The 72,089-nt window shown below is 28.5% G+C and overlaps 2 protein-coding genes across 6 annotated transcripts; both read right to left on the reverse strand.

The window, feature by feature from the left end:
- Positions 1-23,831: 23,831 nt before the first annotated feature.
- Positions 23,832-32,068, reverse strand: LOC113860111 (casein kinase II subunit alpha-4, chloroplastic). The gene is made up of 10 exons (XM_027492763.1): positions 31,844-32,068; positions 31,533-31,662; positions 30,246-30,440; positions 29,479-29,636; positions 28,886-28,976; positions 28,630-28,695; positions 24,989-25,071; positions 24,836-24,899; positions 24,684-24,752; positions 23,832-24,169 (listed from the first exon to the last, which is right to left on the reverse strand). The coding sequence occupies exons 1-10, from the start codon at positions 31,969-31,971 to the stop codon at positions 24,110-24,112; spliced, it is 1,044 nt and encodes a 347-aa protein (XP_027348564.1). The 5' UTR covers positions 31,972-32,068; the 3' UTR covers positions 23,832-24,109.
- A 21,548-nt stretch (positions 32,069-53,616) lies between these two features.
- Positions 53,617-57,852, reverse strand: LOC113857473 (formamidase-like). 5 transcript variants are annotated; one of them, XM_027489406.1, is made up of 8 exons: positions 57,415-57,845; positions 56,776-57,033; positions 56,158-56,395; positions 55,845-56,035; positions 54,954-55,189; positions 54,624-54,867; positions 54,398-54,505; positions 53,617-53,949 (listed from the first exon to the last, which is right to left on the reverse strand). In XM_027489406.1, the coding sequence occupies exons 1-8, from the start codon at positions 57,631-57,633 to the stop codon at positions 53,827-53,829; spliced, it is 1,617 nt and encodes a 538-aa protein (XP_027345207.1). In that variant the 5' UTR covers positions 57,634-57,845; the 3' UTR covers positions 53,617-53,826. The 5 variants fall into 5 exon arrangements, with proteins under 5 accessions (XP_027345207.1, XP_027345210.1, XP_027345208.1 ...); XM_027489409.1 differs by having other exon boundaries at positions 56,776-56,831; positions 57,471-57,797; XM_027489410.1 differs by having other exon boundaries at positions 53,654-53,949; positions 55,905-56,035; positions 56,776-56,831; positions 57,471-57,798.
- Positions 57,853-72,089: the final 14,237 nt, after the last annotated feature.

Genomic DNA, 72,089 nt, shown 5'->3' on the forward strand with positions numbered 1-72,089 from the left:
AAAATTTATTTAGGTAAATTCTGTGATATTCATAAAAAAATTTTAGAGTATTATACATAAAAAATTTTAACCAATAATATTTAGACACGTATTTAATAATAAATTATTATATTTATTATATTTAAAAAGTTGAAGAGTATTTAAGTTAAAATTAAATAAATTAAAATTTAAAAATAAAATAATAATATTTTATTAATATATTTTTTATATTTTTAATTTTATTATTATTAATATTTAATTATTAAATTAATATTATTTATAATAAATAGAAATTATTTAAATAGAAATTATATTTATTTGAAACTAAAGATGTATAAAAAAATAATAAAAAATAAAATTATAAATTTAATATACAACATATATATAATAAAATTATGTAGCAAATAATATAAATAATATAATTTTAAATAAATTATATATAATAATATTTTTTTAACTTATTACATATCTCTTTTTATTGATATAAATTTTTTAAATATAATACCCATAAAAAAATTTTAAAATATCACAACACACATCATCTATTTATGATCTACCTCACTAGAAATTTGAAATATACAAACAATTGATAGTTCAATCACTTTCCTTTAATAAAAGTAGACCAGAATAACTAATGGAGTTAAGTTAGAGTGGGGCATAAGAAACATTCATTTTTTATTTGTTATATAAGCGTTTTTTTTTCTATATATATATGTATGTATTATTTCGTTTTTTATATGTACATTTTGAAAGATAGCATACAAAATTGGTAATATGATAACTTTCTTTGTTGACTAATCCTTTTGTTTTTGTTTTTTTGCACAACTTCCATTATTATATATTTTTTTCATTTATAATGAGTGTATAAAGCATTTATTTTTAAAATTACAATAATAAAGATTGTCTTAATTTGTTTGAAAAATAACAATAAAATTTTATTGTAATATTTATATTATATATAGTTGTATTGATATTATGTTTGTAACGTGGATATTAAACTTTTTTTATGTATAGATATTTTTGAATAATTTAAATACTACTTAAAACTCAGGTGTGACATTGACAATTAGTTAACCAGACAATATAAATTTATTACTTCATTTTATCTTATCCAATAAAAATAATTTATTTCTTTAAATTATTACACATCATAAACAAAATATATTAAAAGTGAAACATTAACATTAAATATTTAAATAATAAAATAAATATTCATAATATTTTTGAGATAATAAGTATGAGTGAAAATGTTATATATTAAGTAAAATAAAAAATGAGAAGCATAAAAGTGAAAAAAAATTACAACGTAATAAATATAAGTATAAATATAAATTATAATAAGCATTTATAACATTAAATTTAGGTAATTTACCATTATATATTTTTTATTTATAATATTTGAGATAATAAGTATTGATATTTTATTTTGTATTTAATGTATTTTTATTTAATTAATGAAAAATATAAAATAAATATTTTAAAATTAATTGAAATGTAAATAATTATAAATATAAAAATATAGATAAAAATTCGTACTCAGTAAAAATAAATACAAAACAATGTTTGAAAACACATGAAAAAATAGATCGGAATAGAATAGCGTACGGAGAACTTAGCCGTTGCTACCCCTAACCACCCATGATATCGCATCGCATGGGGTCACATATAATAGAAGCAGGTTTACTAAACGATGTCGGGAGCACCAACAGTACCATATTACACCAAGTGTCCTTATCATCAAATGCGTCGACACGGTAACTCACTTACACGTGGATATCACGGGATCAACTTTTCTAGACCAACTATGCGGCACCTTGTTTTCAATAATTTTTATTTTTAATGATTTCTATAAAAATACTAAAAATAAATTTTTTCTATTTTTTAAATTTAAATAAAAATACATAAAATATTTTTAAATTTAAAATATTTCAGAAATCTAACAGACCTGATACCGTGGGTCCACCCTCGTGTCTCCTCCCGTATAAAAATTAATCATGGATGTTGATATCTCAATTATCCAAATAATTATATCAACAGGAATAAAACAATCTCAAATATAAGAAATTAATAATAATTGTGTAGACTAGGTACATTCTGAATCAAAGATACTAATTTATTAAAAAAAAATTTAAATATATTTTTATTCCTTATTTTTAACAATTTTTTCTTTTATTCCTTTCAAATATTTTTTTAGGTCTTACTTTTTATCAACTATTACTTTTAGTTTCTTTAGTTGTAATGGTCCAATTAAAAATTAACACTTGACATAATTTCAATATAATAGATATTTAAAATAAAAATAAATAAAAAATAGAAATTAAAATAAAAAATAATGTGAAGTTACTAAAACAAGAAAAAATAACATATTAAAATGTAAGAATAAAAATATATTTAGGTAAAAAATAAAAATTAAATAAATATAGATAAAGTAATGGAAAAGGCGTTAATATCTTCATTATTAGGTCAATTAGTAATGATGAATAAATTTAACTTGAAATTCATCTCGATTGGTAATTATTATGAAGACAATTAATTAATTAATTAATGAGAATGGCATAATTTTTCATCTTAAACTTTAAAAAATAATAAATTTTAATAAAAATATTTATTACAGTTTAATATTTTAAAAATAAAATTTTTTATCAATAAAAACATAATTTTAATGTTTAAAATTATTTTAAAATTTGATGTTAACAAAATCATTAATGAATTTGAGCTATAACATTATAAGGGAAAGAGAGAAAAGAGTTTTTTTAGAAGCAATCTCTTAATTTTGCCACTTGGGGCTTTGAGCTGTGTGAAAATAGGGAATATTTTATTTGAATTTTTTTATCCTTTTAATTTTTTACTTTTAATTATAAAAAATAACCTTACTTTTATTATATTTTTTATTTTAAAAATCGTCATAAACAGTAAAACAATTATACACAAATTATGAAGTAATGTTTTTGTAACGAAAAATAAAATAAAATAACATTTCTCCATAGCTATATCAATTCGCATGCCATATCTATTCCTTGGTTTTTTTATACTCAATTCCCATTTGTATATTACTATATCATTATTACTCTGTTCACCATGGTATTTTTTTGCCTTAGACTACACTTTCTATTTTACATCTATCCAAAGTTTATCAAGATGCATATATTAATGTATGAATAACCCTATATTGCGCAATCAGAAACAGTTAAACATGCATTACTTTGCTTCATATTTAACCTAGTGCTTACTGCAAATTCTTGAGATATCTTTTTCAATTCATAGGTGTATTATCATAATTTCTTTAACTTAGTGCTTGCCACAATTTAAAATACACGAGCACAACATAATTGCTCTAACTTTCATCACCAATCGTTTAAATTAATGTTTATTATCACAAATTCTTCACATTTATTTTCAAGTTTCATCCTCTATTAGAGAAATTCGGCCCTGTCCAATTAACTTTAGAGGGTGTAATAAAGTTAGTTTGATAATATATCTCTATTAGAAAAATTAGCCTTATTACCTCTATAAACATTCAAATTAAGCTGCTTCTTTCTAAGACTTAATATATCTCGATAATAATATCTATTTCGCTTGTACTTCATATTTTTTGTTTAATAAATCTTTTTATCAAAACTTTATCTAGTCAAGTTTGAAGGAAACTTAAAACCCAATTTCTCAAAGATTCAAACATGAAGCAAAGTAATGAAACTATAGAAACAAAAGATATCATAGAGAGAGAGAGAGAGAGAGAGAGAGAGAGAGAGAGAGATTTTGAATGCAAGTGAATTATTGCTCAAGTACAAGAGATCTACTATAATCTAATGTGACATGAATTTTATAACTATGGAAAATTTTAAAAACTCTTAATATGAAAGAACTTTGATGGATGTGATCCCTTATTAGAAATGTGCATAAAATATTGTATGTTGCAAGCTGAGAGTACACTAAATGAAACTAGAATAGAACATCTAACCTAATTAAGAAGCATACCATTCGTGACCCAATCTCGCCAATTGTAAGCTTAAGTTTTTTTATCAGACAAAAAAATCTAAGAAAAAAGTTTCGACCAACTCTAACTAATGTAGAAGTGTTTATATTACCTGTTTTACCTATCTTGGCCATTTTTCTTATCAATTGATTATCTAGGATAGTTTCTTCATCGAATAAATCTACCTATACAATTAATTAAAACTTAAATATATTTTTAATCTTTATATTTTACAAATTTTTAGTGTTAATCATTTTAAATTCTTTTTAATAATTTAATCTATAATATATTTAAAGTCAAAATTTTAGTTTTTTTTAATAACCACTAAATTAATGATGACATAACTAATTATAAAGCCTAGAATCATATTTTTTTTTAAGAATATAATATCAAATTTCATAAAAAACATATTTAAATCATTAAATAATTATTTAAAATTTACCGTAAAATACATTAAATAAAACAACAACTCACTACTTCCCAACCGCTATATTATATATTTTCAGATACTACTAAAAGAGTGACAAGGAATACACTTTTCTCATCCGATACTATTTTTTTGTCTTATTCATTTATGGATTCTATTTATTAACTTTTATTTTCATTAAGCCAAAGTTCACCATCCAATTTATGACAACATTACGTTGATGTTACAGCCTCCATCAAATAAATTGACCCGCAGCTACCACATTGATATCCAAGTACAGAATTATACATGAATATATTGATTTGAAAATGCCATTTAATAAAATTGACATTCTTGAATTTCCATTATTTAAGATTACATTTTACTAATTTTCTTCTCTCCTATGTAGCACAGCCAGAACACACTATTCCACCGGGAATAAAGTTTTCAAGCTCATGTTAAATGTGTAACTAAAAAGAGATATAAGGATATGGTAACCTACCGTGTTCTTCATTTCACAGGTACAAGCTCTTTCTTCTCTTTTAATTTAACGTAAATTATGAAATTGGAGTTTCATTGTTTCGTCCTTAAACATAAGAGACGTAGTTAATCAATTATGCTAACAAAGTTTGTCAAAACAGAAGAATATGAAGAAGGCAAGAAAAACAATATTTGTTCATATACCTGTAAAGGCTCGATCAACATATTTTCATTCTTAAAATACCAAAAAAATCAAACATAAAAGCAACAAATAAATCCTATGTTTTGCCACAAAGCATGAGATCTCTAAACGCTTGAAATGATCAAGAGTTTCAAAGTTCCCAAACACTACTAATCTTGCTTCCAAGCTCTAAGATTTGCAAGATCTCTTCCCATGACCTCAAAAGGTTGTCAAGAGTTTCATAGTTTGCTTGCTACTTATACTTTCCTCTGGCCTAGGATGCATAAAAAGATGAAGGAAATTTAGAATTACAAAAACAAGAAATAAAGTGAAGGAAGTAAAGGTCCATACATGGGCGAGTTCTTTGAATGAAGGAGAGAAGAGGTCTACCTTAGTTTCCATTGCATTACTCAATATAAATAGGAGAAGAAATATTCAACATAAGTTCAAGAATAGAATATCTAGTGTCTTGTCTACTAAGCTATCAATATACTCTTTCATCAAGTTGATTTTAATTTAAAAGAACAAAATTTCTCTAAAATCTCTCCCTTCCTCACGTGGCAGCCAAGAAGAAATAGGAGAGGATGATAAATTGTGAGAAAGAAATAATCAGTTGAGACTTATTTTTATATAAAAGCAACCTAGAGTGTTAACATATTTTTATATTTACTTCTCTTGCATCAATTTTTATACATCATTAATTTTTATTTTTTATATCATACTATTCATTACAATTTTTTCTATTTTCATTCTCATCTCTCTTCTTTATCAGGGTTTATGATCTCAAACATACGTAAAAAATATTTTAAAAAATTATAATTTTTTGTATGATATTCACTTGAAAATCATAATTTTGATTACTATCATTTATACATATAACATTTATCTAGTTGTAATTTTTAAAAGTTGTATTTTAAATAAATGATTATAATTTTATTTCTAAACTTAAGTCATCTTTATGTAAATAAATTTATATTTTATTATCTTTATTTTATTTGTTAATTTAAAGATATTTATGAAATATTAATTTAATAAAAAAGTTATTCAAAGTTTATAAAAAAAAAACTAATAAAGTCAAATTTAAAATTTGAAGTTTCTAATAAGTTAACTCAAGCTGTAATTTTGTTTATTTAAATAAATGGATCAAGCTAAAATATTTTTTTTTATATTTTTAATAAGTCAAACTTAAGTTTAAAATACATATTGAATTAATTTTACTCATTTATACTTCTAGTTGCCATCACTCAAGTTTAATGGCAATTACAAAAAGCTTTTCAACTTAAAATTCCTTGACAGCTTGAAAACCTTCCTATGTCAAGAAATAACTTATTTCAAACAAGGAATATATTTATCGTCACAAAGAAAACACATTTTTCCTGTGTTGAAACTCAATAAATCTATTTAGTGTAAATATTGACCAATCTCCTTATGGATCCAAATCTCAAGTTGAGTGAAAGTGAAGTTGATATCCAACCAAATCCTTCTCATTTACAAAAGGCTAATTGGGTGATTTTTTTAATATTAAAATATTTTAGAAGACTAAATAATATGTCATTCTAAGGCAGAAAAAATTGTTAAAATTAGAAAATATTTAAAACTTACATTTTCCTCATCTAAAAGAAAATAATAAAGACTTAAACTTGTAAGCTGTTAATTACAAAATCTTGACTTGGCCTACCTAACCAAATCCTTTAGATTATTGAGGGATAATTTTACTTTACCATCTCTAAGCCCATCATTTACATATAAATCTGAATGGAACCCCTCGGTAAGCTTGTTCTCCGTAATTGCCATCCACACTGCAACTAAAGGGCTATGCAGATGTAGGCTAGCTAGGAAATTGTCTTGATATCTTGCAAATTAACCACTAATTCATGTCCTTTTTCTAAGAAATTCTCTTGTTTCCTGTAAACCTAGGAATTAACATATAATTTCAAGGTTTTCAGCCGAGGTAAAATATCATGCTCATGTTTACACTGCTAGCGAGATTACTTGGTTAACTATTTTAATTGCTTGAAGTCTTTGAAGTTCACGTTAACAATATGCTCATCATGCTCACTGCTAGTGAGATTATCTTTCAAAAAAATTTTTAAAAAAAAGTTTCAAAAAAAGATTCAAACATATAAAAGTACATTATCATCATTTGTGAATAGATTGTTGTTAACCTCATTTGTCTTATCAATGTCCAATTAACCTATCAGCTAACAACTGTGCTAGCAAAACTCTCCAAGCAACTTTATTCATGTCTCTCGTATCTAAGATGAGAATCATTGATATTTTTTTACTTTTCATTTAACGGAAATCTAATGTTAATTGTATGTTAGTTATTCATCTGTTTTTAGAAGTTCATGGTAGATACTGTTTTTTTTTTTTTTTTCGTTTCTTGTTTTGTGTTTACAACATATACTACAGATGCTTTTCTGTATGCTTTTTTATTTTTTTCAGATGAGCATGAATCATTCTCTTTCTCAAACTACCTCTCTCAAAATGACTTAAAATTACTTCAGAAGTCACGAATAAGGATATTTAAACTTTAGCTAATTGTAGCAAAAATTAAATATTAAAAGATCGATCCTAAGAATTTTAGTACGTTATAGATTCTATTTTAAATTTGAAACTTATTTGTAAATTTAAATCTAATTATCATAATTAATCTTAAATTAGTCCCATTAATTTACTTAAATTTAAGAAGTTAAATTTGAGATATCAAATCATATATAATTTTTATTCACATTTAATACAAATATTTATTTTTATAATTTAAATATCAATATATTTATATTTACACATTTCATTTGTGATGAAAATGTATATCATACAATTTAATACATATGGATATAGGACGCAAATAATCTACATATAAATATTTTTGTTAAAAATTTTCGTCCTCTTGAAAACCAGATACAAAACCGTGAGATTTAACATTTAAGTCAATCTCGTATAGAAAATTATGAAAATACTTAGTTATGCGTAGTTTGTAATTGCCACGTTACTACTATAAGGTAGCTGTGGCACCCATTGTATGTTACTAACCAGTTTTAGAATTCAATCCCCTTTCTTGAGTTTATTTTATTCTATTCTAATATGCAAAATCATAAAGAATAATGTCGAAGCTAAATATTACATAAATTAACATGATAAGTATTATACTTACATAAATAATTGTAACTATATAATTTTGGTATTAAAGTTAGTAATTATGTTTGACTAATTAAATGGAAGAGAATTTGGAATCATAATTATATATAATTTTGGTGTTAAAAGAGAAAAAAATCCCATAAAATTGAAACTATTCATTTAGCTATTATTGCATAAAGTGTTGTCCACTAATTATCATAAAGACTTTTGTTCCTATTTGAGAATCACTCCCCTACATCTTACAAGATTGTTCAATTTTTAGAGAAGGGTTGTAATTGAACTTTGTCAATTTTTTTTAATAAATGAGTAATAATAGGTAATTTTTCTACTCACATTGGTATGAGTAGCTTTTACGGTGGTGTGGAACAATTCTTCTGAATCTAATCAAGCGAAACATTGATTATGTTATAAATCAGTATAAGTTATGACTATAAAGATTAATCTTATTCAGTGATAAGCTATTTAAAATAGCACAAAAAACTTAGATATTTAGAAGCCACCTATAAATAATAAAATTAAACTCAATACTAATGATAGTTGAAATCCCTCTTCTGCGATGACGAGACGTAGTAATGTATTAAGCTCAAATTCATGTTGACTAAGTTTTTCATACCACTATTGTATATTAAGCATACTCTACGCTAAATTAAATGTTTAACTTGAACTAGAAGATATAAGATGATTTACTATAAATCTTACTCATTGATACAATGCACTTATTCAACTTGCATTTGCTTGCAAATTACACATTAAGAGTTGGTGTCAAACGTTCAAGTGTTACTATAAAAAGCTTTAATTAACTTAAAAGTATATTTACATTCAATTCAAAGTTGACTCAATTTTTAAAATTTTGGAATTTTCTTTTCTGTCCTTAGATGAAACTTTATTACAAATATTTTAACTAATTTTTTTGTAATGTAATAAGTTTTCTTTCTCATTAAAAAAATACTTGTATAAATAAATATTATAAAATAAAAATTATTTAATGGTACATGAATATAATACTCGTCACTAGATTTTATATTTTTGTAAGAATTAAATAAAAATTATTTTAACTTTAAGATGAAATATATGTTTGATTTAAATGTCAACAAATTCCTTTATGTATCAAATCATTTTCTTAGTAATGATTTGAAAATTAAAAAAAAAGGAATGGAAGAAAGAAAAAATCTTTCTTTTTCAGTTGCTGTTTTTAATTATAAGTGTTCTTCCATATCTGAAAGATAGTTTTAGAACGTAAACATCTCGTTAAACTTCTTATTTTTTTGTTTAATTTTAATTAAAAATTATAAAAATATAACTTTACTCTATTACCAAACTTTACAAAAAAGAATACATTATTAGCTTCTTTTTCATTTAATAAATAAATTAAATATTCGTTATATTTTGTTAAAACAGTTCAATTGATAAAATTATAAGATAGACAGGAGAGTAGTATACCGTGACTTATCCCATAATAAACTTTTCTTTTAACAATTAATTATTTCAAATACAATGCTAATTATTATAAATAACTTCACATATTTTTTATAAGTTTATTACTATAGTAATTTTTTATATAATCTAAAGAAAATCAAATTATTTCAAAATTTTCATCTAACACATTTAAATATAAAAATTATTGATATAATTAATTATAACAGTAATATATTATGGAAGTAATATTTTAATAACTAATTCAAAAGCATAATAATTATGGTTAAAAGAAGTTAAAGATGAGGAAAGAAATACCTGAATCAATATATCAAAATGATGGGAAGAAAACGAGAAGGTATTCACTAAAAAGTGTATTATTTTTAGGAATAAAAAATGACTGATTGGATTGATCTGTATAGAAAATAAAATTTAATAAAATGCTTGATACATTATTATTAATATTTAATTATAAACTATTAATTAGTAAATAAAATAAAATTTATTAAATTAATTAAAATTTTATATTTATTGAAATTTTAATTAATTGACAATGTAAAAAAAAATTGTTAACAATATATTAAATCAAACTAAAACCACATTTTAACTTTTTAGATTTCTCGTTTGACTAAATTGGATCAAATTTCTCTCTTCTAAATTTTTTACTTAAAAAAAACGCAGCTGGTACTGTCCTACTGCGTACTATTTTTGGACATTTTTTAAATGAAGGGAATGAACTTAAACTTGGTTACTCTGTCATCAATTTTATTTAATATCTTATGCCATCTCTGTCAGGAAAAAGGTTGTGCAAAACTTCATTATTTTCTGCAATTTTGACAGATTGTCTTCTACATATTCTGCAGTGTTTCCACCGAAGACAAATATTTTTATTTGCAATTATTAAGTTAAAAACATGCAGAGCCATTCCCATTTCATATTACCATACATTACATATGCATATACATCCCATGCGGGTAAGTGGAAAGATATATACCATAACATCCCGTGCCACGCTCACTAATAATATGATGTGACAATAATATGCAGCGATGATTAAAAAAAATGATGACATATTTAAGAAATACAGTAAATTTTAAGGATTTATACTTAATGATATTTTATAGCATAATTGATATTTTCAATTTGTGAAGACTCAATTTTAATAAATAACAGTGACTAATATCTTGCATGTAAATTATTTAAAAATCTAGTGATTGTAAGGGTTAAATCAAAATATTTTTTACCAAAGCAAAAAATTGTCGTGATAATAAATATTAGAAGATAAAACGAAAATACAATTAGGCTGTAAGTTCACTGTAAGAGATTTCGCCTTTCTTAATGACAATACTTTTATTTTTCTCTCTTTTTCTTCCTCATAAGAAGGTAGTATACTAACATATTTAATAACTATATATTGCTTATGGATAGATATAAATATATATAAGTTAGTTGGAATATTCACCAACAAGTTACAATAAACTATTTAATGCTACTCTAACTAAATATTTGTTCCTTTTCATTTCTCTCCCCCTCCCCTCCTTAGCCCATTAGGCATCAATAATTTGGTGGTGGAACTTCCACTGGACCATAAAAAATTGATAATAAACGATTATAACGAAGAAATCGGTTTCATTTTGACTGTGTGGATAATATTATATAAGGGCTACAAGAAGATAATTTAGTTCGTTATAATTTGTGATATTAACTAAAGTAAGTCACTTGCGTTATGCATCCTTATCTACGCTACAAAATCAGAAAAGAAAAGGGCAAAAAAAAAGTAATTAAAAGCAAATTTATGTGGCATGATCTTAGGAAAAATTCTATAACTTTCTAGGCTCTCGCCTTTCCAGGACAATTTTAATTCTCTTGCTGCATTATTTTATTTTGGAGCATGTTACCGTACCATTGCATGTTCTTCTCTGAATAAACATATATCTTATTTAGGCAATGCAAGCTTATAAATATATTTTTATGAATAATATCACCTGTAACTCTCTTACAACCTCAACTGTACACTCGGAAAAAAGAAAATGAGGTCAACATCAAAAAGAGTTTAATTCTAATCAAGATTTGATAGAAAAAAGATGCGCCAAACAACAGCTCTCAGTTACCGTATATATATATATGTAAGAATGAAACTATATTTGTTTTAGGTTCTTTTTTGTTTTGATAAGAAAATTATTTTAGTCATAAATTTTGTTAAAAAATCAACAATGTAAAGAAATAGAAAGAGAAGAAAGAAAAGTGTAAGATAAAATAATCTATGCAATTAAAAAAACGGAGGAAAATCTAATGTTAAAAAAATAATTTGACTTTTCAAATAATGAACAGAGTCTAATTTTTTTTCCCTTTTAAATAAGTATGATCAAGTACTTAAAAAGGTTAAATATGTAAACTAACCATATTTAGAATTTGATCGTGGACATCGAGATTCAACTTTTGTTTGGAAAAATTGGTGGTCAACACAGAGGCATATTACATATATATATACCCTCGTAATGCATACTTGGGAGTAGAATAAAGTGGATAAATTTAAAATGACAAGATGAGAGATTCCTGCTCATTGTTAATAATTGAAATTAACCATTTTTGCATTAAAGCGTGATCCTAAGAACCCACCAGGATTTTGCTGACCATGTTATTCTCTGACTAGATGGTTGTCAAGACCTCATTAGATTTGGAATCACGAAAGCATTTCAGAAGATTTTCCATAATAATTAAATGTTAGATCTTAGTTTTTTGACTGATTATTATGAAGAATAATTTCTATAGATCAGTCCATTCTTTTGGTCGTGAAGCTACTTTGGAATCTCACTCTTAAAAACAACTGTTTTGTCTCATGATAATTACTCAATCGTTCATTGAACAAACTTGGATCATATCCAAAATACCTAACTGATAGGAGATGACGACAGAATAATTAAGCCTATGAGTGGAGGAAAAAAATAAGATCATTACTAAGTGCATGACTCTTTCCCGCGAAACTTTTGGCTTTAATTCATTCTCATATTCCATTCTAATTTCATTCTTATTCTTAAATAGCCAACGGTTTATCTTATGATTTGCAGCTATTTATTTCCTTTTTCTTTCTCTTCTTTTCTTTGCGTGTAAGGCTGTTATTCGTTATGGATCCTTAACGAATTCTAATAAAGTTTAATTTAAAAGGAAAAATATACTCCAGAAAAGCCCCGGATAAAAAGATAGGACCACAAGGCATCGTTCTGATTAAAAAACCCTTTTTAAAATTAAATTCTCGAATTATGATATATATTTAGAATTTGGAAGGATTATATCGTCACAATCAAGAAGAAGAACATGGGTCATGGACACGTATCATGTTTATGTGTTTCTTTCGTCTCTTCAAATAAACAGACAAATAAAACAGTTAGGAACAAATCGCCTACGAAATGATCAAAAGCAAGAGATCCTGTTCCCTGTTTTTTGTTGTACAGGGTGGGTTCCGTACGTGCCCCTCTTTCCTTCTCCATTTTATTTACTAATTTTATTATATTCTCTTAATCTGTTTTAGTAATGCTCTTCTTACCTTATAAAATAAATATTAAAAAATTACGTATTCATTATCTTAAAATTATCAAACCTATTAAAAATTATTTTATTTGATAATTAAAAGATTTATAAAAATAAAAGTTATTATTTATTTGCTAATCACTACTGGTTGCGAAGCACAACCTAGACTGTAGGCTCGATGCCAAACAATATGCCCTGGGGTTAGGCCATGTCTCTTCTTGGCTATCACATGGAGAAATTAGAGTCAGAGGAACAACGTTAACGATGTTGGATCCAAATATAGATTAAAATAATTGACTGAACGTGAATATTAGTCCCCTCATCGCCTAGTTAATGAGACGGGACTAGACAAATGACAACAATTAGGCAGCATGTTTTCAATAATGTTGCAAATTGTCTTAGCCCCATGGGAACGAACGAGAAGCATGGTAGTTAAAGTGTTGAATAAAAAATTGATTAAGACAGTTGGAAAGTAGAATCGATCCAAGTTGACCAGGGATGATTAAAAAAAAAGGAAAATGAATGTGTGGATGGAGTGGCTCGAGGAATGTTTATGGGATCGATTACTTAATTAACAGCAACTTTTTCTATGTAATGTATAGATATTCCTCTCCATTTGTTTCTTTTATAATTACGTGCTTTGCTTAATTGATTTATTAACTAGTAGTATAATAACAATAGCACAGGTGGCCGATCTGGACAGCTCTGCCTAGTCCCTACGATTCTTTATCATCGAGACCTTAAATTGACACACTCTAAAAAACAAAACATCTTTGTGTATCTTGGTCCTAATTAACAAATACATAGTAAGAATAGTATATTATATTTTAAGCCAGCAAAGTCCTTATGTTCTCCGGGTCGGTGACATAAAGGGGTTTCTACATATTTGGTTTGATGTGGCTCATTTAAAGGAAATTGCATTGCAAGAGTAATATTTTTAAGTTTTTAGTTAAGTGGTAATATTATGAGATTTCTTTCTTAACTCATCATCAGAGACATAAATGAATATAAGAGGAATGAATGATGATGATTAGTCGATATATATGTATTGTTTTCATATTCATTTATTTATTCTTATTTAAACATTGTATTAATTGGAGTGTCATATTTAATTTGGTGGAACATATTCTAGCTAAGCACATTCACATATAAATACTTTTATACGCACGTAAATCTGCCTTTGGATGTGATGATATAATGCACCTGTATATGAATTTTTTTTAATAATGAAAAAGTTAACATGTGTTAAACCAAGAGAAACTTCTATTCTCATAAGAATATTGTAATCTTAATATATAAATTAATAGCGATAGGAGCACATTGTTTGATATTTTTTGTATCATGTGAGCCACCAACAAAAATTAAGAGTGCACTTAAATTCATATTTTGAAAATTGTATTAATTAAAATGAAAAGTTGAATGGATTTTGAAAGGGGTTGGTGATGGCTTGCATGGTGATTGTACAGGTTTGCATGTAGAGAGAGGAAAGGGAGACAAAAAGCAGAGAGAGGGGGGTGTACTTGTGGAAGGGGAGAGAAAGGGTAATTGAAAAGGAGGTGTCATTTCTTGCGTTTGTTATTTTATGGGTGTTTTTATGCAGTTTGTATGGTTAGAATCCGACACAAGGGTGCGGCCCTGGGTGGGACGATTGGGGAAGTTTTGTGCAGTGTGTTCCCTCCTCTCTCCTATTTTAGCCGATGACCCATCCCTCGTCTCATTCCTCCTTATGTTGTTATCTTACTATCTATTATCTATATTCGTAGTATTCCAATCCTTCTGATATGACCTCTCCTGCATATTGTTCATCTTATCAATACACGTGCTCCTCAACCATCCATTTTCACCTTCAATTCATTTTTTCTGCTTTCTTTCTGTCCCCCTCTCGCTAAATGTCACCCCTGTCTATTTCTCCTTTTCTCTCATTCTCTCTCTCTCTCTCTCACTCCTACCCTATCACGTGACTGCCTAGCAAATACACATATTTCATATTTATTGTATACCTTAGTTAAATTTAAGTAAAGTTAGACTCGACGATATTATTTTTGACATAGTCATGGTAAGTCAAGTCTGTAGATTTTATGAATTAAACTCATTTTACATTATTTAATGTTTATTCTTATCTTAGGGCATTATTTAAGGTGTGACACTAATTTCTGATACATGTAATTTTTTATAATCTTTTACTAACTTCAATAACTCTTGCCTCATCTTGAATTTGTTTTTAGAGTTCCTATTAACTCGAAAGATTGAAGCTTGCAGCTGATTATGAGATGAGAAGGAGATTTCTCTTAAAGATTTGAAGAGTAACTTTCCCTAAATAGAGTTTTTGGATTCCTTTTCATTTTTTTTTCTCTTTTTATGGGTTTGATTATGGATCATTATTCCGTTTACCTTCTTAACATAACATGTGTAGTAAATTCATAGTAGATCTTCATATTTTATTTGAAATTTTTCTTATTTTAATATTATTTTTTTCTTTTTCATTGAGTTTATTTTATTGTATTTATTTCATATTAAAAATATGCAGATAAATTAATTTTTTTGGAATGGTTAAATGAAAAAAATTGCAATTTTTAATGTTTAATTGGTTGTAAAATTAACAATCATCAATTATTTACATTCTTAACTGGTTGCATGACCAAATTGAATCCTTTGGTTATGATAAACAATGTCAGTAACTTATGACTATAATAAAAGTTCTTGCATGAATTTGATTTTTTATTTTTTATTATTTTCTTTCACTAATTCTCTATTTGATAATTGTTAGAAAAATGCTTAAATATAGAAAAATTTATAATTTCATTATTAAATATTAGTGAAGTTAGAGATGTGGGCATTCTATAGTAAAAGTTTTTGCATGAATTTGATTTTTAATTTTTTATTAATTTTCTTTTATTAATTCTCTTGCAAGCATTCTCTTTTGATTGTTTAGATAGCTTAATAATTTTTAAAAAAAATTATTAATTAATTTTGTAGGTTCAAAACTTAAGAATCAAATACGTTTATCACTTTTGAAAGCAATGGCACTTTCCCTCAAATGTATTTTGTATGCATTAATTTTATATTATTATTAAGGGGAATTAGTTTAATAATCTTAAATCTTAATTAATTTTTTAACTCCATTATTTGCTTTCCTTGATTCTTTTATGTTTATAGTCTACTTTATTTCTATGGTAACATATTATCAAACTTTTATAATGATTTTAATCTTGTGTTTACTTTGGATGGGCTTAAGAAAAATATGTCATTCTTTTGATGTGATGCTTTTGATATCAAGTCATTCTTCTTTAATTTCTAAATTATAAACATTTTTTGAACTTATTAGTCTACCATTTGAAGATCTTATTTAAATTTTCACTAAACTCTTACAAATTTGCGATACCATCAAATATAATCAAATTTTTAAGATGCTTATAGCATATGTACCTTATGTTGGAGGGATAAAGCATCTCTATGTTAAACAACATTTTCGTGAAGGTTAACTGTCATTTGAACCAATTTTAAAATCAACTATGTTATGAGTTGACATTTTCATAAGTACTTTATTTAAATGAGTTATTATACACAACTTTAAAAAGATTCTAAGATTTATTAAAGATATATCCCAACATGGTCTTAGCAAATACTAACAAGTTCATATTTTCTATAAAGAGTTAGTATTTATTAGCCAATGTATACATGATGTTGCTACAACAAATTTACTAGGAATGAATATATTAAATTTTGGAATAAATTATGAAATGTGAAAAAAAGAAAAATTAAAAAGTTTATAATTGCACAATCTGCTAAAGATTCATATCAAAGTTATTAACTTTGTTTAAAAAAATATATCGTTGGTGAAGTTTATTATTCTTGTTTCTCTCTTTTTTCGTTTCTTTTAACATTTAACATTTTAGCCATCACACCTATATCATATATAAGAAGTGAAACTTCATAACGTTAGTAACAATACTTTTAGTGGTAGCTTAATATGCTAATTAATCCATATAATTTATAAATTTAAATTTATGTTGATCAATTTAATCTTATTAAATATCATTTTTATTGTGTACCAAAACTTTGTTTCATTTAAAAGAAAGGGAAAAGCATACGATAGAAAGAAAGTTGAAAAAGTGTATAAATTTTTATGTTGTTTGATATTGGAGAAGGAAGAATGATATTCACCTCACCTTCTTAATTAGGTAAAAAAAACATAAAGGAAAAAATATTTTCTTTCATTAACAATTATATCCTTAAAAAGTATGATTATTATAACATAATGAGATTATTTTTATTTTATTAGTTTTAATGTATTTAGTCAAATAATATATTTGTTATTATAAAACTATAAAATATAGAATTACTTTTTTTAGCATATTTTTTTTTATAAATTCTATGAGCTTGAGAATTATGTGAGACCCTCACTCCTTTTTTGTCTTTCACTTTTTTTGATAAACAAAAAAAAAGATATTATCATCTTTTCAAATTTATTCCTTTTTGTTTCATTTTGTCTCAATCAAATATAACGTTAGTCAAATAGAAAGTTCAATTAAAATCACCTCATAATGTAGGCATTCAAGTCAATTACTTCTTTGTGTGTAATATGAAAATGTCTTTTGATTTTACAAGTAATGAGTGAGTCTAACAACATATTATTACTTAAGTAAAAAGAATATTAATATATTTAACAAAAAATTTGTCTACAATAAATGTTACCATATAGTGTAGTCCCTTTGTTTATAGATTTAGATTGAACATTAGGCATTAAATTTATCACTTAGTTCAATCTTACTTTTTTTTCATTTTTACGTAAGCTTACAACAAATAATTTCAATATCTTATTTTAATGTTATTTGAATATGACCATATACTTAATAGTCTCACTAAACGTTCTCATCCTTTCCATATGATTTGCAACATTGTCTAATAACTACGTTTATAGTTGTCATGTCAGATAAAACATTTGATGACATCTAAACATACAACTTTTTATATTGTAAACTATAGTGATGATTAAATCAAAATAACCACTACACAGTTGTTGCGAAAATAACTTATGATACTTATATAGTGATTTATATAATACTTTCATAAAAGTTAGTCCAATGCACTGTTAACGATTTAATATATATCTATGTGATAGGTTTTATATCTCATATTCATAACTTTTGAGGCATTACCATGAATTCACTCACATAATAGTCTAAACATATTATTTTCACCCTTATTAATGATGATATAAGATTTAGGACAATTTAAGTGTGCTTTATGACATCTAATTAGGTCCCATAATCACTTTATATTTAGTATCTTATTTATTAAAAAGTCATTATTTAGAAACTTTATTATGTTATTCAAACAACTAAATGAATAAATAACACAATAATGTAATATTAAAAAACTTCTTTAAAGTAATAAATGTTATAACATGTGGTTAAAGAAAATGCATAATTAACCTCTAAGATATTCATTTCCTGAAAAAAGATACTTGTTTATGATCTAAAAGAAGACATGACTTATAATAATTACAAGTGATGGTCTACTAAGTATGTGAAAAGATAGGAGTTTTTGTTGTGGATGTTAATAGGATTACAGGAAGTTGAAATCTCAATGGTAGCAAATCAACAACCCCTATATTTTGCAAGAATATATTATGAACAACCAAATTTCACTAGTATACACAACCAAGTAAGATGCCCTTTGCACCAAAACTTTTTGCAACTGGATATGCAAGCAAGTCAAATTGGAAGCAATATAATCATCAAATCAGTTGAGACGGTTAAAATGCATATAGACTATAACTTTTGGGAAGCACTCATGCTTTAAGAAAACTACAATAAAAATATGATATAACTAAAAAATGGGGTTCCTTAAGATTTCAACTCATAAGTTAATTAATTGCTTTAATTTTTTTAAGGCTAATAAGAATCCAACATTAAAGTAAAACATACTATCAAAGAGCAAGTCATGAGATAATTATTGTAGCGAAATCAATTGAGTCCTTAAAATAACCAGATGTCTTATATGCTAAGCAAGACATGCATCTATGTTAAGCTTATATGCTAAGCAAGCACACTTGTTGAAGAATGCTATGATAAAAGAAAGAAGTTTTCAAAGCACCAAATTATATACTTAAATAAAAAGTTTGAGTAAAAAGATTTTACATAAGTTATAAGACTCTAAGAGTTTTATGTTATTTAGATATCAAGATTTATTGAATATCTCTTTCTATTTTTAAATGACTAAGAATGAAAATTTTAAAGACAATTGTCATTTCCTTTTAATTTGTGGATGGACAATTGTCCATCTTGATACATAGTACAAAATGTAATCGCAAAGGTGGATGATTTTTATTTCTAGTTGATTTTTGTGTGTAAAGTCTAATAATGTAAAAAATAAAATAAAATTTGACAATATAATTAATTAATTGTTCTAAATAATTATGGCAAAGATATGCATTTTTATTTATTAAATTAAATTTTAATTTTCATAATTGTCATTTATTTTTTAACATAAAAATAAATATTTTCATATTAGTACATTTAAATAATCTATTATCATAAATGAAAGAAATTATTTTCTTATTTTAAATTTCAATTATTTATTTTCTTTGTTTGAGTAGAATTGAACAGAAGTTACTTTCCCCGTTAGATCAAATCATCCTCTGCCAATTAAAATCGAAACACGTCGTGACATGACCGTGGCGTGGATATCAAGTCAACTTGAGAGTGGATTTACCATAATATCCACAAATCGTCTTCGCTTTCGTGTCCATACTAGTCGTTTGGCGAAAAGACAAGAGTCTAAGTAAAGATAATTTTATGTTATTTTATTTAATAAAATATGGAAATTTTATTTTATAAAAACTTAAATTAAATTTTATCATAATACCTATTCTTACTGTACATATCAAATATAAAGAAAAATAAATTTTATTAAAATAAATTTTATTTATTCTGTCGTACCCGCAAAACTCATTAGCGCTTCCATAGCCTCTACGTTCGTCGGTTGATGTAGGAAAAGACAAGAGTTCTGTAACGGAAAGCATTGGTCGGGTTTACGAAGGATAAGAACAAATTCACAACTGTACAAAACTCCCTCCCAAAAAAGAAAAAACATACCCACCACGTCATCATGTGCACCCATTCAAAATCACATCATCCACCCAGATACATGCATGAGGCCATCATCTCTTTCGTCCATGGAGCGACACATACAACAGGGAGCCAAAATAGAATGCAATGATTATTTAAAAATTGAACGTGTGGATTTAGCTATAAAATGTAATCGAAGAATCCATTGTGAAGCCACTTGGATGATACATGCAAGTATGCTACAGAACTCCCACTAAGCATCTCTTTGTAGTGTACATAATAATAATGCATAAAAGGGTTTGCGGTAACATCATTCAATTTCAATTTGATAGATCTGTGATGGCAGGCTCTTGATTATCGTCCAAATAACACCCATTATTAGGTCATCAATTGGCGCATATCATATATCATATCAAGAACTGTTGATGCTTTTTTCTAATACCATCCAAGTGTCATATTTTAAAACCTCCGTATCTCTTTGTAGCTTTTGTTAATTCGTCGCGTATTGTGAGTTTTTAATCTTTTGGTGGGACTACGATTATACAGTCCAATATTAGGCATCTTTTCTCTTCTCCAAGTTTCTCCTCACTTATTGGCTAAACTCGAAATGTCGCCATTTAAAAAAGGTGGGAAAAGTTAACAAAAGGAGAGTGGTAGACCACCATATACCCATGTTGCTTGATATTTAATTCTACGTGAATTGTTTGAACATGCGAGAGAGAGACAATCTTAACAACTTCACGATTTGTTACCAACCAGCCTTTATCACGTTGATTTGAAGAGTAAATCAAATTCACAATACAGATTCTATGTACATTTATGAAGTGAGTTAGATGGTCCCCACAAACTTGTTCTATAATATCGGATTATATGCAAAATGTCCCATAAACACGAAGATTCCGGGATTTATGTGTCTTAACTTTGTCTCAGTTACTATGTGGCACTTCATTCCCACTTCCTTAGTGATGGAGAATGCTCGCACGCTCTGATTAAGTTATATATAAGGTGGCTGCAAAACCCGCATAATCTAATGATTAGATTTATACCTTTTAAAAACAAAGGGACACATCCCTTGAGCAAGTGGATCTGTGGGAAAACAATAACATGGATCTTAATTAATAACCAAAGACAATTATGGGAAGTGTTTGGAAGACGTGGCAGAGAAGCAATTTGGGTAAACAAGATTCAATTAGTGTGTGTGATGAAATATTATAGATGAGGGCACAAGGATCCAATAAAAATGAGAACGCTATGACTTATGTCCCTCAAGAGGAAGTTGGGTTGGAGACCGTGGTGGTCTCTTCATTTTCTATTCAAGTGGAGATCTTTATCTTTAGAATGTTGAGCTCTCCCACCAATTACACCAAGTGAACATAAAAGTGCATAGAATGTGGTTTCTTCACTAACAAAAATATTAAGTTGGGTAGGAAATTGGGGTCTGTTAACTTTCATTTTATAATTATGACATACAAATGCTAACTAATTAACCACATGCTAAATACTAACCACTGTCTTTTAGAATACACTTTTTTTTCCCGTGATTTCTAATACCGGGAAACATAATTTTAATAAAAAAATTACTTTTGATTTTTTAATGAATATCCTAACAAGAACTTAAAGCGTTAATTATAGAATTAAAAGTAATTTTTCATTGAAAATTATTATTATTGTACTTTCATTATTATTTATAATATATTTTTAAATTAAATTTTAATAAAAAAACTATTTACTAATTTTTCAATTAAAAGGGTGAATTAGGGTATTAGTTAGCAAACTAAACTCTTATGATAATACCAGGTGAATAACCTTGTCATGCTTAATTTCTATTTGTGAATTTATTAAACAGATTTTTTAATGTGTTTAAGAGCACATGTTAAACAGTTAAAAATATTTATTATCTTAAAATTATAAAAAGTATTAAACGTATATTTTTTAAAATATTTTAATATATTAATAATATATATTTAATTTTTCATTAAACACGTTATAAAATTATTTTCTAAATTCCAATCGTTAGTTGTATCTTCAATCACAAAAATATAATGAGAATTTTCCCGAAAAGTGTACTATTCCAGTTAATTACCTTACATAAATTCAGATTATTTTTCATATGAAGATCCCAGACACAAAAAGACAATTTTTTTAATTATGTTCATATTGGAAATGGATACTTCTGAAGACGAGTATTTAAAAGGCACTAACTGTTTTGCAAAACCTCCTCAAGCCTTCCCTGCCCTCACCTCAAAAAAGAGAAGAACTTATCCGTTGGATGGGCAACACCTAATGGAATGGCTGTTATTAATGTGAGGACTTTGTGGAGAGTGTCAGGGGTGAATATGGCTGCATAAGAGTGCTAAATTCACAACTAAACTTAGGTCAACGAGTCCCACAATATAAGGAAACATCTAACTATGAACAAAACTAATCTAACATTTATTACAGATCCAGACATTCGGGGGCAAAGCCCAAAGACAACATGGTATCGCTGGATGGCATTCACAAAAAATATTAGATATTCAGAATTGAGATTGAAAGCCACAAGTCTGGTTGCGTGAGAAGGTTGAACTATCCTACGTAACGTTACACAAAAATTAGCACTACAGCCTACACTTTTCAATTTCATCGGTCTCTTTTCCAGGTTACTTTCGGTTGTGTTGATCGAATAAACAATTGAAAATATATAATAACAACTAGTCACCCAATATTTAAACATTGCCATTTTATACACAACAATATTTATAATAATGCAAGATCTTCTTGTACAACCTACAATTGGTTTGCCAACATTGTTCCCAATTGTACAACCTAAAATGTTTTAGTTTTTAACGAAATATATGTGACCCAGATTAGTATTTGCTTTCTTGAGACCACATTTTCCCAAATGAACTACTTTGGACCCAAGCGAACGGCCTAACCAGACCAGTATCATTTTGTGTCGGATGGTTAATTTTTAAACCCTCAACAAAGAAAGTCCATTTGACAAAAATAAAAATTAAAAAACAAAAGAAAGTCCAATTATACACATCTTCTGGATTAAATGCAAAGAATTAACAAATTTAAAGAGCCAACGGTTGATAACAAAAGTTTGTTTGACCAAAGAGTTTGTGAATGCCATTCTTTTAACTAAGATAGGTGGTAGCCCTTGCAACGATAGCTAAATAATAAAAGCAGAACTATACAAAGTTTCGAATCCTGTTCTAACAAATTCCCAGGTCCACTCCCTCAATTCCCAATCCCCCTACCCAATGACCAAAAAAAAAAAAAAAAAAACAAGTCATTAAAATTCTAGTAAGATAGAGGATCATAACATTTATTATCACCAATTTTCTGTAAGGAAAAGGAATTATTGCATCTGGGTATACAGTATACTCAATCCCAAAACAAAGGATCATAACGCAAAGGGGAAAAAAAATGGGCGAATAATCAAGCAATCCTAGCACGACTAACGCTGCATGGCTTACCGCAACAGGCTTGAAATCATTCATATATCTCACCCCACCTTAACCTACAGATTTCATCGTGTTAAATGGGGGTGCTGTAACAGGTTATGAACTGTTCAAAATTTTGTTATACCAACCGCTTAAAAAGAATCAGGAAGTCTAAATTTGATTTACAGTGATGTTTTTATATATAATATATCAAAAGGACACTTGCGTATAATTTTTGCTTAAATTGAATCAAGATTTCATTTCCCAATTTTGGAACACACAATCAAATAAAAATTGTGACCTGAATTTTCCACAAAAATAATAAAAATTGGAAAAAAAAAAAAAAAAAAAAAAAACAAACAAAAGACCAATTACTAATGAAACCGAGTTTTACAACAGAACAGGGGCAGAATCTACTAAAAGCAAGTTCCACCAGAAATAACAGTTCAGACGTCTAGAGGAAGGCCCCCGAACAAGAACGAACACCATATCTCAACAGGCATCAGCAACTCAATGCGTACGAGTTCTACTACTTTCTGCACTTCTAATTGGATTGAAGTATGGATGGGCCTGCATAGCATAGTCATGTTTATCAAACATTCTACAAAATAAGTTCTTATTACAAAATGCTTTGGTGGTGGTAGGCAGGGCCAAGGCAGTTAGTATAGTCTAAGCAAAACACATATATACACTTGCCAAAATACAAGATTTTGTTAACAAGTCCTAATAAAAAAGTATTATATGAAAATAGAGATTTTTATGTTCCTAATATATTAAATGCTTTACTTTTCATTTTTTTATTGCTTATCTAGTGCGCCTTTATTTTTCTGAACTTAGCTAGTGCCTTCAAAGCACTCATTTGAGAAAACGAAAAAAGGATTTTCCAACAATGTTCTTTCCTAAAATGGAAAAAAAAATAAAATTCAAGGGAGGATTAACGGCATAGATAAACCAATAGCTAAAGCCAAATCGCATCAAAAGTTTGGGAGTCGCAAACAAAAGACCAAGCTCAGACTAACATATCCTAAATAAGTGTCATAAAACATACTTCGGTACTAAATATCCTAAAAGAATCGGCTCTTACCATGGCTTCTTTTGCAGTGGGACGTTCTTGGTGATCATACCGCAGTAACTTGTCAACAAAGTCAACAGCCTTTTCAAAAAAGTGTAAATTTAGAACAAGAATCAATGACAACGTAGGTAAAAATTAAAATACATGATTACAATGCATACTACCTCAGGAACAGCCAAGTGATGATTTTCTACATTAATGAACTTTGCCCATGGCTTACGACCATGCCTGTCATAATATATGTAGTGTCTTCTCAGTTAATATAAGTTATAACAAAAGCAGAGTATATACAGAACTGTGAAAGCACAGAAATAAACCTCCCAATGAGTGCTGCAAGATGCGGATCCAACTCTATTCGATACTTATTCAAATATGCACTTAACTCATCCGTCCCAAGTACCTATTGCAGGAAGGAAAAACAACAATTAACAATTATCTCTTTATGTATCTTCTACAGCATATCTTAGCAAAGAGCTAAGCAAACATCTTTTGCAGTTCTGAATCTACTTAAATTCAGACTGCTTTAAAGAGTAATTTACTGAAATGCTTTGGGTGATTTTGGCACTCAGCAGAATGGATTTATATACATAATACATAAATAACTACACGTAAAATAATACATGCTAATATTATCAACAATGACAAATGGAAAAATAACGAGTTAATAACCCCAACATATTCCCTCAGTTACATTGTATCTAGTCCACACACTTCCTTAAGCTGGAGAGCATATTATTGGTCCCTAAGCCCTTTATTGAGAAAATCTGCCAACCAATCATTCGAGTTAACAATGCAAAAAAGTTCCCTGATTATCACAAATCAGTCTCTAAAGAAAAAATGAGGTTGCTCCATATATACTTTCTCAGTCAAATCTCCATGCAAAAAGACATTTCTGATATGGAATTGATATATAGGCAATTGATTCATAGTTGCCACGGACAAGAAAAAGGCAAAGGCCATTTTGCAACAAGAAAATGTGTCTCAGTCTTCTAGCCCATAAATCTGAGTAAAGCCTTCAGCCGCAAGGAAAGCCTTAAGACAATCTACAGTACCATCAAATCCAACTTTAATGCTGAACAGGTACCATCTACAGCCTACAAGATATTTACTTGGAGACCAAGTGACAAATGAAAGAGCTTTACGGACTATCCTAGGAATGGACATACACAAGGGAAAGGCAAAACCATTTTGAACAGGAGAAAGACAATGATGACTTGAAAAAATTTATAAGTGGGATAAAGGTTACTGGACGAACATATACAATTTCAAGAACACCTTAAAAAGTTATCAATAAACTTTACAAAATAGTGAATACCTAGAAGAATTATTCCAAACACCTTTTTCCAAATGACTGTACCACAAACTGGTGGTTTTACCTTTTTCCAAGTAAATGTGGTTTATCATTTTTGCACCTGAATGTGGTAATTACAAAAAAGTTATCTAGCATGTTTTCCTTGTTTACAAGATACACATTCCAAACACTACAAATGAGACAGGGTAAGAACCATTATTTGGAGTTTATTTAAGTTAGGATGTTCAAGACATTCGTGAAGATTTGGAGATTCAGCTGCTACACAAATGGTGGAAGATGGAGATTGGATATAATGGCAACTGAGTGGTTCAGAGCCCTCCTATCATCTGTCTCCCACATTGGTCTTACATATGAGAAGAGTCAAAGGTTATTGAACAATTAAGAATGTGGGTCAATTTACTAATAGAAACTAAATTGAATGGTGAACCAAGGATAATAAGAAGAATGGATTCTATAATTAACAACGGAAGGAGATAGGTTTGACAAAAGGGATGGGTTACCAACAATATTGATTTGAAGTTCCAAGAGTCCAAAATCCAGGATTCAACAGACAAAGATTGAGAAGAGGAATTACCACATTCAGGTGCAAAAATGATGAACTACCAGAGTGACTTACTTTGACAATATAATCTTTGCAACCACTCTCTAATTAAGAGAACTTGTTCTCCTATGATGTAGAATCCCTATTTGTGTGTCAAGCACCAAGAATTGGGGCACATGCAGATTTTTTGGAAAACCAATCAAAGAATAAAAATAGTCCTAATTGTGTCCAATTCACATTTAATAGGAGCATTGTCATTGCAAGACTTATAGGAAAGGTAGGGGACCAAGAGCAAAGGTACAGTAGATTGAGAATTGACTATTATCGGTATCCCTCAGTTCCAGAATCACTGCCGAAATTGCATGAATCAGTGCTGAATTGTGATTCTTGTGGATGGCGCACAATTCCACCGCAAACTGGGTTACACACTAATCAAGTCGGGTCAGCGCAACCTGATTCACTAAAAGCCCGAAAAATTCACTTAGTTACTATTTGTCATGATTGTGTAGTTACCTTTGCTGCATTTTCTCCTCACTAGCGTTCAATCTCAAGCTTCTTGTGTTGGCAACACTAAGCAAGAGCAATCACCTGAACCATTTGAAGCAACTACAAGCCTACCTCATCACACTTGGTCACTCCCCCACCCACTTCTACACCTTTACACTTGTTCATTTCTGTGACCTCACTCTCCCCAACCTTTCCTACGATCGCTTCATCTTCGATCACCTTCACTCTCCCAACTCTCCCAACTCTCCCAACATCTACCTCTACATAGCCATGGTGGTTTGGGAAGTGCAAGGAAGGTGTTTGATGAAATGTCTGAGAAAAAAGTTGTCTTTTACTACTATGGTTTCCGGGTATGCAAAAATTGGAGATGTTAATAATGTTGTGAAGTTGTTTGATGAAATGCTGGAGAAGGATGTGCCATCTTGGAATGTTCTCATTGATGGGTGTACTTTGAATGGGTTTTTCTATGAGGGAATTGGGTTGTTTAGGAAAATGGTTTTCTTGCTGGGGAGAGATGGTGTCAGTGTAACAAGCCATACCAGGACACTGTGGTTTGCACACTTTTGGCTTGTGGTCACACAGGTATGCTTCAGCTTGGGAGATGGATACATGGTTATGTTTACAGGACTGGCTTTGTGCTTGACTGTTTGTGTTGAATGCTCTTGTGCATATGTATGGGAAGTGTGGGAACCTTGAGCAGGCAAGGGAGAGTTTGGTGTCATTGTGACTAATGTGACTTGAATCTTTATACTATGTTTCATTTTATTAGTTATACAATGAAGTATATAAACTGTCAATATATAGATAAATTTAATTTTTATTTATGTTAGAATATTTTTTTATTATATTTTTAGCAATTGGTCATGAATTTTACGATTTACGATACAATTTGATTCATGATTCGAATCTCAATTTAACTACCATGCTTGAAAAGATAGAAAGGGCTGACAAGCAGAATGGTGGTGGTTTGGTTGGATTCCAGCAATGAGAAAGCAGTGCATGGCATCCAAGCACAAATCAGAGGCAGAAAACAAAAAGCATTGCATGATGGCATATGCTGACTTTTCTACCAGCACTGATCTGAGATCTGGCCAAAACTTCGCAGGACGTGACATGATGTGCAGAGCACAGCAGGAAGTGACCACTTTGAACATCAAGTTGAGATTATGGACAGAATATTTTAGAGTATTTCAGAGATATGCCAGGGCATTTTTGGTACTCAGCAAAATGGATTTATATATATCAATGATTACAAATGTAATAACAAGGGTTAATGATCCCAAGGTTACATTGGATTTAGTCTACTTGGTTAGTGGAGCAATCATTTAAATATGTTGCTTCCAACAACCACAAAATGGAACAAACTAGTACATAGAAATCATTAAAAAGGAGAAAGGCCCAACAAATAGAAAAGATTGTAAGATTCAGAAACAACACACATTTGCAACATAACAAAAAGTAAAGTGTGAACATAAGGTTAAAAATAAAAAACATCATCAGACCCAGAGTAGATGCAACAATGAGTTATCAGAATTACCCAACACATAACCCAACAATTTGGCACAATCCATGAAGTACACCTCACAAACTTCGCTTACCTTAGCTATTTTGACCAGTTGATCATAGTTATCGTGTCCATAAAAGAATGGCTCCTTACGGAATATCTGTAAAAGGTCAAAAGCATACACCAAAGGTAAGCGCTAAAGAGACTTAATCCCATACAATACAATGACATCAAAAAGAGAAATTGAGATGCCATATGATAGTTAAAATTATAAGGTTTGCCTCTGCAATGGAAGAACAGGCCCTCTAAACAATACAAAAGTTGCATTTGAAGAAAAGTGCACTGCTTACCATCCCAGCAAACATACAACCAAGACTCCATAAATCTAGAGAGTAATCATAGTCTTGAAGATCAACAAGAAGCTCAGGGCCTTTGAAATATCTACAAGCAAAGCAGACATCAAGGAGATCAGAAAATGTGTGCTCAATAACGAACAAGTTACAAACTTAGTCAAGCAACCATAATCAAGTTAGTTTTTGACCAAAAGAATAAAAAAGCTGATGACTGAGGGCCTGTTTGGAAAAGCTTATGAACAGCTTATGACTCTCACAAACTATTTGCAGCTTATTTCAATAAGTTACTTGGCATAGCTTATCAAAATAAGCTGTTTTTAGGTAATCCCAATAAGTTTCATCACTAAATTTATTATATAATTCGTTGTTTTTAAAAGCTTATTGAATAAGTGCTTAAACAAACAATTACCCAAACTTAGTCAAGTAACCATATTTGTTTGTTATAGCCCAATGCACAGATTCAAACCTTGCAATACACTCTATTTCCCATCCCCTGTAGTGGGCTTCACCTCAAGGCCCACCACCGTGAGTCCTCCCATGAACCCAAAAAAAAATCAGAAGGGGAGGGAGAGAGACATGAGTAAATGCACCTTGAAGCCACTCGAACATTATATTCTTTTCCAGGATGATAGAATTCTGCAAGCCCCCAATCTATAAGGCGAAGCTTACGCTGTTCATGGTCAATCATTACATTATGTGGTTTTACATCCCGATGCATGATTCCTTGTGAATGGCAATAATCCAGTGCCTGGAAGAGGTTTCAATAACTTTGCGCTTTCAAATTGACATTCACAAACAATCAGAAATAATTGGATTAAACTAATGCAAATTACAGATCACAAACAGGACAAAGCAGCAGCATAGAGACAATACATACACCAGCCAGGATATATGGGCACGTATAACTAATATGTCAAAAAGAAAACCAGCAACAGACAGATATAGAGTTATCTTTTGCATGCATTATTTGTAATATAAACCTTCCAGGACACAGACAACGTGAAAAGTCTTAAATTGCAAGAGCACCTATGCAGTCGTTAATTTCCACATCTCCCTTATATATGATACAAAACCTTAATCAGACAGTAGGTCTGAAAATACCAACAAAATGTAAAGTTCATCTACACAACACCAAAGACAGAAGTATTCATCAAATCTGTATGGCAAATGGCTCAAATCTTTATCACTTTGAAATTCCATTCAACAAGAAAATCACAAAACTATCAACATCCAACCTTGTAAAGAAGCATCTATCATTTTTTCAACCAGATGTAAGGATAAAAACATAAAGGCAAAAAAAATGATATTGGTGGCACATTCATGTTCATTAATAAACAATAAAGTATAAAAAACTTGCCTTTAGAAGTTCATAGATATAGTATCGTATATCATAATCTGACAATGTAGGATAAAGCACTTTAAAATCAGTGTTATTGACATATTCAAATATAAGACTTGGGGTCTTCGATTGCTGGTCTCTAACAATGTCAAGCAACTTTACAATATTAGGCCCTCCACAAAGATTCTGTAATATTTTGATTTCCCTCTTTATCTGCATTCAGAATCAGAAGCATTGTCATATAACCAGAGGATGGAAGGCAATTATTGTTTACAAGAAATAAATGACTAGACTGCCCTCTACTACTAGGGCATCTATATTCTAGGTAACCAAATGGAAGTAACTAGAACCTTTCTCAAGAACTATGGCCACTTGTGCAACCATCACAACAGGAGCACAGAGCAATCAGCACCAAAAACACTATAAGGGATAGCAGGATTGCTGCTATACCAAAGATCATAAATACAAGACCAATAATTTATACAACACATTTATAAATACTCAAATATAAAGATATATCTAAAATTAAAGACATAGGCATAACTAATAATCAAATTTCATCGTTCAAACACTCCATCACCATAAAAAGGAAGATGTTGGAATTGAGATAAAAAAATAAAACAGAGGGCACGTGAGTCTCAAGAACACAACATAACACAAACAAAATTGAACGAACACCCATATAAATAGAATTTTAGGTGAATCAAAACAGATGAAATGAAGAGATGGGCAAATAAAGCATGTTTTGATTATAACAAAGCTAAAGGTATAATGGAGTAAGTATACAATCCATAAAGAAATAGAAGCAAAAACAGATGTATCTTCCTATTCCTGCAGCCACTTCCCCATCGATGTGACTGATATTTCTGTCGAAGTATGCAATTGCACATATCCTTTTATGAGTGATTACATATTACATACACGACAACCAAGCCTTCCTGAACCCTCCCCCACCCAAAAAAAAGAAAACCCAAACCCCTCACTTCCACACACCCAACAACAACATATGTACTCACTTTGGTAAGTGAAACGTTCCAACCCCAACCACAATATATGCACCACTTTACTATTGTATGCTTTCCCCAATAACATGTCATTAACCATCTTCAGTTTCTTTTCTGAGGTTCCTAATATTACAGTGCATCGACAATCCATGCCTTAGCTTCACATATTCCGTGAGCCATAAACATGACTTGCTTACAATGATTGCATCACATAAATAACAACATCTCCATACATCAAGCCCGAATAAAACAAGTAACAACCACCACATAAGAAAAACGTCAACGCCCACATAAAACTCACCTTCTTCTTCTTTACAGGTTTCAGGATCTTGATGATACATTTTTCACCATCCGTGCAGTGAACACCTTCAAACACCTCACTGTATTTTCCCCTACCCACCTTCCTCACCACCTCATAATCATCTTGCTCCCTGAAAAAGTACACAACGATAAATAACAACAAACACAATACCCTAAATTTTCTTTCACTCTGGAAAGGGAAGAAACTCGCTCGAAAATATATTTTATTATCCAAAAAATAAATAAATAAATTAGAAAAAGAAACAAGTGATTGAAAATTAAAGAAAAAGAAGAAGAAGGAGAATCCGTTACCCCCACTGGACGTTGAGGGATTCGTAATCCCAATATTCCTTGGGGCGAACAACGTTAACATCGGCATAAACCCTGGCCTTAGATGAAGCGCCGGGGCGGCGCGTGGATTTTCCAATCTTCTGAGCCATGGCGTGGGGTGGCGGAAGGAGAAAGCGGGTGGAAGCGTTTGGGGGAATTGAGAGAGGAAAAGGAAAGAGATTGATAAGTGCGGAAGAGAAAGAGCTATGTATCGCGCGACAAGTTGAATTGGAAGGGACTTGTGGCCATTAAATTAAATTCCAAATAAAAGTTGCAGGGGAAAATAATAAAGCCTTTGATTTGAATGATGCCTTTCGACACAATTTTCAAACCCCCTTCCTTTCCTCTTTTTTTCTTTTTTTTGAACTTTCTTTTTGTCTTTTTCCTTTTCATTTTTTTCTTCTCTTTTTCAACTTTTTTATTTCTTGTAATAAAATTAAATTAATCAATAATAGAAATTTTTTTATTAAAATTATAATATTTAATATTATTAATATATTTTATTGTGAAATTTTTATTAAAAACATTTATTAATCATTATCTTTAAATCAATAATTAGCAAAACTAAAAATATATATATTTCTAAATGTAATGTTCAAAGAATAATGAAAGAAATATTTTTCGATTTTACGCAATAAACTAGTCTTTCTAAAAAAATGAATTATCATCCTAAAATTTTAAATAAGCTTTACAGATACTTTTTAATACAATATATGTTTTTCTTATTTGATAATATAAGCGTATTTGGCAAAAACCGAAAGCTTCTTTTGTTAATTAAAATTTGTTTAACAAAAATAGTTATATTTGATAAAATAGCGGTAGCTGAAATAAGTAATTGTTAGTATTTTAATTTTTTTTTAACACTGTTCTAGCTTTTTAAAATGCTACTTTCACCTGATAACTGAGAGTATTTTTTATTTTAGTCTTTATTTTTGAACAATTTTTTATTTTATCCATTTAATTTTTGAATGTTTACTACCTTCATTTCTTTCATATTCAACAATTTTTAAAACACTTTCATCCTCATATCTTATTAAAATATAACTATATCGTTAAATCTTATCTTTTATAATATAAAAGTATCCAAATAATAATACAAATTCATTCATATTGACTATTTTTTTAATAAAAATATATTAAAATAGGAGTAAAATTAAATTTTAGAATTATTTTAAAACATATAATTATTAATTTTTAAATTCTAGACTTAAAAATTAATAATGTTCTTATATCAATACAATCAATTCAATAACTAATTTTATCAAATATTTTAATTCAATCAGCTGATATTTTATCTTTCAATTTTTAGCTTTCAACTAATTTATCTGTTGGTTTTATCAAATACACCTTACATGTATAATTTTTATATTAAAAATAATTTTATTTGCTTTAATTAATTACTCTTATAAAAATATTTTTAGTTTTCTAAATTGATGCTAAAAAAATAATAAACATTAAGAGTGATTAGGTATATGCATAATATTATTTAAGTTCATTGATCAAATTATTTTTTAAAAATTTTCAACACACACACACCATCAAGTAAATTACTTCTCAAAACTGTGATTCGTGTTCGTAAGTATAACATCATCATAGAGTTCTAGGGTAAAGAATTTTAGAATTAATTTGACAGTGAATTCATGCGATGCAAACTTGATTAAAAATTGAATGAAAAATATATAATTAACCTCAAAAAATATAATTAAATAAGTACAATTTAAGAAATAAAATATCTATCATAAAATTACTCTTAAAATAAAAACTTAAAACTTGTATTTTTTATTAATATATTTATTAATTTTCCAGGTTTGTTAAAATTATTAAAAAAATACTATTTAATATACATAATTAAAATAAAAACCGAAATACTTAAGTTATATTTACAAGTCAGTTATGAAATATGAAATCTTTTTTTATAATATTTTGTATATTTTTAACATTATTTACATTTTGCTTGAATATGTATAATGAAACTTTTAATAAATTTGTTTGTATATCTTACTTTAATGGCAAAAATATATTAAATTAATAACAGAATTACTTTCATACATATTTAGAATTTTATTTAAATTTAAAACTAAAAATTTCCATTTTATTTTATTTTATCCTGATATATCTTGATATTAATATTAATAAGGTATGGACAATAAATTCACTTCATAAATAAATTTAAAAAAATAAAGAAGAAAGCGTGTAATAATGAATACAAATGATGAATTTTTTAGTAAGAACTCGTTAAAAAATATATATGAAATTCATTAGCAAGTAATATCAAAATAGTAATTATTTGTGTGTTTGATGTAAAATCACTAAGAAAGAAGTTGAGTAACAAGAAAAGAAATGAAGTAGTGAAGCATGAGAGTTTGGAAGAGGTAACTTTTAGTTATCTCGTGTGTTGCAATACTCAATTTTACACATTCTTACATTCTAGTTTTGGAATTTTAAACATACTCAATGTTTCATTGGTTGATGTTTATAAATAAAGTGCAAATCAAAGCCATTTTCTTATTTTTCACTTTTAAAATCCATTCTCTCAAACTAGTCTCAAGTTTCTTTTTATTAAAAATTTGTAAAAGTAAAAGAAGAATTTGTTCATTGTTATCATTTATTTTCCTTTCTTTGTTATTTATTATATTCTTAAAAAAATAAGTTATGATAAAATTAATCTCAATTTGAATCATCATCATAATAATAATAATAATAATAATAATAATAATAATAATATTATTATTATTATTATTATTATTATTATTATTATTATTATATAAAAGGTACCACATAACTTTTAAAAAGCAAAAAGAATTGTAAAATTATATTTTAAAAATATGATATATTTTAATGCTTTTTTTTTCTGTTATTAAACAAGTCTAAAGACCCAAAAGAAAATACAATAACTAATCATCCAAAAAAATTCAATTTTACAAAGAACCGATTGAAAAAAAAAATTATACAAAATCTTAAAACTACTAAGCAATTGTTGAACCTAATTAACAAAAAAAAAATTGCATTTCTATTAGCTTCCTCCTTATACACATGAAATAAGTTAATAATTTTACAAAAAAAGAAAAATTAGGTTTTTAATCTCCACAAATTAGAGGTGCAAATTTGCAAACTCTATCCACGTTAGAGAAAGCTAAATAATATGCTAGCTTGGAATCCATCTCTACTAACACTTTGTAATATTTTTATTGGATAAAAACCTAATAAGACTCACTATAAATTTAGCCATAACTAAAAAATACCTTTCAACTTTTTGTCAAAATCAATGAAGAATTTTCTTGTTCATTTTGTATTAATTCCCACAAGCAGTTTTGATGTGAAAAATGCTCACTAATTTATCCATAATAAGTTTTAGTCTAATGGAAATTTCAACTAATAATGTCTTCTCTCTTTAAGATTTTGTGAATAGAATTAGAAAACATGACAACATAAAAAATAAAATAGTTAATATAAATATTGTAATAAATTATTAATAAACTTTAACTTTTATCTTTAATATTAAAAACAAAATCATTTATATTATTCCACAAAATCTAAATAAAATATAAATTAATATTCCAATAATTTAAACAGCTCCTAATTTCTTGAATCACCTTAATCAATGGGTGGGAATGTGGTTTAACATTCTGGATAAGACAAATAGCTTGTTTGCAATTACTTTAAATTCAAATCTAATGGAAGCCTTTCTTTAAAATCAGCTGATTCCCATAATAAATGCCCTAAAGTTTAGCTTCTAATGTAGAATAAAGATTACTTTTCTTGCTGAAACCAACCAAACAAGTTCTCCATAGGCTGCTTCACCATGAACCTTAGATATAGCTACATCCATGGTTAGTTTCACCTGACCAAGGAGAGGAGACATTCATTTAACCATATTTTGGTCATAAATAAGTTGTTGCAAATAACTATGATTGTCCATGAAGTAGAAAAATATGAAAGTAAAGTCACAAAGAATTTTATGATTAAAGCATTTTGGTTGGATGGACACATTCTAAAACACAAAAGTATTTGTACCCTTTCATAAATTTCAAACAATAATTCCAAAAAATTTGCCAATAAATGTAAGGTTGTAATTTTGATTGGATAGGTTCAAGACTAACCAATCTAAGATTCCTTTACTAAAAAAGCCACCTATTATTGAGGACAAACAAAGTGATCCCAAACTAATTTAGCATAAAAATAGGCCCTAAGAACATACATTATGGTCTCAAGGGCTTTCCCTACATCTTAAGCAACAAAATAAGTTAGTCATGTTTTACTTACATCTCTCCTCATTAGTTAGAAGTTTCTCATGACCACCTTCCAAAGGAAAAGGGTTAACTTGAGGGGACCATCCTAGGTCCAAATTAGCCAAAAATCTCGTGATTATACTTAAGAATGTGATCTAGTCTATATAACAAATTATAAGCAAACTTGATAGAGAAAATCTCATTGTTGGTTCTGTTTCAATAGACTGAATCAAGAACACTTAATCTAGTAGGAGGCTATATGAAAGCTATATCTAGTTAGGGAGAAATGTGGAAAGTTTCTCCCAATCTCAATTATTATTAGAGGGAAAGAACCTTATTGGAAGGTGTTCATGGGCAAGTGTACCTGTCAAAAATTAATAAAGGATTTTTAAATTAAGTTTCCAAATTATCTTCCCACAAGGATTGTTTCTAAGTACAAAAGAAGTCTCAATTTAATTGTTTGAATTTAAGAGATGCGTAGAAAGTAAATGGACTGATTAAATAGGTTAAAAATAGCGAGAAATTTTGATTACTAATTGGAAGAGAACCTAGGGCTTATGGGTTTGCCTTTACACATTTTTACGTTTTTTTTAACTTAATTATAATTCTAGCTTTCTTATGATTGTCAATCACTTATACAAATTTATTAACTTCTAATGGTCATGCAATGTTAACAATCTTTTCTTCAAATTATTACCTTCAATGATCATGCAAGGTAAAAAGATAAGAAAGCGTGAAGCACTTATGAGCTTGTTAATTAAATAACAATTGGAATAGAAGAGTTAAGTTTGGTCCACCTAATTCTTATCTCGTTTTATTCTATGAGTCCATTAACCACAGATGGTACAATTGTCTATTATGTAACTGATTATGACATGCTAGAAGTGGTCAATTCCTAACATACAAATATGCACACTAGAATAAAAACCAATCACAAAAGGAAACTAAAATGATTATCAAATAGAAAGATCACACAAATTCATGAAAGAGTCTGTCATAGCCTAAGTTATGAGTTTAGTTACTCATCCTAAAATAAACAACAAAAACAAAGGTAATAAACTCCATAAACATGAAAGTAGAATGCAAACTAGGATGAATTTCCAAGGAAGAGGATGATCAAATTTCTTGTCCTTCGAACACATTCTCAATCACTTGCTTAGACTACAAATAAGCTTTCTTTGTTTTTTTCAGTGACCTTTTAATGACTCCAAGCATTTTCAAAGGTGTGAGTAAAAATTACGATACCTCTCGTCGTTACCCTTAAGGCCTTTTAAATAGGAGTTTGGGGTCTCATGATGCCTCTCATGAATATCTCTTGATGGAATATCTGATTTCTTTTTAAATTTCAAATTTTGAATAAGCAAATCTAAAAAAGAACACCTTCATTTTATTGTAACAGACAATAAGCATGACTGTGCTTGATATATGAATCATTGTGCTTATACTTGAAGTATGGGCTGGTCATTATGCACGACTGCCTTCACATCCCAACATGGGCATGTTGATTGCTCGAGGCCTAAGAGTGCTTTATCCAAAAAGTCAATATTTTTTTAAGTTTGCATTCAAAACATCCATGAGTTTGTTGTATCCTTGGACATGTTCAACTACGAACTTATCAAAAGGTACAAGTAAGGTTTAGGGATAGATGTCTTAGAAAAATTAGCTAAAATAGAAAATTGAAAGATCTAGTTATTAGACTAGGATTTACAGTTAGACCATCCCCTAAGTTTCAACTTATCCCTTGACTAAAGTTGGGCCAAATAGATAATAAGTCCTTCCAAAGATGAGAGACTTGATAATTATTACAAAGTCTGGGCCTTTTCCTATCCTAAATTTATATTTGCTGTGAAGGACTTGGGCCCACAGAGTATCAGATGAGGTAATTAGCCTCCACCATAGCTTCATTAGGTAAGCTTTATTAAGAGTCTTAAGATTCCTAAATCCAAGACTACCATTAGTTTTAGGCTTGCATATTTTTGACAACCTATGGGATGACACTTTTTTGCACCTAGAGATCCCCAAATAAAGTGCTTACAGATATTGCTAATATTATTACAAATAGAATTAGGGATACTAGAGATTTACATAACATTAGAGAGAATACTCAAAAGGCTAGATTGAGCCAGAGTAACCCCTTCAGCAAAGGAAAGAGAGTTCATTTTTTAGATTCAATTTTTTCCTAATTTTATTAGTAAGGAATGTATAATGCCCTTTATTAGGTCTATTATGGATAATTGAAAATTCCAAATGCCTACTTAGATGGCTAGAAGGGCTTATTCCTAAAATATCACTAATTCCATGAATGAGGTTAGGGTTGGTACTTTTAGAGAAAACTAGAGAGAATTTATTAGGGTTAACTTTCAACCCTGAAGCAACACAAAAAGCCTCTAAATTATCTTTAATAGTAAAGGCTTGTTGCAGATTTGCTTCAACAATAAGAATAATATTGTCAGCAAAGAAAATGTGGGATATTACAAGCCCCTGATTACTAAAAAAAAGGAGTCCAGGCCTTTTAAGGACTTTTTCATTAATTAAATAAGCTAGCCTCTCAATACAAGAGACAAAAAGATAAGGAGACAAGAGATCTCCTTGACAAAAAGGTAGAGGAAGTTATACGATGATGGGTAAGTGATACCAAATCAGTATGTAAACCAATTTTAGTATTTCCATCTCAACCTATCATAGGCTTTCTCTTGGTCCAAATTGATAATCATGAAGCCCTTATTACTTTTTAATTTGTGCATGGAATAGACTAATTCTTGCAGGGAGTTATCCACTCCTTGCTTGCCAAGGATGAAGCTAGATTGGTTGAGAGAGATAATATGATTCAAGAATCCTTTGATCCTATTTGCAATTGTCTTAGTCACAATTTTGTAGGTCACATTACAAATGAAAATAGGTCTAAAGTTTTTAATGTGCTCAAAGCTATCAAATTTAGGAATAAGTGTAATTCCAGTTTCATTAACAGAGACAATCTTAGAGGGATTATTGAAATATCTTGAACAAAATTAAAAATAAAAAGAGTTAAAAAGTGTCACTAGTTCTTAAAAAAAATGACATGAATCCCATCAGGTTCAGGAAATTTGAGATTAGCTATACTAAAGAGGAGGGAAAATCACTATTGGATTAGGGTCATGGTAAATCCTATGCCTATGTTAGACAACAACTCTATGGAAGAATTTGGTGTTCTTATCACCTAAGCAAACCCAGGTGCTCCTATAATGGTGAAGCCAATAGACTTCTTCCTGATCAAGGATTAATTGATACTCTTTCCATAGAGTATTAAACAGGTTGGTAAAAAAGGGTTTTGGCCAGGGACTAGTTTATTATGGGTTTCTGCAATTCTCCTAAATAAACATTTTTTCTATTGAAAATATTGCCAAAAGTTTCTCTATTCCAGTTTAAAATATTATTCTTAAATCTGTTAATATTTTCTATCCAATAGTTGTATAAAGTTCAAAAATTCCTAACCTGAATATTAAAATTAAGGTGAGAAAACCAGGAGATAAAGAATTTAAAAGATTTATTATTTTTTGGGATAATGTCTTCTAACCTTAAGCCAAATACTCACTCGATTAGATTTAGGGATCGAGACATGGATAATAGAGTTGTGTTAGAAAGCCAAGTTTTAAACCTTATTAACAACAACTATATCAATTCTTTCTTTCAAACTGCCTCTACTCCAGGTAAAAGGATTACCTTTATAGCCTAAGTCCATTAACTCACATTTATTATGACACAACAAATTTTTTTGAGTGAAGGGGTTGACAAGTGTGAATACTAATTTTTTATAAATTAATAATAATAAAAGCCCAAATTTTTTTTCTAACAATTGTTTGTCTTATTTATAAAAATGGGCAAGAAACAATTTTGTTTTAAGAAAAGTAAAATTTGGTCTTTGCAAATTTGGAAAAATATATTTGATTTCAAGAATAGGAAAATCAGCATACTAGAGGGTAATCAGAGAAGTCAGGAGCAACTTTAAGCATAAAAAAGGAAAATCATAGTAGAATACTTTAATTATATTAATTTAACGTTTTATAGTATTATTATGTAGTGTCTCTACCTTTATATGCTTTAAATCGTTGAGGGTTTTGTGTACCAACGTTACCTTGAGTCTTATACAATATAAATTTATCAAATGAAATTTTAACCTTTTATTAAATAAATATTTTTGTTGATCAAATTAAATATATTTATTTCTTTTATTAAATATAATTAATTTCATATTTTTTAAGTCATATTTTAATATATTAAAATAACTAATCATTTCTTATATGAATTTTTATAACATCGATATATGATTTACATTGCCTTTGATTACTTAAAAATCATAAGAAATTTATGTATAGCTTACTCTATCTTAAATTCTCTTTTAACATTAATCATGATCAAAATTAAAATTCATATACTTTGTTTAGGAATAAAATATTTTTAACGATTTACAATATAGTTGTGTAATCTCCCTTCACCTTTTGTATTATTTCTCGTATGGTACATGTATAACTGCGTTATCTTGTATCCTAAGGATTATAATTTTATGAAAATAATTTTAATTTTAAAATAAATTTTCTTTTACTAAACTTAATTTTAATCAACCAATTTCATAATTTTTAGATAGAACTACGTGACTTTGAGTTCTCCATTGCACTTGGAGATACGCAGGAGCGGGAACCCTACTCGTCAAGTCAAAATAATTTTTAAAATAATTTTTTCTTTTTTTAAGATACCGAGTTAACATCTAAATAAATAATTTTTTTCTCTTCTTCTAAAATGAAAATAATTAATGTTTAGGGTTAAATAAATATTTTTTAAAATTAAAATGAATTTGCACAATTAATTTAAGGTAACCATTTTTATACGGACGTTATAGGGTGCCAATAACTTTCCTAACACTTAAATAACTTTCAAACTCATTTTTTGTTTTAAAGATCATATTATTTTAAAAAGTTTTTTTCCAAGGTTTTCTTAAAATAAACTTTGGTAGCAATTCCTCTGATTTTTAAGAAAATATTTTTATTCTTGAAAGATATTTTTCTTAAATACGTTTTTTTTTTTGCTGTATCGTTGTGACTGCCCGATTGCAACAATAAATTTGCCCCCAACTTTCTCAAAGTCATATAAGATAAAGTTAAAATCCTCAGCCAATGCCTAGGGACTATGAATAGAGGAGCTAAAATCAATTAGTTCATGCCAACACTCAGATCTTTGTCTATCATGGGGATTGGCATAAATGGATCCTTCTTACCAAAATTTTTACTACTAGGTGGATAGCATATTTAGAAGTGGAATGAGTTGAAATTTGAACCCTATTAATGTTCCATAAACACTAAATTCCCTTAGAGTACCCAATAACATCTACGTTAATAGAGTCAACTAGATTAACTATTTTCATGATCCTATCAACTTTATTTGAACTAACTCTAGGTTTAAATAGAGCAATAAAGTATAAATTATAAATGGTAATTAGGTCATTTATCAACCCAGCGAAGGATTTGCTACCAGTCCCCTATAGTTCTAGAATAGACAGCTCGTTTAAACCAAAAGGTTATAAAGTTGCATCCTTATGATGCTTTATATTGGCTAAGTTGGATTCCAACTAAGGAGGTTCATTAGGGAAAATATATGTTTGTGAGATACGCTTATTAATATTATCAACCTTCATCTGTAGGTCTAAGTTAGGAGGTCTATCCCTAGGGTCGCCTTCCTTTATATTAGGATGAAGTCAATTTTTCCTATAATATAAGCCCAACAAGTCTTGAATGGAACTCCCCTTAGAGGTATTATGGATGAGGTCATGCTAGATATGTCTCATTAATTGGAAGGTATCATTCTTATATAGGAAATCAATTGGTTGATTAGAAGATTTTGGTTCTTCATCCTAAGGATGGTCTTCCTTATCCCCATTTGCCTTTTAAGATCTATGTTTAGATTTTGATCTTTGAGATTTCTTAGGTATAGATCCTAACCTTAAGTCTCTACTACTTTTACTTAATGAATTGAGCTTGATGGAATCAAACTACCTCTTTCTCAATATTTTCATGATTATATTGTTTTATCTCAGCCATACTCCCAAAGTGCTTGTTTTGTTCCTGTTCAGAGTTATAAATTCCTAATATATCATATTTAGACCTAGATTGATAAGTTTGACTCTAATATGCAGCTTTAAGAGTACCTAAAGATTTAGCCTAATTTAACTTTTTTTTTTATATGTTTCTTAACAAGTATCTGAAGTTCAAATTTGCCTTGTTTCTTAAGAAGGTTATTATTTATAATATCTTAGAGGCTATCCTAAGTTGGATTTGATAAAAGAACATGTTCACTTTCAGCTATATTCATAAGAATATTTTAGACACTTCTAGATTCACTATTATACTTGAATAAACAATTTATTTAAATATTTATTCATTAAATTTTTTTAAATAATATTTATATTATCAATATAATGATCAAATTTATTAAATAATTTAAAAATAACTTATTTTAATAAATTATATTAAAAAACTTATTAAAATAAATTAAAAATAAGTTATATATTTCATAAATTATTTAACATATTCATAAGCTCTTTTAAATTATCTCTTAATGACATAATTTTTAATGAAATAAAAATATATTTTAATTAAATTATTAACTATTTATATGTCAATTAAACTTAAAAGGACTTTTATTTATGGTTAAATTCTTTTAAAATTTTGTTACTCGACATAATTAAACAAACGAATATAAAATTATTACAAAATTTTTTATGATACTACTTTTTTATTAGGAAGTGTGTCTATTATTTTATGTTTAAATATGTTTATTTTTTAATTTTTAATTTTGGTACTTTTCTTCAGTTTCTATATTTTTATAAAGTTTTAATTTTAACTTCTCTTTCTAACGTCATCTTATAACAACTAAAAATAAAATAAAATTAGTAACATATTTTTTTTATTTATTGTTAAAAAAATTAAAATAAACATATTATTTTTTAGTGAATTACATCATCATTTAATAGCCATTAAATATAAAAAATACTAAATTTAGAAAAATTAAAACTTAAAACTAAAAGAGACTTCAAACACAGAATAACACACTTTTAACTTATATTAAGAAATTTTAAAAATTTATATAAATTTTTATAATATTGCTTGCTTATATGTCCCTAAATTTAAAGAAACATTTATTTTAAATGGACAGTTAAGATATATTTATATTTATTAATAATTAATTTAATATTTTATAATATATTTTTATTATAATTTTTTAATATAAAAACATTTTTTTATAATTTTTTATTGTAAAAAAATCCTGTTATATTTTTTTGTTAATATAAATAAATCTCATTTAATTTGTTATGGCTATCATTGATTAGTGAGTAACATCTACATTGTTTGTTTGATGAGTATAATTTACATTACAATATTTTATATTTATAGATCTTTGCTTTTAACGACAAATAAATTGCTCTCTAAAATTATAATAAAACATTTAAATTATATTTCTTTATTATTATAAAAATTTATAATTTTTATAAATAATAGACTAAAATCATTACTGAAAACTAATCAACTATAATTATTAACTGTTGCCAAAATTTTTAAATAAACAATGATTATAAATTGTTCTTAAAACAAAATAAACTACAATTACCAATTGTTGCTTAACATTTAAAATAAATAATTCTAAAAATATTATAAACTATAATTATTACTCGTTACCTAAAATAAAAAAAAGCTATAAACCATTCTTAAAATATAATAAACTACCATAATAAATTGTTGTCTAAAATTTAAAATAAATTAAACCATTCTAATATGTTTAAAGAAATAATTTCTAATTATTTTGAAATAATTAATGCAAATTCATTCTAGAAAATTGTAAGACTACGTTTAATTAATGTTGTTTAATATTTAAAAAACACACTAATTACTAAATATTGTATAAAATTAAAAAAAATATTTATTATTTATATGTATATATATGTAAAAGCAAGTTTTTATCTCTAATTTAAAATTAGAAAATTGACATCTAATTTTGACTCTACTTTGTATTTGTACTCACACTTTACTTTTTTCTTGATATTATAAAATAAATATGATAAAATATTAATTTATTATTTAATTATCATACATAAAATTAAATATAATTATCATAAAACTATTACAAAATTATAATATTAAAAATAATAAGATAATATTACAAAATAATTATTCATAATGTAACAATTTAACATTTGATATAATATGATAACATATTTCATTAAAATACCAATTATAATTTTATTATATATATTAAAATTTAATAATTATTTTATTAGAATTTTTATATATTTTATATTTCAAAAAAAAATTATGTATAACAAATTCTTCTTCCATAATCCTCTAGCTATCAACTTGAAAAACATTTTCTCAACTCCATCTCTACATATTTTTTCTACAATAAAGTAAAATAAAATTATTCCTTCTTTAGACTAAGATTAACCTTGTTTTTTTATTTGCTTCTATTTATTTGATATGATCTAGGAAGAGGAAGAGGGTTTGAAGCAAGAGTTGGACCCAACTATTGAGATGGAGAAAGATTATTATTGGGCCCAAGAGGAAGAAGACCAAATTCAAATGTCTTAATGATTTGTGGTTTTTGAGAATAGGCATAAGAATAATGTTAGGGTTAAAAAGTAATGTTTGTGTTACTTTTTTGTTGCTTTATGCAATTAGTTAGTTATGCCCCTAATAGACTATAATTATAAGGTGTGGAAAAAAGATTATTCTCCTCTCACTTTTTTTATTCTTCTCTTTTCTCGATCTCTTTTTAATTCTTCTTCTAAATTTCTCCTTTTTTCTACCTATTCTATTCTTGTCTCTCTCTATTCTTGAGCTAAGTCTGTCAATTTGGTGCTTTTGGTTGAGAGAAGTGGCCATGGAAGGGACTTCGAAAACCATCGATTATGCCAAATATGAGACACTCCTTTCCACCATGTGAACCATGATCACCAAGATAGAGAGCTTGGAACACCAAATCACTACAAACAAAAACACCACCAGACTGTTTGTGGATGACACTAGTCAGCACCTTTGACTACCCACCACTGTCAAATTGGACATTTCTTGATTCAATGGGACAGACCCATTGGGGTAGATTTTCAAGGTGTCCATCAAATTGCCGACAACCAATGATTGAAATCGCCTCCTTCTATATGGAAGGAGAGGTGTTAGGTTGGTACTAGTGGATGCATACTAATGGGAAACTTTTATTGTGGGCTGCCTACCACAAGCCTTAGAACTTTGTTTTGCCCCATCGGAGTTTGATGATCCCCACAGTGTGTTGTTCAAATTGACTCAAATAGGAACAATGAGGGATTATTAAACTCACTTTGAAACCCTTACTAATAAGGTGCATGGCCTTTCGACTACCTTCTAACTAAGTTGCTTCATATCTGAGCTCAAACCGAAAATTCAATAAGAGGTGGTTTCGTTTCACCCTAACTCACTTTCCAAGGCTATCAATCTTATGAAGCTTCAGGAGGAGAATCTTGCTGCCGCTAAACCCAAATTGGGATATTTCCCGAGTTTTACCCCTACTACCTTAAAAACTACCACTACTAGCCTTTTACCCACTCCAACAAACACTAAACCCTTACTTCCCACATCATTAGCCTAAACAACAATTAAAGTTCTCCCTCAGCCCCAGAAATTGATGTGTGATGATCTTAAGGCGAGACATGAAAAGGATCTTTGTTACTGGTGACAAAAAGTATGTTCTTAGATTGCACTGTAAGAAGCAATTTCATCTTCTCCTCGCAACTCTTGAATTTTTGTTAGTAGAGGAGTTGGATTGGTTATTGGAGGTGATGGGTCATACTTTAGACCTACAACCTGATCCACTTTATTACCTGGATCTAGGAGAAGCCCAGATTAGTATTCACTCGTTAACGGGTCAGTTCACACTGCAAACATTACGGGTCTAAGGCGTTATTGAAAAGTCGACGGTCGCAATTTTAGTGAAAAGTGGCAACACCCATAATTTTGTCTAGGAAAAAGTGATTAAGTTTTTGGCCCTAACTATGCAAGAGGTCCAACCCTTCTCAGTCCTTGTAGGCAACAAAGAAGAGTTGAAATGTGATATTTATTGCCCAAATGTGGGTCTTAAAATCGGGCCACATTAATTACATGTGGACTTGTTTGCTCTTCTACTTTCAAGTGCAAACATTATGCTGGGAATCCATTAATTCAAGTCCTTGTGACCAATTTTAATGGACTATGACACCCTTACCATGAAATTCATAAAAAATGGTCAGGTGGTACAATTAAAAGGAGAAACCAAGCCCAAACCAACTGAAGCTACAGTGAACCAGCTCAAACGCCTCTCATCCACAAACTCCATAGCTGAGCTCTTTGGTCGGAGGGCAAGTGTACCCATCGAGAAGTAATAAAGGGTTCTTAAATTAAGTTCCCGAAATATCATCCCACAAAGATTGATTTTCAATTACTAAGAATTTTCTAATTCAATTGTTTAAGCTTTAAAGATACGAGATTAATTAAAAATAAAAATTTATAAAATCAATTATAAAATTAAGAGTAAGGAATACAATGCACGTCTTGTTTAAAATTATTGGAGAGGAACCTAGGGCATATGAGTTTTCTCATTCAATCCTTTATGTTATTTTTCTATTTAACTCTGAATTCAATTTTTTTGTGATTACCAATCATTCATACGAATACTATTAATATCCAATGGTCATGCAATATTAATATTCTTTTCTCTAAATCAACATCCCCAATAGTCATGCAAGACATTAATTTAAGAAAGCTTTAGGAGCCTACAAACTTGTTAATTTAATAATGATTAGAAGAGAAAGATTGGTTTGGTCCACCTAATCTTTTGTCTCGTTTTACCCTATAGATCTATTAATCAACCGAAGTACAGTCGTCTGACGATATAATTAATTAAGATTAAAAAATAAGCGCAATAGGATAAAATTTAATCACAAAACGGAAATCAAATTCAGATTCAAACATCAAAATTTCATAAATTCATGAACAACAGTTTCCATAACCCTAGCTATGGACTTAGTTACTCATGCTAAAGAAAAGAACTAAAACAATCATAAACAAAGCCATAATCAAAAGAAATAGCAAACTAGAGTATGAGATGTGTTCCCGGTCTTCAAGTACGATCGCTTGAATCTCCAAGTCTCGCCAAACATGTGCCAATGATCCCGTGCAAGAGAGACGAGATCAAATGTATTCTAGAGCCAAAGCCAAGATAAAAACCGGTCCCTTTTAATAGGGTTTGAAAACCCTAAAGATTCTTCATAATTAGGTTTCCCGCAGATGAGCACGGCCTTACAAGGCACTGAGCACGACCATGCTTGGGCTCGAAGCACCCCCGTGCTTATTGAATGAGTCTGGGGTGCTGACTGCTGCGAAGTTCTAATCTTCCATCAATTTGGGCACAGAATGCACCCAAAATTCACTTGCGACCTCTTTATACCAAATTGCATAATTAATATATAAATTAATGTAAAACCCAAATAAAATAAAGGTCAAATATGAATATATGGACTGTAAAAGAGGGTCTAATTACAGACTTATCACTTTTCCACTTTTAAATCATACCTACTTCTCCACCACACATTTTAATCAAACTACATCCACCCCAAGTGAGTAGCTTACTTGACCAATATAAGCAGTTATTCGACACACCTAACACCTTTGTACCCTTGTGACCCACTGACCACAAAATTCCAATCCTACAGAGTTCCAATCCAATGAATGTGAGGCCATACCAGTATACCGATTTTTAGGAACAAGAAATAGAGAGGCTAATTCGTGAAATGTTGGATGCTTGAATTATTAAACGCAACAGCAGCGCATTTTCATCACCGGTCTTGTTAGTCCAAAAAAATGATAGAACCTGGAGATTTTGTAGCGATTACCGTGCATTGAACGCCATTACAAGTAAGGACCAGTTCCCAATTCCATCAATCGATGAACTTCTAGATGAATTGCATAGAACCCAATGGTTTAGAAAGTTGGATTTGCGATCTAGGTATCACCAAATCCGAATGAATGATACAGATATTCATAAAACAACATTTTAGACTCATGAAGGGTATTACGAGTTTCTCATTATGCCGTTCGGGCTTTGCAATGCCCTGACCACTTTCCAAGCCACTATGAATGTGTTATTCCAACCCTATTTGCGCCAATTCGTCATAGTTTTCTTTGATGACATCCTCGTGTATAGCAAATCCTTAACTGAACATGTCCACCATTTGAAAATTGTGTTTGATTGCTTATTAGCTAACCAAATTTTTTTTTTTAAGAAGGCGAAGTGTATGTTTGCACAAGTTGCAATTGTGTATCTTGGGCATACAATGTCTCGTGATGGGGTTCAATCAGACCCATAAAAGATACGTGCTATGACTGTCTGGCCTATACCCACGAATCTCAAGCAATTACGCGGGTTCCTAGGACTTACGAGTTTTTATCGCAATTTCATCCAAGGATATGCCACTATTGCGCTGCCCCTAACCAACTTATCTCGTGCTCCAGCTCCTAATAGTCAGTTTTTTAGCATCACTATTCCCCATTCAGACCTATTCTTAAAGGTCTAGGACTTGAACAAATTGATCCTGCATTGATTAAGTTGACTAAGATGGTGGCACAAGACCTTGATGCTCATAGGGATCACAAAATTCTCCAAGGTTTCTTATTTTACAAAGGCAGAATTTATCTTCCTTCCCATACTAGCTTGAAGGCTCTTCTGCTGGAGGAATTTCATGCTACCCTTTTTAGAGAACACACAAGCGTTACAAAGACTTTAGAGCGTATATCTAAGAATTTTTATTGGGAAGGATTAAAATGGGATGTCATTGACTATGTGAAGAAATGTGCTACATGCCAGTATGTCAAAACACCCACGCATGCCCCATACAGGTTGTTACAGCCCTTACCTGTTGATGTTGTATTTTAGAAGATGTTTCGGCAAATTTTACCATACGCCTCCCTTCATTTCAAATATATATTGTAATCTTGGTTGTTGTCGATCGCCTATCCAAGGCTGTCCATTTTAGAATGTTGAAATCCAATTTTTTCTGCTGCTCAGGTGGCCTAATTATTTGCTGTCATGGTTTGCAAGTTGCACAAAATTCTGTGGAGCATTTTATCTGATCCAGACCTAATTTTCATTAGCCATTTTTGCAATAAATGTTCAAATTTAGTGGCATGAAATTGATAATGACAACTGCCTACTACTTGCAAGGTGACAGGCAAATTGAGGTGATTAACTGAATCCTACAACAATATCTGTGCGCATTTATTCACCATCAACCTTCGCAATGGGTCGTCTCTTGCATTGGGCCGAACGACATTATAATTTTGCGTATTAGACATTCGTAAGTATGAGCCCTTTCCAAGCAGTCTATGGCAAGCTTCCTCTGTCCCTTCCTATATATGTGGCGAGGTCTAGTACTTTTGAAGTTGTTGATGTAGAATTGTCCACTCAAGAAGCTATATTAGCTAAGTTGAAGGGCAATCTGTTAAAGGTCTAAGTATCTATGACCAGCGTCGCATTCTGCATCCTTTTCAGTTGGATGATCATGTGTTGGTGAAAGTAAGGCCATATCGTCAAGTCTCTGTGGCTAGTCAACAGGTACAGAAATTGGCCAAAAACTTTTATGGGCCTTTCACTATCACCCACTACATTGTTGATGTTGTATTTGGATTGGACTTTCTCAAGGAGTCCAACATCCATCCAGTATTCCATGCATCCAAGCTTAAACCCTTCTTCGGCGAAATTGATGATAAAGAATTCTCTCTTCCACTTACCGCTATTGACAACTAACCCAGAATTTTGCCTATGGCAATTATGGCTGAGAAGATAGATGGTGACCCTCCAACTAAAAAGGTTCTCGTTCAATGGTAAGGCTTGTTTCTGGAAGACTCCACTTAGGAGGTGCTCGATGAATTGCTACGCAAATTTTCTTACATGCACGTTGAGGACAAGGTGTTTGTCCAACGAGAGGGGGATGATATGATTTATGAAGAGGAAGAGGGCTTGGAGCAAGAGTTGGACCTGGTTGTTGAGATGGAGGAAGATTATCATCAGGCCCAAGAAATTGAGAAGCTCAAGAGGAAGAAGACCAGGTCCAAATGGCTTAATGACTTTATGGTTCCTGAGAATAGGTGTAAGGATAGTGCTAAGGGTAAAAAGTGATGGTTGTGTTGCTCTTTCATTGATTTATGCAATTAGTTATGCATGCCCCTAACAAACTATAAGTGTAATGGCTTTGCCACATTTCACACGCAAGCTTTATTGAGAATACTTCCATCAAAATTTTGCCTTCACCACGCGTTATTTCATTATATTGCACTTGCAGAGACTAGAAACAGAAAAATGATCAAATTTTACAGAAGAAGTGAGATATTGTTAAAGACTTGAAAAATGCTTCTCACTTGCTGTTGCTTAAGGTCACAATTATTAATTTTTGTTTCATCATAAATATTTTAAAAATAAAAAAGATGAAACAAATGGGAATAGTGATGGATTTGGAATGTTAAATTTGATTTGACATTTAGAAAAAAATGTTATTAAAATAATTTCCAATTTAAAATTTTAAAAAATAATAGTTAAAAATATTTTTAGAAATTTTAATTGAAACATGGTAAAATTTACTCTTTTTAATTTACACAAGTGTACGATTAAATAAAATTATGCAACATGTCCCTCAATTGAGACATGGTAAAAGTGTATTAATATTAAAATTAAGTAGTAATTATTTATAATAAATAAAATTAATTATTTTACTATAAAATATTCATATAATTATTAGACTAATATAACAAGGTTTTTGATAATTTAGTTTTTTAAAATATTTTAGGTTTGATATTATTTTGAGCCATAATTAAAACTATGTTTGATAAAATGAGTTGAAAGCTTCAATTTTGTAATTCTTGCTGCAAAATTAGTTGAAAAATGTATAAATAGCTTATGAAATTAATTTGTTTGACAAATTAATTATGCAATTAACTAATTTATGTTAAATGACTTAAAAAGAATATATAGTATTATATTAATATATATTAAAATTATATATAACTTATTTTAACATATTTTTATTAATAAATATAATATTATTGATTAAAAAATAACTTAATTTTATTTTAAAAATTAATTTTAACATATTATATTAATAATATTACATGAATTAATTTAAATAATTTATTTCTTAATTTTAAAAATATTATATAACTACTTTATTTATTTTTATTTAATAAAATTATTATTAATTATTAATAATAAAAAGATTATCAGTAGGAGGTGATAATCTTTCGTTATGAATTTTTTTACCATCAAATTTATCTTATACAGTTACATATAATCATTAAATCAAACAAAATACTATATTTATAATTTATTTTTAATAGATTTAAATAGAGGAGATAATAAAATAAAATAAAATAGAGAAAAGAAATATAAATATAATAAATGATATATATTTTAAGTAGAGATAGAAATAGGCTAGATCGTCTAACAAGAGCCCACGACCTAACCTTTTTAAAATCTAACCCGACTTAGTCTATTTAATTAATAGACTTAATTTAGACTTTTTAAAAACTCTAATTAATCTAATAGGTCAGACTTGAGCTTAAGAAAAAGTCTATTAGACCTATTAGAATAGTCTATTTAAAATTTATAATAATATATTGAATAATTTTATAAAAATTATAATATAATAATATATTAAATTAATGATTTTAAAATAATAAAATCTTAAATTAAATGCTCTAATCTTTTTAGTTAGAATTGAAGGCCTCTACTACATATCTTTTAAGAGAGAGGATCTTACTTGCTAGAGTTTTTTGCATATTCTATATGTATAACACTGATTTACATTACTTTATTTTGATTACGTCTATGCAGTTTAAAAGTGATAAATATGAATATATAACTTTATTATACATATTCAAGGTGTTAAATTATTTTTTTAAATAGTTTATTTAGATATAAGCCTTATAACTTTTAAAAAGATATACATATTTAGATAGTTTAATAGTCTATTTACAAGAAAACTTAATAACTTATTAAATGTTTCAATATAGAGTAGGCCGTCAAAAAGGTTAATAGGCTTTTAAAAAGACTAAATTAGGCTTAATAAAAAGCATATAACAAGTAATAGATCAGACTTAAACTTTAAAATTATTAAATAGGTCAGACATATTTATGCAAAGTCTAGCCTATTTTCATCTCTAATTTTAAGTGTGTAATAGGTATGTTGTCTTTTAATTTTTTTTTAAATGAAGAATAAAGATGTACTAAAAATATTAGTAATTAATTTTTGAAAATCAAACGCTTCTTTAGATAATTTTTGAAAAACAAATTTTTAAAAGTTACAATTTTCTTTATTTTATATTTATTAACCACTCTACAATTTTATTGACCTTATATTTATTAAATAACTTTACAAACTTGTTTATTGACTTGGTTAATAAGTTACTTGCATAGCGTAAAAGAACTTTAAAAATAAAAATAAATATCATCTCAATAAAAAAAATATTTTTTCAGAAATTTTTCTAAAACATAAAACTTAATGGCCCTTTCTAATATTTAATAAATTTAGTTGCAATGTATATCTGTCAAAAGAAGTAAAATAAATATGGTGGTCAATATTATGAATAGATACTTGATTAGCTTAGGTCAAGCATATTTGCATGAATGTGTATTAGTGTGGTTCAGTTGATTTATTTTTCCTAAAATTCAATCTAAATTTCAAAAGATTAATTTATAAAATTTTTTTTTAAAAAAATAGATTAGTAATAATGTTTTAGAATAAGTTTGGTTGTTTTTTTTGTATCACAATACTTTTTTTATTTTTTAAGTTTAAGTGAGTTAAGTTTTAAGAAGTCATTAGAGATATTTACAAGTCTTGTAAATACACCAAGTATTTATACCAGTAGTAAGATTAAAATTTATATTCTTATATAAAAATACAAATTTAATCCTTATTAATTAAATCAATCTTCGTTGACTATCGTAAAATCTGTAAACACAATTGTGATATATGACAATAATAATAGCTAAAATAACAATTACATTAACTACACTCATGTTAATCTTACTAATACAATAATGATAATTATAATATAAATAAGTTTTAACTGATCATACAAAAATGTTTATAATTTTCTTAAATTTATGAGTTTTATTTCAGTGTACTATTTTATATCGTTAATCAATTAAAATACATGTTAAATATAAATTTAAATTTATTTATTGCAAAATCATTTATTTTTATACATAAAATGTCATAAGATTATATGACTAATTTTGTACGCAATAAACATTCACCAATTTCGCCCAATATTTTCTACAGAAGATTAGAGTACATTTAACCATATATACGTGTACATATATATCACCTCACATGCATACAATTTTCACTAGTTGATTTTTTTACACACAGCTGCATTATTTTTCTGCCATTGTTGGAATCAAACATAAAATTTGGTTACTTAATTCATAATTAATCATTTCTTTCAATTTTTTTAATCATAAATTATAGCAAATAAAAAATCAACTAATCCAAATACATCCATAAATCACTTAACATATTTCCAGCAGTTGTCTAGCTAGCAGCATCATATGATACAAATGTCCATGTTAACTTTATTTTTGTGGCATAAAGCCTATGACTTCTGGGATATGTTATACAGTATCTTGTGATTTCTACTTTCAAGTTAAAATTATGAATCATGATATGGCACCAGGATTCCTTGTGATGGGCAAGTTCCCATCATAAGTGCATTTGAAGACATCTGGTTTCTTTACAAGGCGAGGTCCAAGTGGAACCCGGTTATTTTTAGGACGAATATCCTGCAACAACATAAAACCCCATGATTGTAAGCAAGAAGAACGCGAATAATTTCCTAAAATTGTAGTCCTTGATTTTGTGAATCAGGTATCCTAATATGAATATGTTCTGAGAATAAATAATGCTCTCTAGCTTTCTGGTTGATAATACAAGGAGTTCATAACTATGTTGTTAACAAATGATGATTGTAGTTTTATTCCTCCTGGTGATTGTTTATTGAGGCGCAAAAGTAAAAATTAAGAAAATCATACAATCCTAATTAATAAATAATGCAATCCATACAATTATGGTGTGGTTGGATGATGATTCTAAATCCTGCTAATTTCCATATACTTATTGGAAACAATCGTCTTATGATTATGAGTAGTGATGCTAAAAATAGCCACTGTAATAGATAGATTAGAGCAAGAGGGTCAATAATTAGGTTCATACATGATGAAGAGTATTTACCTGGTCAAATATAGATGTTGGGATGGCCAGGGTTGCCACAGCATTGGGGGCATCGACTATTCCTGATATTCTTCCTTCACAAGGGATGCAAGAGAGCAAAAGGTACACCTGATGTTTAACCTATACCAATTAGCCATAGGTTGCATTTTGGTGTCGAAAGGTAATGTAGAAATGATTTAACATACGTTATCCCTTTTAATTAATTAGGGGGAAAGGCCAACTAAACCTGTTCTTTGGAGTACCCAAACTTTGATATGTAGTCAATTGCATTAAGTACTGCTCGCTTGTATGCAACACTTGCATCCAAGTAGTGTTGCCTCCCACTTTCATCCACACTGATTCCTTCAAAAACCAACCACTCTGAGAATCTTGGTTCAACTGGGCCTATCTCAAATATTGGGTTGACATGAAGGGGAGTGGGGCCCATCGGTGTAAGGTACTCTTTCATTCCACCTCTTATAATCTCACACCTGATCACAGAAAAAATGGTATCAGGTTTAAGGGAAGTATTATGATTAGTTTTTTGTGATATTTGAGTTACTGAAGTTGTACTAACTTGAGTTCTAGGAAACCACTCATCTCTATTGCACCACAAAATGAGACCTCCCCATCACCCTGTGAAAAGTGCATGTCGCCAGTGCTGAGATTTGCTCCTTCTACAAAAACTGGAAGGTATACCTTGGAACCTCTGCTAAGGTTTTTTATGTCACAATTTCCACCATTTTCTCTTCCTGGAATTGTTCTTGCTGCTTCTCTTGCAATCTTCTCCCATTCAATAGTGCCCTTTTGAATCTACAAGCATGTCATGTTGATAAGAGGGCTTTAAAATAACGCAAATTAAATCTTTTGATTTCTTACTTGGATGAAGATTACTGTGTTCACTAGTGTAAAAAGTAGCAGCTTTGTATGTCACTAAAGGGATTACTTATAGTTTATTTGACAGTCTCGTGTAGGGACTTTTAAGATTTTAGTCTTTACTTTAAGTGCACAGTATTTGAACTCAACTCTTTAAATGTTTGATTAATCTTATTTGTTGGACAGAACAAATTAGCTTGTCTGTGTCTTGACAAAAATGACACAACAATAAGTCGAATGATAACGATTTCACAAGTATTCTTCTTTTCAACTTTTAACTTAATTAATTATATTTTTAAGACTCGAACTTCAAATCATTAACAAATTAAGGGTTAGAGTAGCTCTTGATAGTTACATGTTCAGTGGTAGATTGACCTAAATGCATGTTTGTTTCAATTTATTTTGGAAAAATAATTTTATTAACCACTTTCTTTAGAGTTTTCTTAAATAAATATAATCATTTCAAAAGAAAGTCACCAAATATGTAGAAAATCTAAGAATTTGCTCTGGATTTTAGATTCAAAGCTGCAAGACGCATATGATTTATTATCAGATTAAATTTATAAATGTTCTTATGATGCATTAATATTACCTTTCCAAGGAGACAACCTTTGGGTGAAGGTAAGTTTGCCAAGGGTCGTGAATGCAAAACCTCACATAGTTTGAAAGACTTAATTCCATTTTCTTCAACATCTGTCTCCCTTTCATTCCATATATACAGTAGTTCCAAGGATGGTGCAGTTCCAATTATCCCGGGGTGTGTTAAACCTGGAAATCGCACTCCTACCCAGCATATAGAAACTTGTATAAGTGGGAAAACATGTAGAAAAGTTCCTTAATTGTATCTACCTATTTTAAGGTTGTATCATAATATTAGATAAGAAGTAATCGGTTATTATGTTGACCTGGTATCTGAGGCGAATGAGCATATATTCCCTCAAAGTACCAGATAGCTTTTGTAGCATGAGGAAAATGGTCTGTCAAGAAACCACCCCCATTTTCTCTGTCAAATGTTGCTGTAAAACCCCATTCATCTCCTAGTAGAGGACCCAAGTTGCATATTTCAACAGCAAGCAGATCTCCAGGCTGGGCTGGGATGCCATCATTATCCACAATTCTGATTGGCCCACTAAGATAATGGACCTGGACCATTCACCCCATCAATATCCAAAATTAATTAATTACATAAAATCATGTTATGTTCCTTGACAAAAAAAAAAGGTTCATGTCATATGCAATTATCAAACAATCGTCTGGTCTCTATCATTTTATTGGGTCCTGCATATTTGGTTAGGGTATAGTGGTATACAGGGTACTGCTAAGAAATTTATAAATAAAAAAATTGTTTAAAAATATATTAGAGATATACTGAAAATTATAAAAAGAATGCGTTGCCATATTATTTTTAAAAAATTCTAACAATGTTTGTAGTGTATCATTTACCACTTATTTATGTCTAAAATCAGGTTTAGAATTCAATTTCTAATCTAAACATGGAGTGGTGACATTTAATTTGTACTTACAGTTGAGAGGTCTAGAAGTTTAATGTCTAGTGCTGAATTATCATCTTTAATAGCACCTCCTGTCCAGTCTACCATCTCTACTCTAAAGACTTCAGCAGTATTAATGGTCGCTACAGAGGGTATGTGAGGATGCCATCGATTGTGGAGAGGAAGTTTTTGTTCCCATGGCTTCTTGTTCAAGTCTACCGGCACAACCAGTCTTGGAGTTGGGGGCGCCATGGACGAACTGGTACATATTCTGGAAACGTTCGACTTGATCTAAACTCTAGATACTGTTATTACAATGGCATTACGGTGAAGAAGGGGAAAGGACCACACCTTTGGTCTCCAAAAGGTGTGGTGTGTATTCAATTTTTTAAGATAGTGTTTTATGACTTTGATGGTCTTTTAAGTATTTGTTTAAGTTTTTATTGGTTAAATAATTCTATCTTAAGTAAATTAATTAAAGTTAAATTATTATATTGAAAGTTCTATTTTTTGATAAAATCTTATTAATTCACTTAAGCTGAAGGTATTTTATTTAATTCATGAGATAGACAAAATTGGTCCAAATTATTTGCTAAGTCTGATTAATCTTGGCGCATATAAGAGAATTAAATTGGATAGAATACGTGAATATATTTAAGCTTAAGGACTCACAGTTGAGTGATCAACATGCTTGACATCATGGGCAGTGTAATTTTTGGTGATAGCACCTCCACTGAAGTCTATCATTTCAACTCTAAAAAGTTCCCCAGAGGTAACCTCTGCAACTGGGGGTATATCTGGATGCCACCGATTGTGAAGTGGGTATTTTTGCTCCCACGGCTTCTTCTTCAAGTCTACGGGCACTGCAAGTCTTGGACCATACTGAGCCATTTCTCAGCAATATCTCCACCGAGTGATTTAGAGCAGAAAATCGGTATTCAGTGGCTGGTTTATTCACTGAGGAGGATGAAAGTAGCTTGAATTGACTCGTCAGTACTCGCCACTTTTTTCTAGTGTCTTCCGCTGGACCACTTTACTCCTGATTGGAAAATTCGAACCGTTTTGTTTCTTGCATTTTGGTTCTTATTTTTCAGAAACTCGTTCGATCCTCTCGAGTTTTGGGTCCATATATTTATTGATTTATCGATAAAATTAATGTATGGTTGTGGTTATTTCGTTTGGCAACCTCAAATAAGTATTTGTGTTTCAAATTGTCAAAAATTGCAAATTGGTACAGAGGTTATGGGTGACATAATTTTTCAGGGTGAAGGAGACGATCCCTTCGACACTTTTTTCAGCGAAAAACGTGTCAGAGAACACTTTTTCAATTGCGAGTGTGTTTGGTTTTGTGTTGAAACACGTATAGATCATGTTTACTTTAATGCTTTTAACAGTGTTTTTATTGCTTTTCCAAACTAGTGGATTTTGAACCCACTATCATCGACGAAGTCAGAATCATCATTTACTAACAACAACGCTTCTACTCGAAGCAACTCATCAGCGGCAAGGGAAACGCTGCCAACAATCTAACTGTGACAATTTTAGTGCAATTACTTGATCCTCAGTCTCCTCTCTCCCTTGTTATACTACGCCAAACCACGAGACAGTGTCTTTGTCTTTTAGTAAAACAAAGAGAACTTTTCAAGAGGCTTTGAGTACTCCAAATGTTTCTCTATAAATGTATTTGGGACAAGAAAAATTTTTTAAGTTAAAAATTATCTTAAAGAAAACTATATTTTAATAAGTTTTTAGGGTCAAGAAGGAGTCAAAAAATAAGCCTAAACATAAGATAATATTGAAAGACCATTCAAGACTGTTAGTTTTATTAAAAGAGACACATTTCAAGTTATTTTAGAAGATTTTTTTGTCACATTGTTGATTTTTCTCTAAACTGTTTGAAAGATAAGAAAATATTCAAAGTCCACAAAACTAAAGGCTTTTTCGAATAGTTTGAGGGGTTTCCAAGTCACTGACACTCAAAATTGCTCGAAAAACAAGACTAACAAGAAAAATTCTAAGTTCACAAAACTAAGGACTTTTTCGAAGAGTTTTGAGGAGTTTCTAAGTCATTGACACCTAAAACTGCTCGAAAAACAGGACTGACAAGAAAATATTCTAAGTCCACAAAAACTGATGGCTTTTCGAGGCATTTTGAGGAGTTTCTAAGTCCCTGACACCCAAAACTGCTCGAAAAAACAGGAAGTGGTCAAAAAATATTCTAAGTCCACAAACTTGGTTGAGCTCCAGATTTTCTCCAGAATTGCTTGAAAAACGGAAATGAGCAAAGAAAATATTCTAAGTCCACTAGACCAAGACAAGCTCTCAAAACTCCAAAATTACTCGAAAAGAGAAGTCAAGAAGAAATTTTTCTAAGGCCATAACACTAAATGAGTCTCTTAAGTTTCTCCCAGAAATACTCGAAAAAGCAAGAGTCTCGATAGGTCAAGTCATTGCAAAATCCAATAGCAGTTACCAGCAGTTATCAACATTCACCACTACGCAAAGGAGATCGTGGGCGATAACAGTTACGAAAGAAGCTCCAACCAACAACACGATCACAAACAATCGTGGATAATGGGCATCAATAGTTGAGGGAAGTTACTAAGAAATGCCCGCAAAAGGAGGATAACGGTGGTGGTCTTCATGTCTATAAATACTCCAAAGCGCCATTTTACAAAGGAGGACTTTTTGCACCTAGACACTGCACCTAAACTCTCTGAGACGCTGAAACCTTGCACCGCGCCAGACACCAGCTACAAGGAGGCATTACGGTTGTTGTTGTTCATTGCTAGGAGTCGTACGTTTACATTCACGCACCTTTACATTCCCGCATTTACCTTTCTGCATTTTAATTTCAGTGCTTGTTGCTTATATCTTTGTACGCTGTTTATTTCCTGTTTACTGCATTTTTGTAAAAGCATCTACATTTAATTCAATTCTACACAATTACTATTCCCTATTCTTGCTTAATACTCTTTTACGCCGTTAATTTGAGCATCACGTTAACAATACACTTAAAAGAATCCAAAGAGGACCTAAATCCAGTCCCTAGATTGATTTTTGAATTATTTGTTTACAATTGTCATTTTTCACCGTAAACAAAATGATAATAATGCAAGAAAAAAATATATGCATTACATCAAAATAAGATTCCCGAGCTTGTCGCATTTCTTAGTGTTTTGTGTAGTAGTCTTAACGGAGAGAGGAAAAAAAAATAAGAAAAGATTTGAAAAGTAAAAAAGAAGAAATGAAGTTTAATACAAAATTAAAAGAACTTAAAACTACATAATTAAAAGAGTTTACAAACTTTCTCCTCTCATTAAAAATTTTCAAAATAAAAACAATCATTATATAAGTCTTGTCTCTTTTCTCTAAAATTTAATTTTCAAATAGAACTTTAAAATTATAAAGTTATCTATCAATAATAAAAAAATTCAATATTAATTAAAATGTAAATAATAAAGTGAAATTATATCAATATAAGAACACTCTTCAAAGGATATGTTCAAGATGAAAGTATTATCTTTTACAAAATATTTACATTCAATTTACATGTAAAAAATTTTGATGTAAAAATTACTTTTTAACATAAAGAACTTGAAGTAAAAAAAATATTAGTTCCAACAAGAAAGTTTTTATTTATTTATTTTAAATAATAAAAAAGCTTTAAAGAACAAAGAAAAATAAGGCTTAATTTATAGATTCATCAAATATTATATAGTTTAAAGCAATTAAAAAGGCATTGATACAAAACATTTATTCCTTTATTATCATTCTCGGACATAATAAATTAAGTTCTGACACTTTTTTTTATCAAAGATGGAAAGCTTAATGTTTACATCAGCGCCAATTTAATATAAATGTAATCTTTGACTAAGATAAAAAAAAAATAGCAAACAAGAAAAAAATTGATTTCAAGAATTAAAATTAAGAAATGATTTTAAGTAAAATCAGATAAATATAGCAAGTACCTAAATTTTAAATCTTTCTAAACATCCAAATAATTAGATTTCTTCATCAATTATTCAATTTCTTAAAACTGCGAGAATTCTTAAAACAAGTTCAATACCTTTCTCAAGAATAATAGCTTATAACTTTCAATTAATTAACTAAAATCTTTTCCTTAATTAACACTCTTAAGTTACATTAAATTTGATTTATAAATTTCACAAATAAGGTTATTCCTAATACATAAAACTTATGTAATTCTATCTCTAGGATTATATGCAAGTCTTTTCAAATGAGCAATGATTAATTTATTGCTAAATTTCTACTCAAAATCAAAATGTGAAAAATTAAGATACGAGATAAATTGAATCATTAACCAATAAACAAAATTACTCAATTGAACTCAAGAAAATAAAACTTGAAATAATTTGAAGGAAAATTTCAAGAAAGGATTACAAAGAATTCATCACATCTAAGTACTCAAAAAGTAAATTAAAAATTAAACATAAAAAAACTACAATCTAAGATTAGAAAACAACAGAAAAGCCTTGTTGTTGTTATCTCCCGTTGTAGTCGTCACTTTTACTTGTTTCCTTAATTGTCCTCCTAAGTTTTCACATTCTCTTTTTATATATATATATTAGATAGTCCAATTGAATATATGTTTAAATCTGACGCATATCATTTTATACTTCCTATAAATGTGTATATCTTGAAAACACAGTCATGAATATAAATGTGTATATCTATGCTTCAAAGACTTATTTTATTTACTCTAAGAAATACATGAGCAAATTTATGGGCCTGAACATGTCCATGTAGATCTCTATCCTTGCACTCATAACAATTCATTCAGCTTAAAAAGCACATGTGCAGATACATGGTTTGAATCTGGCCATATATCTTATTAATTTTATGAATCTTAAAAGGAAGTTGACATTGCTTCCCTTTTTATCAATTATTTCTTGTTCATTCTTCCTGAAAAATAAATATTAATCTAATTAATATAAATTTTCATAATGGTTAGTTCAAAATTTTAATTATTATTCATGAAATATATTAGCTAATCAAGTATAAAAAGTATTTATCAGTCTTGAATTATAACTTAAAAAAAATAATCAATTATGTTTATGTTCAAAAGAAAAAAAAGAAAAAAAATTGTCTTAAATATATTTTTATATTATTTTAAAATTATGGATTGAATAAATATGAATAAAATTATTTTAATCATTTTTCTTTTGATTTTTATTTTTCTACAAAGATTTGTTTTTTGTTGGTGAGTTTCATGTTTTTTCATTTTTTTTTCTGATTTTTTTCACTATTTTTACCCAATCAAAGAAGAAGAAAAAAGACCTGAAACGATTTATCATGTTGTTTGACGCTATACTCTGTTTAGTTAAACACGAAGTTCTTCTATATTGATTTGAGATGCTGACAGTAGTACCTGAGGATAATCAGGAGCAAGGAGTATCAACCATGTTGCTTACAGTAACTAGTACATTATATATTTAATGATTAATTTAAGTTATATATTTTAAATTCTTTTTAGTAAATGTTTAAATACAAATTCTCTTTGCAAAATATCTTATTAAAAATGTTAATATCAGTATAGTGTAAATTTTTTTACGCAAATATAATTATTTCTTGTAAAAGATGCTAAATCATAAAGTAAGAAACATGGGACCTTTTCATCAATATCATTATTTGGGGGTGGAAATTGGGTTCAAGCTAATCCAAATGTTACATGTAGTACTAGGAGTAGGACCCACAGATCGGAATCTTTAAGACATTTCTTCCATTTTCATCATAATTTTAGCTTTGCATATTCATTTTCACTAACACCCTTAGTGCATGTTTTTTCTACGTTATTAAATTCGTTTCTATATTTGCAAATTACATCATTTCTAGCAGATAGGAATGGTTGAGTTATGTTTGAGTGGGGTTATTATTCATGCTACACTTTGACTTATTCGTAACATGCTTCGCTAGTTATTTATATCAATTAGCTAAGCTCACAAGCAATTAGAAATGTTCGCTCATAGAGTGATAGGTTCACATCATTTTCAGATGAGTAACCTGATTTATCGTCATTTTTTTTAGTTTCACTATTAAAATTATTTACTTTAAAATTTTTAAATCTAATGTAATTAAATTTTATTCTAAGCTTATTGAATGGAATAAGTTTTTTAGAACTTTAAAAAATATAAAATACATGATAATTATGATGAATAGTTTAAAATTAATTCAATATATAAAATATATTATTTCATACGTCATAACATAATTAATATTAAGAATTGTTTAATGTGATTTTATCATTATAAAGAACTCATTTAAATTTATTTTATTTTTTAAAAATTAATTTTGAAATTTGATTTTTTTTTTAAATTTGACTTTGGTTGAAATATATGAACTCATTCGGTGAACATAATAAAATAAGAAATGATATGATATGATATGAAAATTGTATAAAAATAAAATAAATAAATAAAAGATAAGTTGTTATCCTATCTTAGTTTTTATGTGTATTAAGTTAGTAAAGCATATACTATTATACAATTTTATTTAAAAATAATTAAATTATATTTAAATAATCAAATTTTTATCAAAATTAATGCAATTTTAAAAATAATTTTAATTTAATTTCTTGATATTTTAAGAAATAAATATTTTAATATGAAAATATTAAATTATATAATTTTCTTAATTTTTTACAATTAATTTATTTTGGTAATAAATTATTATTAAAACATAATTAAATTATAATAATGAAAGTTATATTTTATAGTGAATAAAATCTTGTTTATAAAAAATATTTCAAAATTATATTTTTTGAAATATTTTCTTTTAAATTGTTAAAAATAATATTTCTATAATATTTTATTAAAATTATGTTTCAAATTAATAGTCTTTTAAATATTACATAGAGTATGAATACAAGTAAGAATGAAAAGAATTATTAATTTTTATTTTGAATCAGATTTTATAAAATTTACAAATTTCAAAAACTTTTAAAAATGGATAAACTTTAAAGGTAGTTTTTTAGATTTTTTGGTGTTATTAATAAAAACTAAATTTTTAATTAACAAAATAAAATTTTAATTTTAACTAATACACTAACAAAAAAAAAAAAGAACTAAATGATAGTGGCACTAAACTTTATCATTTTAAAAAGGTTAATATTGGAGAAAGGTGAGTAGGTTGAGAGAGAGATTCTTAGTTGAATGCATTTGTCTCGTTTTGAAAGGGCATTCCATTGACGTGGGTCTGAGTAGGATGGGGTAGCGCAGATCAAACGCTAACATACCAAACCGTTGTTTAATGTTTATCATAAACACTGACAAAAGCACGTGGGAGAGACATTCCATGAGTGATAGAGTTGAGTGTTTGGCTTCTAAACCCAAGCCAAGCCACGCTGCACATCCCTGGGGTCAACATTAGCGGCGCCGTTTGTCAGATGTTTTATCTTTTGTTTATGTTCCGTCGTTTTTGGACAAACCACGTGATGTACCTCGTCCTTCCTCACCCCGTTGTCTAGCTCCGTCCCAGATTCTTCTCTGCCCTCCTCGCCTCATCATCATCATCTTCTAAATTTAACCTTATTCACAGATTTGGATAAGCAAATGATGTTTCTGTTAACCTTCCTATGGAAACATTCTTCGGATTTGTTTCATTTCTATGGCGTTAAAATCTTTTAGCGTTGTCACTATTAAAAATTAGTATTACAGAATGTGAGATAAATGTAAAAATGCAAGTAAAACTAAAAATGTGATAAATAATATAATATGAAATATATATATATATATATATATATATATATATAAAGAATGTCAAAATTTTAAAATTATTTTTCTTTATCAGTACCAGTGACCATTAACATTCACTTTGCCATTGCATTCAATAAATCAAACTCGACGCTATTTGATTTGATGTGGTGATACTTGCATACTTTTTTTTCTTATCTAAATATTTTTTTTTAATATTTTACAAGATTTTAAATTTAATTTTTTAAAAACAAAGACGCACAACTTACAGATTAAAATTTTCATAATTCATTTTATATTTCTTTTTCAAAAAATAAAATTCCCTCTAACAAAGTAAATCAAGCAACTTAAAAAAGAAACATGACATATGAAAAGCATCAATACTAAATACATGAAAAACCAATAATAAACTAATATGAATATAATAACAAAAATATTGTACACAATGTTAGTTGCACAATAGTTTTACATAGTATTTTGTACAAAAGAGAGAGGTAGAAGAAAAAATAAAGTGTCATAAAGCATGTAATGTGAATAAAAAAAGAAAAATATTGTAAAAAGTATTATAAAATAATATTATATAAAAAATAAAAATATTATCATATCAATTTTCATCATTTTAATGAGTTACTAAAGTAATTTTTATCATAAAAAATAATCATATTAATCTTAATTGTAAACAATTCTAAGTAAAGTTAGTCTTGGAACCGTCAAGTGTTAATTGTTTTTGTGCAAATAATAATGTGACATATTAAATATTATTAAACTTATAGACTTAGACTAATATAAGATGAGGTTGCTATTTATAAAATTTATCAATTTAATTCATGAAATTCTAAACAATTATGTCATTTTGGTCTTTATAATTTTTATCTACTTCCTCCAACCTTCTTTCTCCTTTGTTTTTGGTTCCTTCTCTATGATCATTACATCTATTTTAGTAAGTCGCCACTTGAATCCTCTAGATACCCTCCAACCTAAGGTAATGATGATGCGTGGTTAGCCAAGTAATCACATAGTGGTTGTGTAGTTTGATAGGTTTTCAAAGAGTTAGTTTTCTTAGTTGTTTTTGTTAAGTGTGTTGAGGTACAAGAATCATATATTTGTGTCTTCAGTGATTAGACATGTGTTAGTATGTAATGCAATGATAAATAATGACACTTCTTGTGTTGTTTGTTGTTCAGTGTCATTTAATAGAACCATATTAATTTCTAGAGCCATTAAATGAAGGTTAGGTCATTCCTTTTCTTACTGAGGCCATCCATTTTTAAATTCCTTGCCATTAGCCCATCAAACTTTGAGAAGTTTAGGGTTGGTTCCAATACACTTGATTTTGAAGCCTTGAATGAATCTTTTAGGTATGATAACATACAATATTCTTCTAGCATGCATAAGTCAAGTAAGATTTTTTTGAAAACCACATTTAAAACAATTTTAGGTGCTTTTATTAGTGCTAAAATGTTTTGACCATTAGGCTAGTTACCTGAGTGCATTGTTTGTTAGTGATGTAGTATAATTTGTTGTATCATTTGACAGAAAAATTGTATTATACTTTTACAAATCAAAATAATCTTTAATGATATAAGTGACAATACATTTCTTTTTTTTTTCTTTTGGGTCAAGGTTAACATGAGTTAGGATATAAATTGTGTGTGTTGTGAATTTTGTTCTCTAGTACAATCAATCTATATCTTTGCATAGGTCAAATTTATGCATGTTTCATTGCTTTGTGAATTTTGTTTTGTTCTTCACCTTTTGCATGCTATTCAAATTTTGTTTATTGTAAAAATCTTTATTTTGTTAGATAAAACTATTGCTTCTTTAAATTCTATTTGCTTCACACCTTTTATTTTGGTGACCAAAACTTTTTTTTGCTTGTTATCACGAATTCTCTCCAATAACAAAATTTTTATTTTGTTAACCAAGAGTTTTAGTTTTTGTATAATTACTTGCATGAAAATAAATAATTATAAATTTACATTAATTGATATTACTTTTCCTTTGATTAATTTTGTTATTTTAATCTAGGATAGCCTTTTCAATACAGAGAGAGGAAATGAGTTCAGCTTGGTGAAGTTTTCTAGGGAGCATTTATCAAAAAGAAAGTTTCAGCTGGAAGTAGATTGATATCAAAAGTGTATGGATGAGCTTAGAAGAAGAAAATGACAATGTTGGGCACTCCTTTTAGACCAACTTATTTATATGCCAATACTTATATGTTGAAAGTCAGATCAATTAATAAAAGGTCTTAAGTGTGTAGGTAAGGAGTGTATTGTGATCGAAATGCAATCAACGCATTAATGAGAAATCCCATAGTTTTAGAAGAGTGAGAATTGTACACTTATCAACATTTAAAGAAGACAACTTTAAAATTCAAAGATAATGAAGTAGCAGAGCCTTTTATGCATCTTAGGCCACTCTTATGAATCTAAAGTTCAAGAAAGTCATTGTGATTCAAAAGACAAAGTCTGAAAACTCTTGCACTCAAATTTGAGCATCATTCTTATATATCAGCATTCTCTCACCACATACACATATAATCTATGTATATCTAGAACATATCTCATCTACTACATCATGAAGGAGATGAGGGTGGATCTAACTATAATTATTTATGAGGAGAAACATCATTTTGTAATCTCCAATTTTTTGCAGTAATCAATAGCATCTTAGCCTTTAGCCTTTCCTACCTTGATCATAACCCTTGGCAAGTTTCATGATATTAGAGGCTTAATTACCTTCTATCTTGCTTAAACGAACCATCAATCTCCACTTCATCAAAGATTATTATGTTTAACTACTTAGAGCATGCAGAACACGATCCTCAACCTTAACACCTAATTCTCTAGCCCTTGCTCTACTACCTCTTGCCCTGGTAACCATGAACATTCAACTAATAGGTCATCTCTTGCACATTCAACAATAATTTGTTGCAAACCACATGACTTATACTAACTCAATGAGTTATTCTACAAATTTGCACTCACCAATTGTAGGGCATCCCTTCTCCTTTCCCTTAGCCTACACTTAAAGATTTTGCTACTTATGTTTCATGGCCTAGAAATAGTTTAATAATTTTGGAAGGAGAGGTTCACAAGGGATATACTAATAATGCAACAAATGGATTAGGAAATGAAAGTGAAGCCAAAAAAGAAGCAAGAGTTAAAGAAGAAGAGGTAGAAGATCAACCAGAAGAAGTTAATGATGGAGACCAAATGAATGACTTAATTGGAGACATCATTAGAGGAGAAAATTGAAGGATACTGTCAACAAATACCTTTCTTTTGATTTAATTTTAGAGTATCATACTTCTATAGTTTTTACATACATTACTTTTATTTCTAAACGTAACTAATTAAACTCTCATTATTTCATAATATATTTGTCATCTCTTCTAAAGTTCAATCCCAATGCTTTTATTATTGATATTGTACATGTACCACTAATTAAAGTAGATTGAAAATGAATCATTATTGTGAATAAGAATAGTAAGTTCAAGTTAGAACTTGGGAAGAAGAACTAATTAAAAAATATGAAAATAGGATACTTAAGTGAAAAATGCAGTAAAATCCTTATTTTCATAATTCATTTAAGCCACAAAACAGTCATTTAAACAAATTTTAAACAATAGTTACCAAAAAAATTAAGCAAACATCACTTAACAATACGTTATTTGCTTAAACGAATCGTGCATAAAATTAAATTATGTAAAAAATTGCTTTTCTACACAATTTGCTTAAGTCAGAAAACAACCGATTAAGCAAATGTTAACAAGTTTCGCTTAAGTGATTCTTATATGTGCTTAAGCGAATTTTAAACAATGGTTACAAAGAAAATTAAGCAAACGCTCACTTAGCAATATGTTATTTGCCTAAGAAAATTTTATCCAATCATTCTTTGCTTAAGTGATTCTTAATTTAGCTTAGAAAAAATTTAATCACTGATTACCCGTTACAAATTTAATTTCTCTTATTATGTTATGAGTGCATAGATTATATTTTTTCCTTTTGGCTCTAATGCATAGAAACATAATTATAGTTATAACTAAATTCCTCTTATTATTTTATGTTCAAAGAAATAGGCATAAATATACTAAGTGTATCAAAGAACACGATGACGTTCATAAAAAATTTCCTCTATGTTGCTAAACATTGGTTTATGTATTTCAACATTTTGTTTGCATATTAACAAAGCAAAATAGACTTTCAAAAATTAAAGAAAGAGAAGACAAAGAAGAAAAGAGTATTTGAACCGTTAGGAACCTCTATATTAAATAAATTTCATATAATTATAAAATATTTTATTTAATTTTTAATTGAGAACATGTCCTATTTTGAAAAATAAAAAGAAAATGAAAGATAGACTATTAACATGAGAATTTGTCTTTCTATTTTACAAATAAATGTTTGTATGCTAAATTTTTCCTTTGCAACACTTAAATAAGAGCATGTTTGCTTAAAAGCATTTAACTAGACTTCAATGTAAACTTACATTAATTGTGATGTCATTTTAACATCCCACAAGTGTTTTTACCCTTACAATGTCTTCATTCAATTGAAACATAATATTTATAAATTAATCAAATATAATAAATTTTTAATAGTCTAATTTATTTTAACCATTATGTAAGATTTTAAAGATAAACTATAACTAAAATTTATTTTAATTGTTGTAACTTCCTTTTTCGTAGAGATTAAGTGATAAGGAATTTTTCATATTCATCCAATCTAATACTCACAATGAAAAATTATAATATCTATTGAAATAAGAAATTTGCAAAATGTTATAACAATATAATACATTGTTCAAGCACAATAATTCACGAGGTAAAAGTATAATATACTAAAAATTTATTTTTATACCTATATGTATTGTTGGTAACCCTAGTTTCCTTAGTTACATCCTACTCAAGTACATCATGTAGAACATTTAGATAATAACATAAATAGAAGTTTGATCTCGCCATGTGAGAAATGAATTCACATTGTAAATTTGCATTTAAACTAAGTTAATAACGTATAGGCAAAATTAATCTTTTCGTCTCTTAACTTAAAGATAAAATTTGATTTTGTCTACCAGTTTTTTTTTTATTCACTTTAGTTCTCTAACTTTTACAAAAGTTTCAAATGAGTCTTTTTTTTTTGTTAAAAACCCTAACTTGTTAAAAATTTATGTCGTTTTATTCTAAATGTATTGTACGGTTCATCATCTTCCTCATTAGATCTGACCTTATTTCTAGCACATTTTACTCTTCTTTCTCCCTTTCATCTTATCTTCTTATACTCAAAACTTCATATTCTTGCCACCAACATCAATCATCCATCCCCAAATCTCAAATTAGAAACAAATTAACTTTCTAAATACTCATTTTCCATCTCTAACAGATCTGAACGCAAAAGAACCTTATTTTTAGATTGTGCTTTGAGATTCTAGAACATGGTATTTTTGTTAGTGAAGACTTCAGATGTCATGGTAGCATGAAAAATCAATAAAATAAAAACTAATAAATATGGATGTTTTTCATTCAGATCTGTAGGAGATTGGAAATGAGTATTTAAAAAGTTAGGTTACTTATGGTTTGGAATTTAGGGTGGATGTTTGGTATTAGTGAGTTTTGAGTATATGAAGATGAGGATGAAAGAGAGGAGGAAGAGAAATAGGTGTTGGAGATAAGATTAAAGATCTGAGGAAAAAAATAATAAACAGTATCACACAATACATGTGACACAAAATGACAATTTTTTTAATAAAGTTAAGATTTTTAACAAAAAAGAACTTATTTGAAACTTTTGTAAAAGTTAGAAAACTAAAATGAACAAAAAAAAAAAAAGTTAAAGGATGAAATCAAATTTTATTTTAAAGTTACGAGACAAAAAGACTAATTTTGCCTAATGTATATTATTGATACATTTAAAATACAAATTCTACTATTATAATGCACTTATCACTTTTCTTATTATTTATTGCCTTAGATTCATGTTTTGTTATTTAACATGAGAAAGTAATAAACAACCTATTTCTCAACTTAGATAATTGTTAAGTATGAACGATTATTGCAATTTTTGGTTAATATATAAATTTAATTAAAAAAGTATAGTTACTTTTGGTGTGCAACATAGCCATCAATATAAAAAATAAAGGAACTAAAATTTGCATCACCTTTCCTCACAGAAAAGTTATGGGGACATGTTTAGGGACCTTAGCTATGCTCCCAAAAATGAATCTAGTTTAATTTTGGCTTGTAGATACTTTAAGAAAATTGAATGACAAAACAAATTTTGTTAATACATCTATTTAATTAGCAAGTTAAAATATAATATGATCCTACACACTGAGAATTAAAACTCAAATTTGCTTAGGCCTTAGTTCTTTTATTTAAGTTATAAGCAATTTTGCTTAACCGACCATCCTTACCTAAGCGAAATATGAATATTATATTTAACTTAAGAAAATTTTTTTAATTAGTAATTTTTTCGTATGAAATTCACTTCAACACGTCTAAATTAGCTTAAGTGATTTTGTAAGCGTTATGCTATGCGACTAATGTGTAGGAAGAACATAATATATGGAGACAATATCTAAAATGGTATTGAATGTTCTATCAATACAAAATTTAATTTTTATGATAAATTGAAATTATAAAAGTACATGAAGTTTGCATTTTGAAGAATTAAAATAATATTGAATGTATTTTATCAATATAAAAATTATTTATTTTATGATGAATTGAAACGGTATTAATGCATATGAAAGTTTTAATTGTTAAAATCATCACTTGCATACAAAATTTGCATGAGAAAAATCTAAAATAGTATTGAACTATCAATACAATCTTATTAATATCTAAAATAATAACTTTAAACGATTAAGGATCAATTTTACAAATTTTAATGGAAGATTAAATAATCAATTTATAAAAATTATTATTAAATAAAAATAAAAAATATTAATCATTAATTTATTTTTAAATATATCTAACAATTATAACATACTTTCTCACTCATATATTACTTAATATCTAACTTACATTAGCTTAGCCTTAATTAAGTATCTATTTATATAAATATATTAATAGAGTTTTTAAATACTAATGATTTGAAAGCACTCATGTCAACGTAGTAAGAAAAAAATACTTCTCCATTTATAAGTAACGTTTCAAACTTGTTTAACTGTGTAAGCAAGTATTATATAAATATTTTTAATCACAATTTATTCGCTAAACCTAACTATCTCAATAGTCACTTGTTTATACAGAGTGTTTTGACTGTATTACATTTATTTTATTAAAGACGTGTTTGAAAATAAGATTATACTATCCCTTTATTTTAAATAACAATACGAAACTATGTGAAAGTACCACCCAAAGTTAAAAGAAGAAGAATAATTTCTAAATCCCAAAAAAACAAAAAATCTGAAAAGATTGAGAGAAAAATTTATATATTGTAAACATAGAGCAATTAATAAACATAAACAAAAGGCTAGGAAGATGTTTTCGTAAGCATTGAGATAAAATGTGATTAACAGGACTTAAAGAAATAATTAAATAAATTATAAATAAAAATTAATAGTAAATTAAATTATTATATAAAAATTTATATTAATTTAAATAATAAATATTTATATATTCATTTTTTT

The sequence above is a fragment of the Abrus precatorius genome, unplaced genomic scaffold (assembly GCF_003935025.1).
Source record: "Abrus precatorius isolate BTA unplaced genomic scaffold, Abrus_2018 Scaffold2, whole genome shotgun sequence".
NCBI classification, from domain to species: domain Eukaryota; kingdom Viridiplantae; phylum Streptophyta; class Magnoliopsida; order Fabales; family Fabaceae; genus Abrus; species Abrus precatorius.

What these genes read in the sequence shown, in the direction of transcription:
- LOC113860111 (XM_027492763.1), bottom strand. Translation starts at nt 31,971, where the DNA reads ATGGCTCAGAAGATTGGAAAATCCACGCGCCGCCCCGGCGCTTCATCT. An exon ending in AACCTGTAAAGAAGAAGAAG is followed by an intron (nt 30,441 to 31,532) that starts GTGAGTTTTATG and finishes TTCTGAATGCAG; the next exon opens with ATAAAGAGGGAAATCAAAAT. An exon ending in ATATCTATGAACTTCTAAAG is followed by an intron (nt 29,637 to 30,245) that starts GCAAGTTTTTTA and finishes AACCTCTTCCAG; the next exon opens with GCACTGGATTATTGCCATTC.
- LOC113857473 (XM_027489406.1), bottom strand. Translation starts at nt 57,633, where the DNA reads ATGGCTCAGTATGGTCCAAGACTTGCAGTGCCCGTAGACTTGAAGAAG. An exon ending in AACTTCTAGACCTCTCAACT is followed by an intron (nt 56,396 to 56,775) that starts GTAAGTACAAAT and finishes TGAATGGTCCAG; the next exon opens with GTCCATTATCTTAGTGGGCC. An exon ending in CAACATCTATATTTGACCAG is followed by an intron (nt 53,950 to 54,397) that starts GTAAATACTCTT and finishes ATGTTGTTGCAG; the next exon opens with GATATTCGTCCTAAAAATAA.